The sequence below is a fragment of the Stegodyphus dumicola genome, chromosome 4 (assembly GCF_044657685.1).
Source record: "Stegodyphus dumicola isolate Sdum_Otavi_A_Nest chromosome 4, ASM4465768v1".
NCBI lineage: Eukaryota > Metazoa > Arthropoda > Arachnida > Araneae > Eresidae > Stegodyphus > Stegodyphus dumicola.
In genome coordinates this window covers 175,785,046-175,857,134 of record NC_140771.1, presented here as the reverse complement: position 1 = coordinate 175,857,134, position 72,089 = coordinate 175,785,046, and the positions used below count along the sequence as shown (strand labels likewise).

At 32.4% G+C, this 72,089-nt stretch overlaps 3 protein-coding genes and 1 long non-coding RNA gene across 4 annotated transcripts in view; 1 reads left to right on the top strand and 3 right to left on the bottom strand.

Annotated features, from left to right (window-relative positions):
- Nucleotides 1–3,947, bottom strand: part of LOC118197530 (venom protein 164-like) — a 12,720-nt gene extending 8,773 nt beyond the window's left edge. The window contains exon 1 of the mRNA XM_035369048.2: nucleotides 3,792–3,947. Within this exon, the coding sequence (XP_035224939.1) occupies nucleotides 3,792–3,833 (42 nt within the window). The 5' untranslated portion in view covers nucleotides 3,834–3,947. The remainder of the gene's footprint in view (nucleotides 1–3,791) is intronic.
- A 17,152-nt stretch (nucleotides 3,948–21,099) lies between these two features.
- On the top strand, nucleotides 21,100–33,613 carry LOC118197529 (uncharacterized). Its single transcript, XM_035369047.2, has 4 exons — nucleotides 21,100–21,257; nucleotides 26,127–26,250; nucleotides 30,244–30,353; nucleotides 32,497–33,613. Exons 1-4 carry the CDS (start codon nucleotides 21,210–21,212, stop codon nucleotides 32,569–32,571), a joined length of 357 nt encoding a protein of 118 aa, XP_035224938.1. The 5' UTR covers nucleotides 21,100–21,209; the 3' UTR covers nucleotides 32,572–33,613.
- Nucleotides 33,614–44,424: 10,811 nt separating this feature from the next.
- Nucleotides 44,425–55,471, bottom strand: LOC118197527 (uncharacterized). Its single transcript, XR_004759619.1, has 3 exons — nucleotides 55,314–55,471; nucleotides 47,733–47,771; nucleotides 44,425–44,655 (listed from the first exon to the last, which is right to left on the bottom strand). It is a non-coding gene; the product is annotated as an uncharacterized LOC118197527 (long non-coding RNA).
- A 12,132-nt stretch (nucleotides 55,472–67,603) lies between these two features.
- LOC146997750 (nicotinamide N-methyltransferase-like) overlaps nucleotides 67,604–72,089 on the bottom strand; it is a 6,630-nt gene continuing 2,144 nt past the window's right edge. The window contains exon 3 of the mRNA XM_085814283.1: nucleotides 67,604–68,160. Within this exon, the coding sequence (XP_085670409.1) occupies nucleotides 67,716–68,160 (445 nt within the window). The 3' untranslated portion in view covers nucleotides 67,604–67,715. The remainder of the gene's footprint in view (nucleotides 68,161–72,089) is intronic.

The window sequence follows — 72,089 nt, the reverse complement described above, 5'->3', positions numbered from 1 at the left end:
AAACTGTTCAGCTGAAAACTAAAATCTTAAAGCTTTAAACCGAAACATGGATTTTCCTAAAAATATGATATACTAGTATGGACTAAGGAATGAAGATGAATAGTCATAGCAATTTTATGATGTAGCAGATCAATGGTCATTAGCAGATGAATGGTCACAGCAAATATTATTAAAAATAACTAAAAACCAGACGATTAAAATTCAATATTATAGCGTTCATAATTTAAAAGCTTTGAGATTTAATAATACTGAAGAAGTACATGCTTTGAAGAGTATATTTTACTTCAACAATTATTTTTAATTTTGTAATTGCCCACCAGTGTTAAAGCGAATAAGTTAGCCGAATGGTACTAGATGCGCCCGGATTTAAATCCAGTTAAATAGACCGTCTGCTTCCCTGGCGTTATTGGCTTGCATCTTGGATACACTACTGGCGATTTATCACGACACTAGGTGCTAAAGACATGTTGTGTCGCTAAATTTTGTGCCAAAATAAATCATATTGCAAAATTTTGCAGAAATTTTAATCTATGAACTTATTACAGAAGATTACTATTCCAGACCATACACAGCATATCTATTCAACATTTTAGAACTATATACATAATTGCTGGTTTTAATCGTTATCTGTCCTGAAAGGACTTTAAATATAGGAACTTCTTTATTTTAAGTGGCTTCAATTTTACCCCACTTTCTTGCACGTGAACGTTAACTCAGTGGATATCGCTCAGGGCTGCAGCGCTTCACTGATAACGTGTTTTATATTTTTCCTTACCCGCTCAAAGATCACATTTGCATTATCTAGTTTCTATTCTGCATCATTCATTAATATTTTTCTCTGCATCTGCGTCTCTACAATTAATTTTTAGCAATTCAAAATCTGGGCAGTTAGGACTCAAAACATGAACTTCACTCAACATAATAAATCAGGTCTCTGAACTTTTCCCTCACGCCCTATTGATCAAAGTATAATAAATTACTTGCTCATACTGCAGGAAGCTGAGTTCATAGTAATAGCTCTAGGTAAAACGCAACAAGTTGGTTGGTTAGAAATTTATAATTGTTGTTCTTGTTTAATTCTACTCAAAATTCAAGTATTTCTTGGACAAGTTGTTCTGCGTTCCCATATTCAACTGAAGTTTAAAAAAGCAAAGTATCCTAAATGCGTTATTTATTGATTCTAATAAAAACACACAAAACTGAAATTATAATTCCATTTATTACGGCGTATCCAAAATATATCGCATATGATGAGAAATGATTTTTATTAGCATAAATACTACAAAAATAGTCGCGCGTGAACAATGCGTTTGATCTTATTTTACTTCCAGACTTTGATAAAGATGCATTTTATCAAACTACTAGCAGCTACGCCGCCAGCCTTCGTCTGGCTTTTAAATGTAACCAGTTGCAGTTCAAAAGCAATGTCGCAAAATAATTTTAAAATGAGCATACCTTTAGAATTTCCGATACACAATTTCACGCGCTGGAGATAAAAAGGTTTCCCCCCCAGTAGTGTTGCCATTGCTCGTTTTTAAATCGTTGAGTTTGTTCATAAAAAATTCGTTAAAGTTTTACAAAATATGAAATAGATAATAAAACAAGATGTGGGCTTTCAGATGCCCATATTCGCAGTAGGATAACGTCATTCAAAATTGGATGGCTCTTTGTTTTATCACAATGATTGGTACCGTTGTTTTATCACATTGATTGGTACCGTTGTTTTATCACAATGCGAGAAGAATACATACATTTATGCAGATTTTTCATTATTTAATTTCTTCAAATATAATGTAGGACTTTAACATTTGGTGGCAACAATTTGAAAAGTGATACGCCGTTTAAAGTGATTCGACGCAAAATTGCAAAATGAAAGCAATAGTCCTTCAGGTACAAAGCCCCTTTGGACAAAAAACCCACAAAAAAAAAAAAAAAATGTAATAAATATAACAAAATTACATTGAAAAAAGCAATATACTTTAATACAAATATTAATTATCCGAATAAATAAATTAACTCCGTCTCAAGCGCAACCCTGGTTGGCATTCTGCCAAAACACATAGACTCGTCCAAAAGGGGCGGTATTACTTGCTGCGACGTGAAAGGTCTTCTCTTCTCCGGAAAGAGCTATGCTGGAAGGAAAGAAAGTCCCTATCCTTCCACCCTATTTTGAGAATAATTCGATCCGAATGGCGCATGCGTGTTTGCGCTCAAACTAATCAAAATGATGCGTAAAAACGAAAAGATAAAATTAAAAAAAATCTGATTCAAATTTTGAAAAAAAGTCGCTTCGAGATGTACTGGCTCTTGTCTAGATGCACCTAGATACCAAATTTCGTAGCCCTGGGTTTATTTGCTTACGCGCAGCGCTAACGAAAGACACACAGACTCTTTCTTTTATTATATCCAGATATTATAAGATTTTAGATTGCTATATTTTAAATGTAAGCTTTCAACCAAACTGATGAAACCTTTTGTGATTGGTGGTTGTTGCTAAAGGCATATGGTTTCTGTAATGAGAACAAAAACATCAAAATAAAAGTAAATAAATATAAAATGTTCATTTGTCTTCAATAATTGCACAGTTAAAATATCGGGAGTTAATGTATTTTACGGATTGGACTGTCGTGTTATAAGTGCGAACACTTCCATCTAGCAACGAATACGTAGTTCGAATGCCGACAAGAGCATAATTAATTTTGCTCGTATCTTGCTGCAGCAAGTAAAGTTTGCGTACAAAAAACACTGAAGTTGCAACTCAAATTCATCTGAAATTTGGAGGACCGAGAACTCTGGAACGAAATAACAAATCGTAATAAGTAAAAGCTAGTTGTGGAATCCAAAGAAATAAAGTCATGAATGAGCCACCATGAATTAAAAGAGAATTTACCCATTCTACAGGCTCGATATTTCCCTTTGTTAATTAGGCTACTTTTTTTTTCTGCTCAGGACCTCTTTTTTTGGCTGCTGAGACTACAAACGAGTCATTAGATATCCTTAAAGCAAAAGGTATTTCCTGTTAACTAATCTCATTCTCAAAGAATATCTGTATGCCTGTTGTGTCTTAATAAGTACGACATGAATTTCAAAACCTCTTGAAGAAGATTAAGTTGAAATGAAGCTGGAGAAGAAAAGAAAATTTATATAAGAATTTTAAAAAAAGAATTGGTTTAATTAAGCTAAAATCCTATCTAGGTGTTATAATAACACCAAAACGTCTTGTAGCTATTTTGCCTAAGAAAGGATGCTTTTAAAACACTTTCTAATAAAGAACTGACTTGTATATGTATCATACATGAGGAAATGGATAAATGCACGCATGCACCTATTCTATTATTTAACAAGAAATTAAAATCCCAATGAAATAAACCAAAGGAGAAAACATCAGTGTTCTGCGTACTTAGTTCTCATACTTTATTTTAATAATGAGAGTGGAAAATTTTTCACTTTTTATAGTATTAAAAGTGCACATTATACATATTGTAATAACAATATATTGATCCTTCATATACAGGCGATCTTATTTCAATATAGAATGAAATGTCGAAATGGATTATTAAATTATGGCACAATACTCGTAAGCTATTTACTCATCCATTAAACCTAGTTCATGAGTATCAAAGAGATTCAATTCTACTCTTCATCTTTTGAATCCATAAACTCCTAGTCAACGCATTTTGAAACATTCTGTTCTTTACCTAATATGCGATCTACATAATGTTTAAGCAAACGTTTTGCCAAATTTACCAGTGTATTCAAGATACATATCTGATTTATAAAATAATACTTACAAGTGCCACGCAAATGAGCAGACAAAGTAAGATTGTTTTCATTTCTGTTGCTATGAAATTTACTGCTCCTGCTCCTTTTGATAACAAAGTGAATAACAATTATCTCGAAAACCAACCTTTTTATAACTGGGAATCGCGAGACTGATTGTATTATTTCAGACTTTGGCTGTCTGTTTCCCAAGAAACTTCGAGCGAGAAGTTGACAGGTGTTATTATTCCTGGTTTGCTTCTTTTTTGTTTTTAATAATTTAATAGCCTGAGAAATAGATATTTCAATTTCATATCAAGTCCTTGTAAATCAGTAGTTCGTTTTATCTTATGGTTTAGGTTAATTCCAGTAACTGATGATACATTTTCCTTCATTATTAGGAAAGAATTTTTTTAAGTAGAATTATATGTGCATATTTTAGGGTATTATATTCTTTAAAGATTATAAAAAGGAGTATCTTGTTAAGTAAGAACATTTTTAGAAACTTTCTTTTAATGCGTATGCGGGTACGTGGATGCTAGAAATCATTTATGAACAGTCGATGAATTTTTTCAAATGCAGGCTGCTACGCTCTCAGTTAACTTCATTGCATATTAGTTATAGTAAAGATCCTTTCCTTATTTCAATATAATGAATATTGAATCTTGCAGGAAGAATAAAGCTAATTTTTCAGAATAAACAAAATACTTTTATTTAAATTTTAAAACAGAACCAAAAAAAAAAATAAATAAATACTGCAGCTCTAAACTATCAAAATTTTAAACTCTTAACTACTCAGTTAAAACTCTTACAACTATTAAAATATTCAAAATCTTAAACTCTCTAAAACAAAATATATAAAAATCTTTCGAATCCTCTTCTTGTTGCCACACCGTAAAATGCAAGTTCTTGTCCTATTATTTATATTTCACGTTCTCTTTAAGTCACGATCTTCACAAGTCATGATCTTTACAAGTCACGATCTTTACAGTTATTAAAGTAGAATGTTCTTTTCCTGAAAAAATTACGATCTATTCTTTGTCGCACAACGGTTGTGGAATATTATTTTGTTTCATTTGGCACAGCAAAGATTGGCATATCATAACAAAATGTCTAAGAAAAAAGTTTCTACGTTCTAAAGAAAATTATTTCATCATTAAGAAATGTGAAAAATAACTCATAAAGTCTCGTATAATTTTGTAAAAAATGTAACTAGACTTTAGAAGAAATACTGTGTAGAAAATTACCCCTTAGTCTTAAATACTCCAAAGTCCGACGAAGGGTATATTTCTTATTGCCGTAATGTCTGTGTGTTTAAAATAATCTGGATCGCTTAAATAAGCATAAATACTTTTAAATTCAGGTTCTCTGCAATTCTTCTACGAGGGTCACTCTGAAATTTTTGAGATATACATAGGTTTCTAAAGTTATACTTACGAAATTTCAAAGTGTCTCCACCAGCTTCAATGTACTTCTGTAGGAGAATTTTTCAAATATTATATGTCCCAAGCCATTAATTTCTTAGAATCGGTGAGATAAAGCATCTGGAGCTTCATGAATCTCATTTCGGAATGAAAACGATCCGCGTATGTTCTGTTTTAGATTAAAAATAGTCGAAATTCAAGCATGGGTAGATCGAGTGAACAGGAAGTTCTATCACTTTGATGTTCTTTTGTTCAATAGCTGCAGCTGTCAATCTTGTTGAAGAAGAAGATGCATTGGGGAACATGAGTCCTCTAACATTCACTTCTTGAATAATTTCTGAAAGACATTTAGTGGTGTACCAGTTAGCTGTGATTGTCTTCTGTTGTTCCAGCTTGATGGCTTTGACTTCCTGTACTTCTGAATAAAACGGCATACATTACTGTTTTCTTGGTATGAAGTCTTTTCATCATTGTAGTCGTGGGATCATCTTCAAAGACCCATACTTTACTTACTTGATCTGTGAAATATGGTATTACGTTTCATCACCAGTTACGATTTTAGAAATAATCTGCTGACCATCATCTTTAAGTAATTTAAGGGTTTCTCTACTAATTCTAACACGCTTCTCTCTTTGGTGTTCAGTTAAATTATGGGGATCAAGATGGCAAACTAGTTTTTTTCATATGCGATTCTTCACGAATAATTTTATATTCGGTGGCGGATCTAATATCAAGTTCTTCTGTATCATTTGATAGGTGCAGCGATTATAATCGATTAACATTTTCCGCAAGGCAGACACATTATCCGGGATTACTGCTGACAACGGCCTTCTCGTGTGTTCATCCTGAAGAGAGTTACGACCTATGTGAAGTTCTAAAAAACCATCTGAATACAGGAGAACATAACGGACTTTCATTTCCAAATGCTAACTGTAGGCATTGAATGCATTATTCTAGATTTAATTCTACCTTTAAATCGCACAAAATCACAGCGAGATAATATTCTCGCATCAGCTCCATTTTTTTCTGCTTAACAGATTATTCTACGCTAAACTACTTGTAACTGGCCAATAAAAATCGTCTGTTAGGCTTACAGATAAATCTTTTATGCCACTTATCATCTGCTCGCATCTCAAAACTTGGCTGAACGGATCAATCTTGGAGACAAATTATTTCCTGAATACAAACGTTTTACGGCCACATGGTCTGAATAAACTGTAGTCGGCGGCTTTCCGAAATAAAGTCAAGTTCAGTACAGCTAAAATTAAAATAGACTGCAAGCGTTTCTCGCTTTGTTCTGTAGTTTCTCTGCATGGGATTAAGCGTTTTACTAAAACACAATGTCGGTTGGCCGCTCTGCATGAGAACCGCTTCAACAGCATAATCTTAGGCGTCTCCCGGAATTTCCAAGTTTTAGTCACCTTTCGGAAATTTTAACACGGTCGTTTGTATTAGGGCCTGCTTTAATCTTTCAAAAGCCATATTGGCCTCGGCTGACCAATTAAACCGATTTTTCTTTCTCTTTAATTGGCTGGTTCGACTATTTGAGCAAAGTCTTTAATAAAAGTCCTATAATATGAATACATGCCTAAGAATGATGATAGTTTCTTTGCAATATTTGGCAGAATGTAATTTTTAACCACAATTATTTTTTAATTTTCTGTTTCGATACTTTTCCGGATATTTTATATCCTAAGAAACGATGTTTTTGGAGCAGCGAACTTACATTTGGAAGCATTTATATTTAGTGCAGCTACGTTTTGAAGCGAAAATACTTCACGTAAATTTTCAATATGTTCATCTAGTGTTTCGCTTGTGACTATTATATCATGTAAATAAATGAATGTATTTTTTCCGAGGACTAGTTGCAAGATTGTGCCCATTGCACGCTGAAAAATGCATGGCAAGCGACTCACATAATTCAAACGGCATTCTTAAGAAAACGTAAACTCCGGACTTCTTAATGAAAGTGGTTTTAGATACATTTTCAGACTTCACGCCAATTTGGAAATAGGCTTCGGCGTTAGAATTTCTGATTAGAAATTTATCGCCGGCATATTCTTTTACACAATTTTATTAGCAAAATAAAGGCATATAAGTCATGCGCAGAAATAAGTAACTCAACATACGTGTATTAGGAGCTATTGCTTCTAGTGCTAATTTCTTTTGGCATAATTATCAGTTAAAATGAGATTACGACTTACGTTCTTGTTTTTCTACTACATGAACTATTCTACTTTGAAGACAAAACACTACCAATGGCTCTTTCATTCAAATCACGCACCACAAAATAAATGAACCGCTACTCCAGTTATCTGCATGCTCATCTTTCTTGTTGCTAAGCTTCTGTCACTAATTCCCAACATGGCATGTGCCTAAAAACTGCCGAATGGCAAAACAACGGAAAATTAAAATTCAGATTCAACTGAAAATTGAAATCTCGGCGAAAGGGCTGGCTGCATGAGAGTTTTCACCATGTCAGTTCACAAATCTCATGCAGTCACCATGTGAATATATAAGAGTGTGTAACGTGAATACACGCCAACTATATATCATTTTGATAATACCTTTTTTCTTAAACTTAAATATACTTTCGTATCAGCTGACTGAATTTACGCGGCTGAATTAAGACCCAAAATTATTTTCAAAATAAAAAATGCATATAAGCATTCTGTACCGCGCTACGCGCATTGGGAAAATGTATCCCAATGCGCGTTCCTATTGTGATTGTATATAGCTTTCGATGACGTCATTTCCTTTAGGCGTAAGAATATCTTGACTTCTCTTGGACTCGAGAGGACACCTCCATACCGTTTGTTTACATTTTGATGGGAGTACTGAAAAGATTATTACTGTTAATGATGTGCGTTGTATTTTTGTTGCCATGATATTACACTTCTTATGGCACTGTAGTGTCGTGAATAACATAAAAAGGGTAGTGTTTTTTTTTTTCTAGAAAGAAAAATTATTATTTCTTCTAGTGCGCTAACTCCGTAAATGTATAATTATTTATATTATTATAATGTTAATATTAGATGCAGAGGTTTTTAATAAATATTCTCTTAATTTAAAACCATTCATATCAAAGATGATGTGATTTTTAATTCATTACTTCATGCTCATTAAATACCCATTCTCTTAGATGAAATCTCCGAAAGCAAGTGACAAGCGAGTTTCCGCAAAATAGCAAAAACGTTGGGTGCTAACATAATTCGCAGAAAATTCACAATATTTGTAGTCAGCCTGAAGAAATAAAATTTATTTTTCAAGTTAGACTACTATAGATTTGGAACAGAGAATAGAATTACGTCTGTTTAAAATGAATAATATTTATGAATATTGCCCACTTTTTAATGTGTAACATCTTTTGTACCTTTATATAAAAATATTGTTTATCAGAGAACTAATTTTCTTTTCTTACACACGTATATTAAATTCAGCGACAATACTGAATGTACTTTTTTCTTTCATTTAAGGCAACAGAATATTAGAAATGTGAATGACATGGACATTAACATGGAGATAACATATACAGTTGCAAAGGAAATATTTTTTTTCAACCTGAAAGGAATAGAATGCAACAAAATTGCAATAATAATATACTTACGAGCGCACAATGCTTTTACAGTCGGGTTGAGATCGCTGTGTAATGAAACGTGTTTTGTTTTTTGCATTAAATTCACAGGGAGCCATCTGCAGAAAGTTGCATGTAAGGTTTTTCGTCTGGCATTATTTAAAGAAAACAAGCGAAAATTTGCATGCTTTCATGTCACTCATGCGCGTCATTTAACGAAAACAAAACCGTAACAATCCCGTTTAAATATGATTAAGCTAAGAGAAGATGATGTCATTGGAAAGTATGTCCAATCAAAAGTACGGATGTTTCCCTATGCGCGTGGCGCGATAGAGAAGGCTTATATGGCCACCCCTGGAGTGTTCTCGGTCAAAACAGGGGCTGGAGGCTCAGCAGTTAATGCAGCGGAATTAACATCTATACTACCAAAAATGGTGAAATTTCATGCCTGTACCTATCCTGCCACTTGGGAAAACAATCACCAACAAAAATCCCGTAACAACAGGTTACAAGATTCTGTCCTCAATCATTTGGAATTTTCTATCTACCCTTTTCAATAATTCTTCCGGGCCCACCAGCGGCCGAGCGGTAAAGTCGCTGACCACTGGTAGTTCGGTCCGAGGTTCGAATCCCGCGAACGGGCTGGCTGCATGGATGTATTCGTGGCTTTCCCCATGTGTAACGCGTATACCAGCCAGTTTCCGTAGAAAGTCCTCCATGAAGGCATCCCTCCCCTTAGGCAGCTAGCCCTCGAGGCTTTGCCATAATCACACACACACACAATAATTCTTCAACATTTAACTTTATTTCTTTAAATCATATATAAATACTTTAGAGTTACGTCTCTGAAACTTTTTTGAAGCACTGACCTCTTTTATAAATTACGTATCTATTATGCGGTCCCTTCTAAAAGTAATTTTACTGCTAATATACTTGTATTTAATTAATATAGAATGATTATATTACTACTAATATACTTATTTTTTAATTAAAATTAATTAAATTTTTTTTATTGGTATTAAATAATTAAGATAATAGAAGAGCATTTATATTAAGGCTACTAGAGTTTGGATAATCTTTATCTTATTAGCTAAAATTAAATAAATGTGGGAATAAATATTACTGAGATGGATGGGTTTGCCGATTCTTGCATAGGTGTTCTATGTTTAGATGCATGCTAGAAGGAGGCACCACAGTTGTAGTGCTTTAAATCCCTCTTTTGTTGTTATGACTAGAATAAGAAATTCGTATATAAGTCAACTGGGATTAAATTACATAAAACGTCTGTGAGAAAAATAATAAAATTAATGAGAAAAAGCGAGAAACGATTGCCATTTAAGATTTTCAAACTCTTAAATTTTCAGTTATAATGTAATATACGCAGTTAATCTGCATTTTATTTTTTGTGCTTTTTTGGAATCTTTGAGGACCACAAGAGTAGGCTTTGAGAACCACTTGTTGTCCTCAGACCACATATTGAGAAAAGCTGTATCCTGTAAGAATTGAGAAACGTTATATCCTGTAATTTCTGAAGGAAAGCTATCTTCTACAGAAATAAGATTTTTGCTTACGTCAACTGTGTGTGTGCGTGCACCTGAGGGTGCGTTATTCTTTTCCGTTTTAACAATACTTTGTTTCATTTTCGTAACAATAAATTGCAGTGGGCTTTCATTGCAATTGAACCTTTCCTTTTATAACCTCTAACTAAAACTGCTATGTTGCTTAACTACTGTAACAATATGTTTTAAAGATTTTGAGAACTAAGCTAAATGCTATTCCTTAATAATTAAAGCACACAAACAACAGAACAAAAGGGAAAGAAAGGGAAGCTTATTCACTCACAATTGTTTTATAAATTAAGTATAACATACGTATGAATACAACCATATACTATTTACAAAACATGAAAACATATCAATTCCCAATAAAGGCCATTTGATTCAGAGGTTTAACTTCAAGTCCAAAAATTCTTATCTTAAATTACCGCTCCAGTTTCAAAATTTCACTTGAAAACTAAACCTAAACATTCAGTCACATCCACCCCGCCAATGCTGGTGAAGAAGGAAACACCGATCTCCACTTCAGAGTTGCTGAAGAAACAAAAATTAAACATTAGTACAAATTACTATTTAAACCTGCGCCTTTTTATATGAGTCTTATATCTAAGTTAACTGATTTTCTCCTTTTCCTGGAATGAGCGTTAAGTCGTACACATTGGAGGTAGACAGATTAGAAGGAAATTAAAAATAACTTATTCTAATGACAAAATAAATGTTACCACAGTACTCATCTATTATACATTCGCAGTCGCCTCCTTTACTTAATGAATTATTCTACTTTTATAACGAACTGTGGTGACTAACATAAATTTAACATAAAAAAAACAGCAAATATCTTTAATGATGGTTAAGCTAAAAATCGATAGCCTCAACTGAAGATACATTCGCAACATGCTCTAAAAATAAAACCAGATGTTAAAATATTTTTGCTGGAAAACATGCAGTTTAAGTCAAAGATTCAAGGATAAAAGGACTCATATGTAAGCGCAATAAAAATAAAGCCCTCGATCCACTTTTACATCCTTAAATAAATTGTAACTGGTAATGGCGGTCTGTTATTTGAACGATTCACCGTGTCTTCCTCACAACATAGTGGAAATTATGATAGTGAATCGTTATAGTGCTGAATTGCATATCATGCACACTCAAACATCCAGCAATGGTCAGCAAAGGTGATGCCCTTATGTGGCATAACAAAATATACAGACTCTCATCGAAATGCAGTATGAAACGTTTCTTCTCCTGCCTTTATTCCCCTGACCCCTCATTGAATACCTCATTGAACTCCTCATTGTTTTTTACCCTCAAAAATTCGCTGAGGATATAGTGATCCAGTTTACAGTAGACAACTTTTACGTATCATATATTCCTGATTTCTTTAAACGAGGGTGCAGATAGCCCTCGAGACTATTTACATAGACCAAACTATAAACGAGGAATACAATGGTTAGCAAAGCCGTGGAAATCCAAATGGATGCTAAAAGAGACTATTTTAATTAATCACACTGGTTTCGTTTACATAGTATTTGTAGGTGACATATATCTGTTGAACATTTCAGTCACATGAGTCCAATAAATGAAGACAAATTCTAATAAAAAACTTTTAAGACACGAAAAATTTATCTGAAATTAATTTAATCGTTAAGGTTTTGAACACTAAAGACGATTACTAATATTTTTATTTTAATGAAGCACTGTTCTTAGATAAGAGTAGAAAGGGAAAGGAAAATCCCGATTTTTATTTTTAATCTTTTCCTTAATTTCAAGATATCAATTAAGACTTGAAGCTTTTAGAACTTAAGTAAGGTTGCCAGTTTGGCAATACGTCACAAAGCTTCCTAGTCAAATTTATTCAAATTACAAACAGTAATATCTTACACCTATTAATCTATTAATAAGCGTCAAAAAGCAATATCCATAAACATTTCTAGCTATATCATATAAGCCATTTAACACGTTCGCTATCGTGTAAAAGAGCATAGTATCTCACAGATCAAGAGTATATTTTGATATAGTAATACCATAAACTAATTACAGTATGATGATTCAGTTTTATTCTAATCAAAAATATGATGTTATTGTTATTTTAAAAATTTTAATATTATATAAACTTTATTACTAATAGATCACGTGTTACAAATATGAGTCACAGCTTCTTATGGATCACATCACTTCTTAATACGAGTGCAGTAGCTATGACCAGCTGACAATAGGTGTATAGTGATTAGTGACTCTGAGTACCGAAACGAAGAGCCAGCGCTCCAATCCCGCATGAGAACGCATGGATGTAGTGTCTTTGTAGCATGGAGGCACACTAAATATATAGGCAGCCAGAGCCAAAAGTTCTCTCGTGTGCTTTGGTGGCAGGAGAAAGGGGTAAGAGACCTCAGACTCGCTCCCCAGGATCTCTCTATCTCTCTCAAAATTATGGCAGAACTGAGCAGAAATGAGCGGAAGACGTAATGTTACCTGTATAGTGCTCAAGGCTCATGACAGAAGACAAAGGAACAAATTGCAGTTCTTTCTACAATAATATTCGTGGATTTGTTCTGAATATGTCAGACAAACGAGAACTTAACCTTAAAACTCTAATTTAAAAATGTGGTTTTGACTGGGTTTTTAAGTAAAGACCATTTTTCTGTCCTCTATGAATTTGTTCTTTATGGACTGAAATACTACCCGGAAGCCGATCAATTCTTATTTGTGATATCTTAAAACGAGAGCTCGACCATGGTATTATTACCTACAAGCATAACCGTTTTAACTGCTTAATCCAGCTGGCTGTGCTCTTTAAGTAAACGCCTCTTAAGCTGATCGAGGTTAATGTTATCGAATTGCGAAAGTGCAGCCCCTTTTGTATGCGGAAGTATAGATGAGACAGAAAAAATCACCAAGTAAGGTATTAAGTCGTTTGGTTTCAATTTTTGCCCATCATATTAAACTAGCCCACTCTCCACGAAAAAAATATAGTTTGACTTATATTTTCAACACTATATCAATTTTGAGGGCTATCAAAATTCGGGCACTTTTTTTTTCAGGAGCAGAAACATTTCTACAGATTTGTTTTCCCCTAAGGAAAAAGGAATTCCTTGTAAACATCTATGCAAATCTAAGGTTGCCTAATTTTAAATTTTACTTTGATATATTCTCTTCCAGTGAAGGATGCCCTCCAAGTATTGAGATCAGGGGTACAGAATCCATAACTAATTTCCAGGAGCATTATGGGGTATTCATAAATTAATTTATGGCATCTAATTAAAATACTGTGGAAGCAACTATTTATCTATTTCTAGTTATAATACTATTATATTAGTTAAATTCCATTGCTATTTTGAAGAGTATTTTTTCATCATTAATGGTATCAAAGTAACCGTGGGCAAATGTAATTACATAAGCGGCACTTGCTGTATATAATTTCAGACATTACGAATAAATGTTTTGTATAATTTTCCTGAATTATTTTTAAAAATGAAAGAAAAATCTCTGACACTGAGCCACTCATTTTTAACTTATCTTAAATTGAGTCATTTATCGAATGCTGATTTACGTTTTAAATATATAAAAATCATTCTAAAATGCTCTGAATTGGCAAAACTTTTCCACAATACTTAAATAATTATTTTACAGCGCTATTATGAAACTTTTCTAATGAAACTGGGAATAAAATTTAAATAAAAAAACTATACCTAGAAATTTTATTTTTTAATTTTTGATACTGCACGTAATGTAATACATATTAATCAAAAACAGATTCTGTATCAATACCTAGAACGGAAATATTCCATTTTCAATTATTTAACTTCGGAATTACAAATTCGTAATTAGAAATCACTCTGAAAATGAGGAAAATGTATTCAAAATTAGTACCATTAAACATGGTAATAAAAATTTAAATTTTAAACGCAATTATAATGTTCTTCTATCTTAATTTTATATGAAAACAAAGATATAAAGGAATTTAAAATTTCATTCTTAGAGAAGGAACGCTAGATTTTAAGCGATACTTATTTCTTATGTATATTACGAAACATTTACTACAAAATATTTATCACATAACGTTTTCGATACGTGTATATTTCTATACAATGTATATTTCACAATACCATAGCAATTTGCTGCAAAATATTTTTCAACGTTTTATTATTGAAGACAAAATTTTGAGTGAAAAAAAGACGTAAATATTAACTTAAAAAAAGAATAGCATGCCGAAAGATCATGCCGAATTGAAGTAGAGTTTAAAAATTATTTTGCATGTTTATTCCGCACTTCTATGTTATCTTAAAGACGGCAGATACAAACTTTTTCTTCTTTGTGTAGATGCCTTAAGCAGAACTCTGCAGATTACTGCAATGTCTAATCACTATTTTTATTGCTTAATAAGGCGTCGAAAGTACTGATAAAGTTTTCTGGAGTTAAAGTTTTAACGTAAGTATACTGATACATTGAACAAAATCTTAAGAATAGAAATAATATTACCATAGTAGATGTGAAAAACATTATACAAGAAAGGATTTCATTTTGATATTCCGATTTTGATATTATTTTCGATATATTTTTAAATGTCAGGAAAAACTAAGTTACGTATCATAAACATGAAAGATAGTATCAGAAACGGATAATTTTGCTATATATATCGGAAGAGAAGAAAGAAACGTAACACAATATACACACCCTTATCCAGAAAAGTCGCGCTTATTTTTGCAATCGTTGGTCGTAGCCATATACTTACCAAAATGTTCTACATGACACAAATATTCTTGTTTAGGCATTTTTGGTTACGTGCAAATACCTGCTTGTGTTTTCTGGAACAGTGGTCTCCAAATTGGAATACGCAAAGTGATACTTGTGGTACTCCAAAGAAGTAGGCTCACGAATCATTTAATAATAATAATAGTATAATGTAATATAATGTAATACAATATATTACATTATATTATATGGTGTGAAACTTACAATTACTTTCATCTTAGGGATACTCGATCTAAAAATTCTGGAGATCGCTGTTCTATAACACAAATTCTCTAATATTCTGCGAATAAGATCTTCCTTTTGGGAAAAAATATATATATATATTGATGAATATTTCTTATAATAATCTGCATAGAAATGCTCATAACTTTATCTTTTAATGTCAGAAACCCTTTTGTAAATGTTTTTTATTTTTAGTTGCGTAAATATAAACATTCTGCTCTTAACTTTTTATACGGCCCCTTGAATATAATTTCTGATTTTAATATCAAATATCTCGGAGAAATTTCGCTATGCGGGAGTCAAAATATTTGAATTTTATTTTTTATGTTTAAAAATGAATAAACATTGCGTTATTTGAGACATTTTTGTGATTGGAAATATATGTTTACGACTAACAGTTGCGAAAATAAAGACTAGACTTTTACGGACATGCTGTATGATTGCAAAATGGTAAATGCGTCGATTGAGATCCTGAAAAACGAAAGTGACGAAAAACAAAGTAAAGCAGTCACAGGAGTCAATCCCCGCACGCGAACTCAGGTCTCACAGCAGTCTAACATACTTAATGTCTCAGAGGGTTCAGTAAATTCAGAAGGTAGTACTTTCTAATAGAGAGTATTGTACTTTTTAAGATGAAATGCAGTAGCTTTAATACAGCTCTCAGTGGAACAATAATAGCAGCCATGCATCAGCCAAGTGAATCCTAGAGATATCATTTCCACAACTGATTGCGCCGTAATTAGTGAGAGAAGGATAACTGGACTTTGTCGGGAGAGTGAAGAGTCGTACTGGAACCTTTAGAGAATATCTGCAGGTAGAGTCAGGTCCGTATTACCCCACCTAGCAACGTCTTCCTTCTTATGAATCTTTTTTTAGACAGCATGACAAATGGCAAAATATGTCAGTTTTTCACTATATGTGGAATTACATCTCTATAGAGACTTAATATTATATTCGTATGGAGACGTTAAGATTCGCTTTTCGAGACGAATCTCAGTGTTGTCAATAGACATATTGACTAGAACTACTTTGTTTTCTTTCCTGTGCGCGGGCATTATAATATTTTTGACGAAATCAACATGGTACTGAAATGTGAATACTGTACATGTTTTTGTATAAATGTTTCAGCCGAGATTTCATGCTTCAGTTGCACCGAAACATCGGGCATGCATAGATATGGCTAATCTGGGACTGACACTGTTCTCTAATGAAGTAGATACTTATTAATTAAATTTTTCATGGTCTTCTTATTACCATTGTGTGTATATGTATATATATATATACAATGGCAATAAGTAATATATATATATATATATATATATGTATATATACAATGGTAGTAAGAAGATTAAGATCCATTATCGCTTAATTGATATCCTCTTGGTATTTTGTCACGCACAGTGATCTTTCTTTGAAATACGACAACTGCTGCTATCTTTTTCTTTACCCCAAACTACTATAGTTTCTCGGATCCGCGCTTAATACATCACAGAATCTCCTTTTTCTGTTATCATCGCTATACTAACATATTTATGTACGTAACACTACTCGACCGACTATGTAATCTTAAGATACTGCGTGATGTCACTTTCTTACCACGTTTAGGAAAACTGATTGTAATTTTCCATTTTACAACAAGGTATTTTCTTCATTTAGAACATAGAGACACTGCTGTGCTTATTAATTCATGACTGTGAATCAACACCTTTCAAGAAGGAATGTTATTTGGTTTGTAAAATAAAAATTAAAAAATTAGGAATTACTTAATAGAATTTGGAAAGTTAGTCTTTGACAGCTTCCGAAAAGTTTACTTTTAATGTAAATTAAGATAGACTATTTCAAGAAATATAACATCTACAAAAAATTCTTTTTAAACAGGCACAACTGTAATGAAAAACAACTGCTTAAATTTGAAGCCATGAAAGAAAGTTAAAATAATAAATGCCAATATATATAAGTTTCTAAACTCTAGAATTTAATTTAATTTAAATAAAAAAGGGAAGACATTCTTTAAGATGATGAATGCATTATATTTGCAAAAATCTATCTATTGAAAACGACAGCATTCCGTTTTCTAACTCAAATATTCAACAATTGTATGCGTAATTCATTTTCTGCAATTGGACGGTACTTCATTTCGTTGTTTACGGATTTCACTTAATAAAAATCTGATGCTGCCTATATCGACTAAATCAGAAGTACTGGACAAAATTTAAAATAAATTATTATTAATGTTCTTGCCTTTTCAGTGTGTTATACTTAAATGTCTGCAATTATTATTATACTCTAGCTCGTGCATTCTTTCCTACTTTAAAAGCTTCGAAATATACCAAGCTGATAAAAATGAATCAGGACAAGAAAAGCTAATTTTGAATATTACTTGAATAAAATCCAGTCTCCATTCTCTAACGCATTTATGCACTGACTCTTTGTAATGGCTATAATGTACTCTGTAAGTTTTTTTTATATATAATCCTCTACGATTCGGAATGAATTTAATGTCATCTAAGGAATTATTATCTTATGTTATAGGCATTGAGTTTGACTCATAGCTATATGAATATAATTCCTGAATATTGCCATGTAAACAGAGCAACCGGCTACATTATAGCAGCCAAAGTTTTCCAAGCCTAAAAGAGGCCAAAAGAAGAACAACCGAAGATAATGCTAAAACGTTTCCGACTGTACCCTGAAAAATCATATTCCCCTTCCATTCAATAATAGACCATCAAAGTGACGATTTATTTGGAGCCGAATTCGACAGAAAATTAAACATAGAAGACCCAGTTTAAAGAAAGATGTAAACTGATTGCTTCATCGCAACAATGCACAGAAAACTACAGTGCCCTGAAGATGCAACAATTTTGTGCGAAAACGAAATCCTCTGTTATCATTTATCCTTTCACTTGGTAGATTAGCAATCCCGAAAAGTGTTTAGAATGTTACTTCTGAAGCATAAATTCAAATGACTAAATTGCATTTCAATTTCGTAAACGCAAAGTAGAACAAATCTCAGAGAACTTTAATTCAAGGAGTTTTTCAATCATGTTGAAACAAGCTCTCTCAAAGATTTCTTGGCCTGATAGCTAGAGTTCATAAACATCTTTTTTCCTGACGGAAAACTATTTTGAAATAAGGGATTTACTTTTTACATGTTAAAATTTCCAGCAAATGTTGCCCTTCCGAGCGAAAATCAGGCGTATGATGAGTAGCTGCTTTCAACGTTAGCTTTACTAATTTCTAAAAGAAATGTTACATTAGTAAAAGAATTTTTTACTTAAATTAAAATTAAAGTGTATTAAAATATCAAATCTCCTATTATTTAGGGTTCGGCGAGCTACGAGTGAAGTTAAGATACTATTCAAAAATTGTTGTGATGCCCAGCCTCGGCCTCAAATGATCGCTCTTTTACTGGCTAATATTTTCTCATAAAATCTGGATCTTCATAATATTAGGATCTCTCATCACATCAGTATCTTCATTGGTTTAGATAAATATTCTGTATTTTCTCTATACAACACATAATGTTTTTTAATGCTTCATCTTACTTATCGAATTTTACCAGTAATACAAAAGTTTCAGTTCTTACCAGTAATCCAGCTTTAGTTAATTTTCAGTTAGAGACACAAAATCAGTAACTTTTGTTGAAATATTCGTTTGGTGACATGTACAATATTTATTAGCGTACCTTTCTTTTTAAAAATTTTATCACTTGAAAAGCCATAGTATATATGACGATGAATACAATTTTACCACGATTTAACAACTTAGCAAATTAAAAAGCAATCGAAGAACAATTAATTGCGAAAACGAATCTAATTCTTCTTTTTTTTGGAATTCATTCCCTATGTATCCAAATGCTCAGCAATGGATGAGTGGCTAAGACCACTGAACACTGATATTTCGATTTGGGCTCAAATTTCGGCAACGAGCTGGTTGCATAGGCCTTTTCATGATTTTTCTCATGTATACCGTAGATTCGAGACAGTTTTCCTTAAAACGTCCTCAGCGAAGGCAACTCTTTTCTTAGAAAGTAGTCCTCACGTACTTTCCGGATTTAAATAGCCAACCCACCAGCGAACATTTATATTAAAAAAAATCTGATGTGTACACCACATGACTTCCTTGTACGGAATATTAAATTATACGCATTTTTTCTTGCATTTCATTTAAACTTATTGGATTGAATTAATCTACTTCGCCGACAGCGCATAAACCACAATAGAATAAATGCATTCTTTAAAATTCACTCTAGTATTTGTTAATCATAGCCACACTCTGGCGCTAGATTCACTTAACAGTATTATATTTCGTTCATATTATAACTCATAATGCACAAAATTTATATCATTTAAAGAACAGAATTATCTAATCGTTGCCACATGTTCTATTCAAACACTATAATAATATAATAAAGCTAGAATGATGTATAAAAGAAATTAAGCAAACAAAACAAAAAAGAAACAGTTTTTTACAGACGATTGAGTATTTCTCATTCAATTAATTCAGTTCTCACTTCGCGAGAAGGCAAAAGTACATAAAAACTCAAAATATCTATATTAAAAATTACGAAGTAAATCTTAAACACTTATTTCCTCGAAAAAATTCCAGAAAGGATTAAGCATGATTTAATTGGCAATAATAAATGAATGCGTTATCTTTGTTGTTGCGAAGCTAAGTTTCTCTAGATTGGCAACAAATCCACTAGTCTCCTGTTTCAAATGTAAACATCAATGGCCGCCATTAAAAACAGGCTTAGCGGCAATTAAACAACTTAAAAATTGCTGATAATTCTAAAAATATTGCACACAGATTTACTAAAGGCATAAAATCCTTAACCGGAAGATAAAAACAACATAATTCAATCATTTTTAAAGGAAAAAATGCACAATTTACAAACATATAAGAGTAAAGAAACTGAGATCACTGAGCCAGGTAACAGAGTGGATATATATATAAATATATTTATATACGTTTGGTGCGGCCGATTGCAACCAAAATACGAGGTGCACATCTACATGTTATAGCAGTCCTATATACAAAATTTCAACGTTCTGAGGCTACTCGTTTTTGAGTTATGCGAAATACGTACGTACGTACGTACGCATGTACGTACATACGTTTGTACAGACGCCACGAAAAATTCTCTTCAGAATTAATTTTAAAGCAGTTTTATAATTTTTTTGGAGGAAACGAGTCTTTTATTCTGTCCTTACGTACAGATATCACGCAAAAACATCGATAAATTGCATTTGATAGCGGTAGAAATGGATATTTTCGTTGAAATATGCTGCCTGAAACTTTTCGCGATTACAATACTTCCTTTTTACTTCGTACAAGGAAGTAAAAAACAACATAATTTAAATTTTCCTGAGAAATAAGCAAGAAATATTTTCGGTCTCTAGAATAAAACAATCAAGAAAAAACATGGGAATGCACAACAAATGCAATGCTGGATTCATTGCTAAGAAACCTTAACTAACATCTCAACTGGCGGAAAGATTAATAAGGAGTTAAGAAATTTATTATTATTATTATTATTTATCTATTATTTATTTATACCACAGCAGCCACATAATCAATGATCTTACTTAACACCGAATATCCTCGAAACAGAATAAGCAGTACATGTATTACTCAACTATCTAAATTCACCCGCAGTATTTCATCAGCTTAAATAAATAGTTGGAAGCGGTGTGCTTTCAAGAGTTTGAATACAAAGGCAGGTTTTTTCCAACTGTTGCTGAAGTAATATTTTTGATAAAAATATTTGGAATAACAGCAATGCAAACAGCGGGAGCTTCTGAACCTCTTTTGGAAGAGATAATCACAGAACTATAAAATGATTATTTACTTGGCATTCTGGTAAACTACCTTTTCATTCGATCCGTTTGTTACCAATCCCACTCAGAAATTTCGAAAATGAAGTACCTCAGCTCATTCACGTTATTAGTCATTCTTATTGCTGCAGTAAGTAAAAGAACGTTTTCTTTGGTAACATTTTTGACTAATTTCTATGAGAATATTGTTCGCTCATTCTCAAGAATAACGTGCTGGGAATTATGTATTTTTCATTAATATGCAAATTAAAGCAAACTTTGACATTGATAATTTTTTGAAGAAAAGAAAAAAAATTTTAAAAAAATGCCGATTATTTGGGCATTCGATTTAAATCGATACATACAGATTTTAAAATGTTTAAAGAAGAAAACTGTATTTAATTTCTGAGCAACTAATGCAAACTGTCTGTTTCTATCCGTAAAATGCTCTGTGAATGTTTTTTCTTTTTTTTTTTTTTTTCTTGTGGATATTTATTTTTATAGCTTTCACTGTGATAAAAAATGAATTTCATTAGAAAAGAAAATTACTGTTTAAATAAGTTAATTTTGTGACACTGCGCCAAATGTTTACAAACATTTTACTCATATTTTAAACCAAATGAGCAAAGATATCTGCATATCATATAAACTAACCTACTTTTTCAGAAAAGTAAAATTATGTAAAATTTGCTACTTTTAAAATTGAAATTTTGCTTTATTTTCAAAGAATTGCTGGATTATTCCAATGATATCCACTTATGTAGAAGCAATTATTTTTAATCTGGAGAAGAAATTAATATATATCAAATTTGTATCAATTTCTTTCTGAGTATTTGAAAATACAAAACGATCATGCAGTTCGAAAGTGCTTTTATATAATAAAGACTTGTATAACATACAGTTTCATCGATATGAGATTGAGGTTTTAGTAAGAAAGAAATAATTAAATGGTTTAAATAGGTTTTTTTAGGTTTAAAGTTAAATATCTTGTATTGGGAGCAATTCGATATATCCAAAAACACAAAAGCCACATTTCGTGGCTTAAATGGTAAACGCAATTTTGAAAAATATTATTAAAAATTTTTATGCAGAGCCATATAATCATATTGCTTACATATTCATAATAATAGTTATAATTAAAGTGAAGCAATGGAAACTAAATCATTTCTCATACCCCTTACTGTACGCTAATGTAATTTAGAAATTGATTTAGAAGTGGATGTTTGAAGCTTCATGTTACGTTACTGAACCAACTACATTCGTTTAATCTGTCCTGTTTCGTATTTAATTATCTTAAGTAGAATATTAAGTATAGATTATTGATATTTTTTGGATAGATTATATTAAATTATGCAGAATAGTATCTAGGAATTGAAAATACCCTTATACTTTATATACATTTCCAATCAATGTTTTCTGCAGAAATTATAAAATTCGATCAGTTGCAAGTAAAATATCTTAGCTCCAGTATTAACCAAAAGTATATGGCGCTAATACGAAATTTGGTTACGTGAAAGATAGTTGATAAGACTTTTACAGTTTATTTTCAGCTTGTAATAATACATTAAAAATTAATTTATTATTAAGCAGCTTTAAAATTTCATTTTTATTTTATATAGGGTAAGAAAATTCTCTTTCTCCTTCTTCTCAGAAGGGAGTTCAGGAAGTAATAAGAAGTCGTGCTTAACTGAAAATTTCATGAGCAGTTCAATATACACAACTAAAATATTTAAATTATCACTTGAAGCAAATTAATGTTTTCATTTATTAAATTTCAATCTAAACTACGATTTTACGTTTTTTTCAGTGGGATGTTTCTAAATTTCATTTACAGAAATTTTTTTAAAGTAATCAATGGTTTTTGAAGCATGTAAAATTAAATTTTGTTTGTGCAAGTTCTGTTGTTAGCGAAAATAATGAGAGTTTTCTAAGATCATAAGCTGCGGTACATGTGCAAAATTTTTCTAACGTAATACAATTTTAAATATTAATACATTTTTCAACCTTCTCCTTCTCTAAACCCTCTAATTAATATGGAATTCCTACAGTACTCCTAAACAGTTCTGGCCCACCAGCGGCCGAGCGGTAAAGACGCTGAACACTGGTAGTTCGGTCTGAGGTTCGAATCCCGCGAACGGGCTGGCTGCATGGGCGTTTTCATGGTTTTCCCCATGTGTAACGTGTATACGAGCCAGTTTCCCTTAGAAAGTCCTCCACGAAAGGCATCCCTCCCTTTAGGCAGATAGCCCTCGTGTGCTTTGCCATAATTAAAATATACCAATATATACCAACCTAAACAGTTCTCGAGCATCTGTTACACAATCCGTAGTTTCCTAATAAGGAATAAAAGGCTTTTCTCTGCGTCCTTGTGGCGTATACGTTAGGACACTAAGGGGTATTTACTGTACTATTTTGTGACTGGATCATTTAAAATGCATCTGCATTTAAAATTTGGAAACAGTTCTTTAATAAAAATTTATTTATACGACTTCTGATTACAAGTATTCAATTATAATGGAAATTAAATACTGATTAAAACTATTTCCTATTCCTTTTATAAAGAATACTAATATACCGTAACACAACATATTATGCAACTATGAGATTTTTCAAAATTACAAAAGATAAATTTTATTGTTAATAGTCCTAGTTTTATTCATCTTCCGGATTTTGTTGCTCATTTTTCTATAACGTTGGATAGAAATCAATTTATTGAGTTCGACCAATATGGAAATCACAATAAATTCGTTCTGTTCTAGTCTAGTCTTCGAAATCAGTTTTAAAATATATGTTGAAATCCTTTGGTTTTGTAATTAGGTAGATGCAAATAATCTTTTCCGTTTAACTCTTTATAATGTAATGCCACTCTGATCTTCATATATACATATAAAAAGGGTGTTACACATTTTTAGAATGATTTCGATAAAGAATTTAAAAAAAAAGCAAATGTTTCTAATTAAATACTTCTGGGAATGCCTTATTATATAAAATGAGAAACATCGTCTGCTACTTTTAAATTTATTCTTTCAATGCGTCGCGTATACACAAGCTGTGATTTGAAGGATATGTTCTTGTCCTTTCCGAAAAGAAACATTGCTATTCCGTAATTTAAATATACCCGTGAAGTGCATGGTATTAAAATTTCTAACTGTAAATTAGGCAATACTATTAATAAGAAAAGGAAAAAATGTAATTCATTACTTCTACATGGAAAGAAGTCTCCAAACGAATACCCGAAAAAGGTACGTACTGTTTATTTCTAGTGTTTCTAAAATTAAATCATTTGTAACAAGAGAAAACACTCCTAAAGAGAAATTATGTCTATAAACATACAACTGTAGCAACCATAAATAAAATAATAAACCAAGATTTACAGCTTGAAAAGCTAAAAAACATAATATTCATCAGCTCTTACCAAGGCATGTGGGTCAACGTAGAACAATTTGTAGAACCTTAAATGAAAACTGTTTAGTAAGAAATAAATGCAAATACATTGTTAGTCTTGATGAAGCATGAGTTTATCTAAATAACTACAATAAGAAAGGGTCAATTTATTATAGGGAACGAAGAAAAAAAGTGTACAGCCCTGGTTCCGTCGTTGCAAAAAATGTTTCCTCACTCAGGGGTTTATGATTGTCACAGGATTCACTTACAGTGCAAAATTAAATGTAAGACGAGTGGAAAAAAATGTTAAAATTAGCTCCAGATATTGTCAAGAGAAAGTTTTACTACCGATATTTACAGTATAAATTCCATTTTTCATTCCGGTGTCTTTCAAAGAGTGGAACTTCATCAGGACAAAGCAACAAGTCATACTTCGAAATAGACTGCTGAATTTCTTGAAAAAAGGAAGACTGATACACGTGATGCATTGATTTCTTTTCAAAGTATTCTTGCGAAGTTTCCTGACGTTTCACCTACGACATATTGTTCCTATGGTCTCTTGATAAATGTTGTTTCTAAGCACTAGCCCACCACAATTAATGGACTCTGGAAAGTAAGGGAAAAGAACAGAAAATACACGTGGCAGATCTTACGAGAAGCCTTTCTATCACAGAATATTACTACGCAGACTTATAATACAGAAAAAGTCTATAAGATTCAGCATTTAAGAAAATACACTTTAAATTTTAAGCATTAATTAAATGGCCCGGTAATAGTTCTAAAAATATATAAACACCATCTGTATTTCTATTTTTTAATTTTAAACATTTCGTGGCAAAGCACTCTGCTTACATTAGTTATGTTCTGTGTTTCTTTTCAGACTAAATGCAAACTGAACATGTTTTTCAAATATCTGATAATTCCTGCTTCATTTACTTATTTCAGATCGTAGAAGTGAGTCAATGACAAGTCTAGCAACAACGTTTTGATACTTTTTTATACGCAGTTATATTTTAATAATCCTTTTGGTGTTAATTTGATATAACCAGTGGTGAGTTGCGGGAGACTCGAGTGAGTCCTTTGTTAAATATTTCTCTATTTTGCGAGACTGTTGGTCTATTTATTTGCCTGTTTATTTGTTGTTCAAAGAAGAAGAAAATAAAAGGATTTGACTTCTTCTCGCATAAAGTCGTGCCATATAATAAAATTTACTCATTATGTAACTTCTCTTATGTATAGAAGTTTTTTATATTTTAAGTTTTTTCCCGTATTCATAAAATAATTATTTGTATTTTCTATTTTTGTAAAAAGTTTAATATTTAGCTAAAATTTGGTATTTTATTTTTATAAAATGATAATAAATAAATCTCTATTAAATTTAATATTGTCTGGCAATGGTTTTATAAACAAGGTTGTTATTTCTCTAGAGAATTTACATAGGCCTGACTAAAAAAAAAAAAAAAAAAAAAAAAAAAAAAAAAAAAAAACCATCAGACAAACTGCTTAGATTTTCATGATGGCATTTTTCCTCTATAATATTTTTATAAAATAATTTTTTCAGTTAATTTAGAAATTAGATGTTTTAAATCTAATATATAATTCCAAAACCAAATGCTAAACATTTTTAAATTTGCAGGCACCCACATATACTTTTGGAGGGTGGGGAGGTGGTTGCCTATCTGATGAAGATTGCTATGAAACCGAATGTTGTCTCAAACAATTTGGCATCGTCGGACAGTGTCTCGTCAGACCACAGGAAGGTAAGGCATATTTGTAAAATTTCCTGTTTTACTACAAAAGTAGTCATTCAACAAAGCGTAAAGGTATACATGTAATTGAAATATACTAATAAATTGCAAAGCCGAGATGGAGAAGGTCATAAGATTACGGAAAAAATGAAAAAGAGGCGTAATGATGATATGTATGGAATAGAAATGTAGAAAATATGCAAGTAACTGTAATTTATTCAGAAATCAGATAAGAAATATATGCCTATACGTTCCTGCATACTATCAATGAGGTTATCCCTGGAGTCTGAATCATATTCTGCTACGTTGCATGAGCTTGGACATTCAAAATATTAAGATTCAGAGATAGAGACTCCCTTTTCTGGTTGCTGAATGATGGCATCATTCAATAGCATGAGAAACATATCAACTGGAAATAAATGCAGGACAAAAACAATTCTTTGCATAAAAGACAGTAATACTCTCTGCAAGATGAATCACTATATTATTTATTTACGAATATTAGCCGATTATGAAGGAGTTTCCCTACAATACATTAAGACTACTCACACTGAAATACCAGTCGTTTTCTATGGAGTTGGGTTATAAAGCCTTAATGATGGCCTTAGTAGAAGACGATACGCTCGAACAAAATGTACTGAAGTTGCGCTCGAACAAAATGTACTGAATTATAATTCATTACCAGCTGGTCTTGACGACTGAGTTTCCTTCTTCCTCAGTCACCGTTTAAGTGGCGGAGAGCGTAAGGAATTATCTGCTTCTTCACCGCTTGCCTTCGTGAGGCGATTTAGAGAAAATCTAGCTAGAAACTTAAAGCCGAGAATTCGAATACGGCGAATGCTCGCGATTTATCGTAGGTCCTGCATTCATAAATATCTAATAGTTCTGCAAGTGACGCACGAACTAAATTAGGGTGGACAATAATTCGTCAACGCTTATATTTGGCGCTTGATCCCTCTTCTTCCTAGTCGTCCTTTAAATGGTGGAGAGTGAAAAAACTTTCTTCTTTCTTTTTGCGTGCCTTAGGGGTACTATAGTTTAGTGCCTTAAGGGTGTACCTTAATTTAGTACTTTAGGGTACTATAATTTGGTGCTTTAGTGCTCGCGTGCTTTAGCTGTATTATAGTTATAATACTATTATTTTTCACGTTTTCTAGTTTTAATTGAACATTATAGATACTAATGATTTTTCGTTTAGCTCGAAAGGGCTGTTTGTATCGAAACACGATTTTGCGTTCTTTCACTTAAATGAATTCTTTTGCTTTTCATTTGAATCTGTTGTCATTCGTAAAAATTTATTTATATTTAATCTATCTATTATTAATTAACAAACTCAAACTATTTAAAAGTAATGGATACAGTTCTTAAGAAAACGTTTTTTTTTTTTTTTTTTTTACTTTTTATTTTTAATCTAATTGAAAAAGGCATTTAACTCACAATAAGAAACATTAAATATTTTTATAGAATTACATTACATATCTGAGCTCAGTACAGTTTTACCTCTAACAAATATCGATACATAGCAAGAATCAGACTCAAAATATATTAGCAAAATGAAATCCCATTACATAAAAATGTAAAATTGTCAGTGCAATGATTTACAAATTATCAACTTTACTATTTTCACTTACTCCAACATTTTAATGAATACACCAAAAGGTTTGTATTTTTTATGTAACTTTGTACGTATATAACGTTGTATGTAATTTTATGTTATTTTTCTTTTATGTTTAAATGTAAAAACTCCGATGTATAACTCTAGGATTACTTTGAAATAGCATATAGTCAGTTCAAGTTTTTCATATTCTAGCTGATTAGTGTATTGGGGCAATATATTTATTCGATTCTGTAGTGAAGTGTCTGTTGCCCCAAGCTATTTTACCTATTTACCTGTATATAAAGGTTTTTTATTCAGCTCTTATAATCATCTTAAAATACAATAAATTTAATTTTAGTTTTACCAAAAACCAACCAACCAAAATTAATGAATTTGGTTGGTTGGTATGGTTTGAATGAATTCATTAATTTTAGTTTTACCAACCAAAATTAATGAATTTGCTTTTCCTTTTATTATAAATTAAGAAATTAATGTCTGGAAAATAGTTTCTGAAAATTCTGTCCATGAATTAATCATCCTTGAAACTTTTCACATCATCTTTTCTCCTACTCAAAACACATTTTATTAAGGCTGCTTTGCTTAACTCAAAAACTTCAGAAATCTTCTAGAATGGTGCTAATTTGTTTGTGGAATAAAATTTAGGTTCTAAATTAAAAATTTTAAAGTTTTGAAAGATAATATTACAATATTTACGATCCTCTAAACTTGTAGGAAGAAAGGAACAAAAACTTGGTCCTTGATGCGTTCCTATAACAAATAGTTATACGATGCAAAATTTGGATTTCTTAGTTGTCGGCATGCCAAGTCTGTGTTTTGATCTAAGGAAAATTTTCATCTATACTGTGTTCTAAAATTATATGGCTGTACAATAATAAAAAAAACTCATTTTCGCATAGTTAAGCAAACAAAAAATGTTTCTATTTGATTAGCGGCCATACTCCTTGGCTGTCGTTAATGTGAGGCTGACATTACGAAAACAAACACAAAGAGGAGATAATAAACTTGAAGACTTCCTATATGAAATGATAATTTAGTAAATACTTTCTAATAAATAAAAACACTTTCGATTTATAACTCTACCTAAAGATTAATTTATCTGTTCATTTTATGTTAATTATGTGTGTGTATAATTTTGCAAAAACGAAAAAAAGAAGCACATGAAAAATTAATTCCATCATTTCGAAATGTCTTTATGCTAATTCTTTCATAAACATGCAAATGATTAAATTTTCAAGGGTAATGAGTTCTCACTTCGATCATAGCGCTAGTTTCTACTGCTCAAATAACATCGTATAAAACAGGCAACAATTCTGGACAATTTACATTTTCTCATTGTCAGCGTTGTAGTTCCCTGGAGACGCGAACAATAATGACAACTGCAAGAGTCACTGAGCAATAGCCAGCTACCTGCACCATACGTAAACGGCTGTGCAAAGCTGTTGGAAACAGTGGTTGCTGAAAAGCACTCATCAGCGGAATCGAGGCTCTGGAAGGCGAAGGTGAACGAATACCAGGAAAGATCGAATGATTGTGTGAAAGACCCGAACTCTCCTGAGGCAATAATTGTCTGTTACCTAAATTTGCTCACTACATTCTTTTCCATATCACCCATTTTACCTTCCACCATTCCAAGGCACTTACTTGAGATGGGGTTGAGCTTAATGCGGTCTTTTTGACGTCTGCCTTTAACACCTCAATATCGGCAAATCCATCCAGAGCGGCAGCTACTCGATCATCATTGCTGAAAAGATGATTGACATCGAGTAATATTTATCGATCAATTCAGCTTCAGTCTGGGAACAGAAGACCATCGGGTCCATGTGTAGAGGCACCAGGGCCAGCGGTCCCAATAAGACTTTGCTTTACAGAGGCATACAGACATTACCCCTGGTGTGGTAGTGTGGGGTACCCCTGGTACACACACTGTTTTACACATACCCCTGTTTTACAGAGGCATACAGACATTACCCCTGGTGTGGTAGACTTTCGCTCTTACGACAGCATGTCGAGCCTAATCATCCTACGTAAACTTTAAGAGTTTAACGATATATGGATGACGTCCTGCCATCGTTTGCGTTATCCTTCAAAGCACGTCCTCCTGAAGCCATTTCCCAACAGAATACCGTTAGACTTGAATAATGTTCTGAAGGTATTAAGAAATAGTAGGAATGAACGTAGCGCATGTTACATTTATTATTTTTTTCATGGATTATTAATTTTTTTAAGTTCCCACTTGTCTCAGACTTTCGTTCTTATTATTTAGAACCTGTACTAATCTAATATGACAAATTTCTATTATTATCTCATGTGTTGCTTGGCGTTACAATTTTGCAATATAGCACTGGATTTGGTTTTATTAGAATTTCGTAATTGTTTTCCACATTTAGATGAAATATGTACTCCGAAGCCTAAACACAGCAGGATGTTCCAGCAAAGCATGTGCCCCTGCGCACCTGGATTAGAATGCATCATTAACGGGAATCGGAAATACCCAGGAGTAAGTATATTGAAACTTTTCTTATGCCTTAATGAATTTTACTTGCATCTGCGATGACATCGCTCACCATGAAAGACATGGGTAAATTAATGCATGGGCTAGAAGTGCAGTTTTTTGTTTATTAGTTCAAAGCCTCTTGTCATCGCCCTAAAGGACTTAATATCAGGCCTCAGTTCTAGCAGGGCAGCAATGAACGCTGATTGTAGCTGATGGTGCTATCCATAATGCCAAACATCACCATTAACAATTTCAAACACAGTTTTTCAATAACAAATGGTTAGTTTTTACTACTAAATAAAGATATGAAGCCACAACAGAAATAAGATCATAAGACAATAAATCTTGCACTGCACATCACTTGCTTGTATGTCAAATATTTCTCTTTGGCTAGTTATGGCAGCAGTCCGATGATGAAATTAAAAATGAAAACTAATTATGTAATGCTAAACAGGGCAGATTAATTTTACACTTTTCTGAGTAGCAGTAGCTTATTTTATATCATGTCCTCTACCCAGAAAGAAATACTTCTTCGTAACTATCATACAATGCATAGCTACACGTGATGAGTTTATTTAACTTCGATTCTTACAAGTTATGGCAGCAAAGTTCTTTTAGTCTTTTGCATAATGGGTATGAAATATCAATTATATCGGCATCTCACATATTAGCATAGAGATAAACTAAAGATGTTTATTCGTTTTTGACGTTTATAATAAGAGAAATTTGTTAAAAAAGACTGAACGAAAAGTTCTTCGAGCATAATGACCATAAAGTTGTGAAATAATTAAAATTATCCCACTCTTATCATTAATTAATTATATAAATAACTTAAACTGGAAGAAAAACATGGCAAATTAAAATTTAAAGATGGTACTGCTAATTTCACATGCTAACCTGCAGATACTATAAAAATAGATTCTTTTGACGCTTATCAGTGACAAGTATAGTGTTAAGTTATTTTTTTTTCTTCCTTTGCATTACGTTCGTGCGGATTTGGAGGGAATAAAGACGACAGTACTCGATGAAGTATCGAAACACACTTTATTGCCCAGCCCAGTATTATTCAAAACAGCTCCAAAGTCACTTTTACAGTCGTCGAAGAACTACTATACACACGCTGTAACAATTAGCGACACAGCCTCCAGGTTTTCCAGGCTATAACGATGGAGACAGCTTTACAGGAAAGCACCAGAGTACAGCTCCCGACTCTGCTTCGTCGTTCTCGGAACTTCACGTACTCTCGAAACTCTCCACGCAGACACTCGCAATGCATTCGACGATACCCTAGAGTACAGCTCCCGACTTCTCGGTTCCGTCGTTCCCAGAGCTCAACACATTCTCTCGACGATGCACTAACCGCGATACACTAAGAGACTCTTTCGGTGTACTCGACGACCCACTCGGCACTCGCTGACTGACTGTCAACTCGATCGACTCTGCACGGACTAACTCTTCGCGTACCAGCAGGGTTTATATAGTTTTTGGCTTGTGTTCGAGAAAATTCTGGGCTAAACCGGTAAGAATTCGTTCCAGAAAGTTCTCCATCCGTCTATGGCTAATCGCCAATTTTGCTGCCAAACGTTTCCAAATGGGCGATTTCTCGCCAAATATGGAAACCCTGCTTTCATTTGCCATTTTCTGGCAACCCTAAACCTGCTTTGCGGGGCAGACCTGGACATTTCGTAACAATAGCATAAAGAAAGCTCAAAATTTGATAATCTAAAATATAATATTAATTCAAAAGTTACCTCCTCCCCGAAAAAAAAGAAAACTCAATTTTTTTTTTAGTTTTTAATTGTAGAATAATAAATTGAAAATTCATAGTCTCTACTTTTTCTAGTGATCTTTGGAAGAAAAAATGTATTAATCTTCTGAGAGAATCATAGCATACTATTCTTCAAGCTCCAAAGCTTTAAACTCGAAACAGTATTCAAATTAAAATAAATAAAATTTTATGCATATTAAATAATCAAATAACAATTAGGCTGAACATTTAACCAGCACGATATTTTTGCTTATAAATTTCGACTTTTTATTAATGAATTTTTGTATGTTAGCTCACATTTGTCATATTAATATAATTGAAATAGTCCTTTATTTTCTATTAAAGAATTTTCTAAATTAGTGAAATTTCTTCATATAGATGGGATTTTCGAAGCCCCCAACATGCCAGCCAGTTGCTCAAGCAGAAGAAAGCAATGAATCGACCGAAAAATAAACAAAAGATGTAGAAACAACCAAAGAATGACTCCTTCAGTATAATTAAAAATTGCGGTTATAAAATGAAATGGATTTTTTACAGCAAACAATGTCTAAAGTTCTTTCAATACATGGAGCAATGAATAGTTTATTCGAGTGGTCTCAAACTGTCGGCCCACGGGCCGCGTGTGGTCTCCAAGTAGTTTTATGAGGCGCACGAATATATTTTCTTTAAATTAATTAGCATTATTATTACAAGAATATGAAAAAAATTAATATTTTAATAGATTCGAACGCAATTTTACATTATCTTCATTGCCAAAAACAAACGTGAGATACGCCTCGGAAAATCTAGAAATGGAGTTAATTGATTTACACTGTGCTAAAAATCTCATTCAAAGATTTGAAGATACAAATTTAATTAACTTTTATGAGTACTTGTGTTACGAATTTTTGCAATAAGAATGATCGCTTTGTTTGAAATACATTTACGTGTGAACAGTGTTTTCCCTACTTGAAAATTAATAAGCCTACGAAAAGAACGAGACTGCCGATGGGTATCTACAAACTGGCGATGAAGACAATTTCTAGTAAATTTTCTCAAAGATTACAAATTTTCTGAAAATCGGAACGCCATGAAATGTTGTAGCTGAAAAATATAGTAAAAGACACAGTAGTTTATAATTATTTAGATACTTTTTTCTGTATGCTTCATAGAAATATATAGTAAATAAAAGAACGAGAATAATTTGCCATTAATTATTCTAGATTTCAGGCCAAAAATAAGTAAAAACTTTAATTCTTCTTGGCGTCATTTTTATATGTATGTTTTCTCAAATATCTAGTAATTAAAGAAAGTAATTAGTCATTATTTTTATTCAGACCCATCAACTACTTTCAGATCGTACATTTGGCCCGCGTGCAGTTTGAGTTTGAGACCATTGGTTTATCTCATTACATCAGATGTATAATATTTAAATTTTATTTAAGTATGTATATTTCAGAATTGTGTAAGAATTTATTGTGAAAAAAGAATAAAGTTGTAAAACAAATTGTTGAAAGTCTTGTTTGATACTTATTTCGTATACATATTTTATAGAAACAAATGGAGTATTTTTAAAAATAAAAAAGGGGTAAATATTCTTGAGAAGTAATCATAAATTTCTCTGAATTTACTTTTATTATTTGTATTACGATAACTGATTTTTACAAAAATGAGTTTCTTGATTTTAACTAGGTTTTTACACTTCTTATGTAATGATACAGTTTATGTATGACTACGAAAGTGAGCAATTCCTCTCTTTTTTTCTGTTAAATAAATTTATAATTACATCTATGCAGAATCCTCGATGTTTTGGAGCATAACTTGTTGAATGTCTCATACATCGAATTTTCGATTACCAGAAATAATTTTTCTTCTGCTTACAGTTTAATCGTCTTTATACTTGTAAGTAAAATAAGGAAAACCTAATTAAGAGAATTTTTTTTATAACTGTTGAAGAGAAATTAATTAAAATAATGAAAATAACTTAATGTAAGCTATTATGGCAGAGAATGAGTCAAATATTAATAGTGCTGATATAAGATAAAAACATTATTTATAAAAAATTAAATGATCTAAAATGTTAAAGCATCTGAAAATATAAAAACTAAGTGTTAAATCTTCTAAAAAATATAAAAAACACTGTGAACTATTTTACAGTTATTTCCTTTTAAAGTAACCAAACCGTAACAAAACGATAAAATTTGTTTCCATGATAAACGGGAGTAACTATTATTAATACGAAACGAATGAGTAACTACATACCTTTTATACCTTCAAACACGAACAGGCCACTATGTATGCTATTGTTGTAAAATTTCATTAATCTGGTATGTTCATAGATTATCTGGCATAAATATGCCGATTCAAATTGCTATACAGGAAGATTATTGGCTATGGAAATAATTGTGGCTCCAACATTACGCCGATTAGATAAATGGGGTACTTCAGCCATTTAACATAAATATTATGCAGGTTAAAAACTGACTGAATATTTGAAAAACCCTTTATTTTAATTCCTGAGTCCATTTTCCCGCAACTGTTAAAGTTAAATAGTATTATTACTTTTATTCTCCCTTGATTAATTTGTGATTTAATTTTATCGAGATTTGGTATAAAACGTTATTTTAATTTTCAGGTTTATTTGCCCACAACTGTTAGAATTAGTCTGAATCATTCAATTGGCTAACCATCTGCGTGATTAGCCTCCTAAAATAATAATTATAAAAAAGCAAAAGAATAGAATGATTTTAATTATTTAGTGCAATTTTCACTTTGCCCAGCTAGTGTAATGTCCACCAGCGGACAAGCGGTAAAATCTCTGAACAATGGTAGTTACGATCTGGGTTCGAATGTGGGCGAATGGGCTAGCTGCATGAGCGTTTTCGTGGTTTTCCCCATGTGTAACGTGTACACGAACGAGTTTGCCTTAGAAAGCTCTCCACGAAGGCATTCCTCTCATTAGGCAGATAGCCCTAGTGTGTTTTGCCATAATAAACGTAACCATATCAAATCTAGCGAGTATAATTTCGAAAATATTTAATGATCTTATTAATAAAACAACGATAGCTTTTTATTCATTATATTAATTTAATCAATCATTAAGTGCAACGATCCTAGACTTATGACATAATAGATATTGTATAGTAAGCTGTTGTGAACGCTCACTGCACAATTTCTGTTACATCTCCAGTAAACACTTAGCTCACTGTACAATTCCTTTAATATGACAAATGCATTTAATTATGCTTCGAAGAAGTCTGGAATGAAGAAAAATATTTTGAAGAATTTTATTTTTCAGGGTGTAAGGTCCCTCACTTGAAATTCTAAGTTAATGTTGGAAGTGAGGAACCTAGGAACTGATAAGCGAATAATCGCTAGAGTTCGAAGACAGGAAACAACAAGAGAGAAGGGTAAATAACCCTTTATTATTTCTATAAGATTTAACAAAACTCCGCGTGGGAGTGAACAAATAAAGTCCGCACTTTGGACTTGAACTTAAAAGACTAAGAATTAAACTAAAACTAAGATTAACTAACTAAGTATAGCCAAAGCTATCAAGGTTCAATGATAGATGGTCCCTTAACTTATTTTACTACGAAGCTTAGCAAGGGCCTGGGTATGGCCGAGCGTAAAACAGCTTTGAGAGAGAGAGCGCCCAAAAAGGCAGCCGCGTAGTTCAGAAACTCTGTTTCTCTCTCTGTCTCAGTAAGTAACTTCGTGGTTTAAAATACCGCTCCTTCTCAGCAAATTCCAAAACTACATTCTGGCCGGAAGTAGTAAGTTGAAGTTAAGAATTTGACAGGAAAGGAACTTTAACTTAAAATTTAACTGTTAATAAAATTAACATAATCCTTACAAGGGAACAAAAATAGCTTACTGTTTCACAATTAAATATGGAATATGAATTATGGATTAGCTTATTTCTTTCCTTCAGCCCTTCTCAACTGTATTTGTATTATTTTTGGTAGTATTTTCCAATTATGCTGATAGCAATTTTATTAAAACAAATATCAATTGTTAGAGTTTATTTTGCTTTTGCTTTCCTTGATGAATTCGATGGTGGCGGATACAAAGGTTGTTCTATAGCAATCAACACATATATTATTTCTGTAATAAAACTCTTTATGTCTTATACAACAAAGCCTGTCAAATCTTCCTAAAAAATCCGAAATTGAGCTTAAAGCGATATCACCGAAAGATATAAACCATAGTGGACGGACCAAGCGTAATGAAATTTCTGTATGCACTAAAAAATTAAAATTTCTGTATGTACTAAAAAATTTCTGTACGCACTTTTAGCAAAAATTCGGCTAGGAAAGACAATTAAATACATTTTTATTTAAATCAATGATAATAAAAGCAAAAGTTAAAAGAAGTTAAAAAAATTATTATGAAGAGATACTTTAAATTGCGTAGTTTGTTAATGACTGACAGATGATTGAATTTTAAGAGTAAATATCATTCACTTTGTCGAATGGCAACACATTGGAGCCTCGAATTTTAATAATATATTGTTTATTAATTTTTATTACGATTACGAAAAGATTCGGAATACTGAACTTCAAATGAATGTTGAATAATGACAATAAATTCTGCATTTTTTATATACTGATTCCTGCATGAAAGATTTGGAATACTGAACTTAATATTGAAACATGACCCCGAATAACCCTGCATTTTATTGTAAACTCTGAATATTGAAATTTAAAGAACACACAAGTTTCCTTCGCGTGGACAAAATAAATGCTTATATTTTCAAACACTCAAGAAATCTGTCACAGAAACCAACATAAACCGCATAACGTATTTTTAAGTATCTAAACTCAAAAGCTGAAAATTATCAAAAAAGTATCGAAAATTCATTGACATATACCAATAAAGAGAAAACATTTTTGGAAGTGTCTGAAAAGACTACCGAAAGCGCCCTCTCAAAACGTTTGTGAAAACACAACGACATCGCAAATACGTAAATTTCGTGGAAAATGAAATTATTTGAAACTGTTCGAAATATTAGTTGTAATGAATTAAAACAAATATTAAGGTGTGAATGTAGACATACATGTATACTTTCGCAAAGAAACAAATATATAAATTTTTAGGAAATTTTTGCATATTTTCCATTTTTAGTTGTAATATTGATAAGTCAGAAGAATTTTCTATACTGAACATATGTAACTACGAAATTCTTTGGAAAAACAGAATGATAGTAATCACATCAATATTTGATTACAAATCAAATTATATATAAGTACCGATTTAAAAATTAACGAACATGATAAATTACAAATAAAAACATGATAAATTCATGAAGTTCATAACTTATTAGTACAGTAATTTATCATGTACTAATAAGTTATGAACATTTTCTTCGAGTAGAATATCGAGATAATCTTCTAAAATTGGTACAGAAAAGTTCCGTTTGACCCTTTACGTTTTACTAAAAACACAGTAAAGAGGTCAATATAATAGTAAAACAGTAAGAGTTTTTTTTTTAAAACTTTTTTTTTAGTTATCTACTATGTTGGATCGCTGTGTGGAGCACATGTCAATATTACCTGTTATGTATGATATTACGGATAATTTTATTTGCTAAGGACAATATCCGTGATAAATTAAGTGTCACATGTTTTCCGAGTTTCAAGAATTGAATGTAAAATAAAGTAATGACAAATTTAAATATGTATTTTGAAATTTTTTTAAGTTAACTATTATGTTGAATCATTATATGAATTCATGTCAGTATCACCTGTATTCATGTCTGTCTGTTTTATATATAATGCTTATGCATGATTCTATTTGCTAAGCCCGATGAAATGAATGTGAAATATTCTCAAACAGCAGCAAGAGTTCAGTGTTATATAAAATAATATCAATTTGAAAGGAATATCTTTTAGCTTAAGTTAAAATAAAAAGCTAGCATAAAGTTAGAATAAAATAATGATGATCCTGATTTAGGAAAAATAGCTTAAGATGAGAAATTTTTATACTCCAAGTTAGGAAAAAAGACAAGCTTTCATTTTTATGGCTGAAAGTTAATTCTATTTAGACTGCTTTTACTACTTTAGTTACTTGGGGAATTTCGTAAAGGATTTAGAGATGAATGTCTTGGACTGTTAGTACGTCGACCAAAGACTGTACCTTCGCGAACCATCAAGAAAGGTGATTTAGTCTTTGTAGAGGACGATAGCAGGAAAAGATCAGATTGGTCCATGGGTCATGTAATTGAAACATACCCATGCATCGAAACCCAAATAGAATCGCCGGCACTTGGATTCTCGTAGATTATCACAGCATGTTTTAGAGAATTTTTGGAGATTTTTAGAGCATTTTTGGTCATATCAGAGCATTTTGAGGCGTATGCTACGAGCAATAAAGGAAATAAAATTACTTTTGAAACTAAAAAATAAAGTTAACCTTGAAATAACACTGTCTTAGCTCCTATGAACTCATTTTTACTAGGCATGCTTGTCCTATCGCCAGAATGATTATGTATTATGATCTATCATGACAGGCATTTTCCATACGTGTAAATGTTACGTCTGAGATTTTATAAATATCAGAATTTCTTAGCTCTTGAGACATTTTTTGAATGTTCAGGTCCACAGAATTGCATGCAGAGACGAAAAAGTTATTCCACTGACACATTTTTGGAATTCTCTCAAAGCTGTGAGCAATACATTTTTCTACCCCGATCAAATAACCATTTTTTTCTGTTTTTGGTTAGCTGGTATAGTCCGTCAGCAATGATTTGGAGAATGACCTTGGATCTTTCCATTTTTAAAAAGGAACTATTGGATTAGAAATGCCATGAACGGGAAAGACATTTAATTAACTGTACTCTATGCCAAATGATTCTTTTGCCAAGAAAGTACTACGGAGACGAACGGTGTAGTTTTAAAAATTTAGTCTTCATTATACATATTTTGTTTAAATCTTTTCAGAAGGCAATAGGGCAGAACATATCCCTTAACATATGAGGTTTAAAATAGAGTTTCTTATTTTTAAAATAAAGCTAAGTTTTCTTACAAGGGTTTATACGCATACGTAAAATATGTTTTCACAATATGCTTTTCCCCAGTTTATAATACATGAATTTTTGAAATAAAAAATGGAGGTTTTATATTCAACCTTGTATCTTCTTGTGTTTCTAGACATATACACGTATATCTATATCTATCTATCTATATAAGCATATATATGTGTGTGTGTGTAAAATATAAAATAAGAAAATGAATATCTCTATAAATTACTAACGTAATTAGCTACAGCTATTTAAATTTCTTCTTTAGATTTTTAAATGTCCCCCTCCTAGCATTTGTAATGCATCAGAACTTCTCCTGACTACGTCATTTCTAGATCAATCCATACATATGACTTCATAACGATGGTGACGTAACTAATTCGAAGTGTAAACCGAAACTTTGACTAAATAATTCGGAACTTGAACTCAAAAATATGCACCATATGCAACTTTTTTAATCCAACATTTGAAAAAAAAAGTTATATGTAAATTTTGAAAACATACAGGCCGGGTTAACCAATTAATCATTAAAGGGGGGTTCCCACGTCCTCCGTCAATAAACTAACTAAACAAGCAGTAAAGCTTAAAAAATAAAAATTGACAATTTTAGCGAACCGCGTCCAAAAGCTATACGACAGCAGCAATCCAACAAATGTAAAAATAAATTAAATAAATGAAATTTCTTATTAATCATCAGATTTGATGATTAATTTTTGATCAAATATTTGAGAATAAAAATAATACTCCTCCATCTTTATTTGTTATTTTTCATTCCTTTTTGAATTATTACCACTACTCGTTTCGTTGATGCTATCAGCAATTCCCGATACTGCAATTATAAGGAATTGCCTCAATATGCCACAACTGATTAGATTTTGAGCTGATTTTTATTTTGTATTTGCTTGTATTTGCATATGTGTGTGTGTACATGTATACTACGAAATGTTAGTTATTTACCTGAATGTGAGAAATAGGCTGAACCAGAATTTTTGATAAAATGTTTATTGCTATTATTTCCATTAGTTATGTTTTATGTAGAAAACTTGCGAAAGGAGAAAAAATATTTATTTAATTTGATAAAATAGATGATGCTGATGGACGATCATATGTGCAATATAATAATTTGTACCCTGAATCCAGATTTACCTGAGAAGATATTTTTACTTTATAAGGTATTTCTCCCACTTCCCTAGCGTGCCTTCGTGGTGTAACGGTAGCACCCTGGGCCGGTATCTTGCATTATTCCAGAGGTCCGTAGTTCGATTCCCGGCGAAGGCGGTTGCATATTTTTCATCTTTTCTGCTTCCAATTAACCTAATGACTCTACAAGTGGCACCCGAACTAAAAGGGTTGTGGATGATGATTCTCCGCACCCAGGATTTGGCGACTAGGTTCCCTAAAACCCTAGTGTAGCCCTTTAAGAAGAGGAGTATATAAGGTATTTGCCCCACTTTCCTAGCGTGCATTCGTGGTGTAACGGTAGCACGCTGGGCCGGTATTCCAGAGGTCCGTGGTTCGATTCCCGGCGAAGGCGGTTGCATATTTTTCATCTTTTCTGCTTCCAATTAACCTAATGGCTCTACAACGTAATGTTCACGAACTTGAAATGTGAATCACTCCAAGATTGGCCAGTTGTTTGAAAAATCGCTGTAGCCAAATAGAGTAAAATATTTAGCCACAATGACATGTTACTCTTTTTAAGCGATGCTGCATCATACATGTTCATCTACGAAAATAAATAAAGGTATTTTATACCGAGCTAGTGCATGTGAGTCCTCTTCACACGCTGCATAGTCTCGCTGAAGAAATTCATACAAATTACACCGATATTGACAAGTTAGTACCTTACGTAAGGAAAATGTATTTAAGAACACCATATCGTACTCAGTGTTTTAAATCCCAAACTCCTTAACTAGTTTTGTCAGGATTCAAATTGCATATAATGTTTTCTACACAGAAAAAATTGAAAGAAATTTTGCGTATTTAAGATCTAATTTCAGGATCTTAATTTCAGCTATTGAATCCTTACAACAACAAACCTAAACTGTGAAGTGAGTAGTGATGATTTTTTTGATACGGATGCTACTTCTACAATTCAAAATTCAGCGAATATGATCTCCACGGACAAAATTAAATGTAATCTTGCTTATATCAGATTTAATTTTTAGACTAATTTCAACTAGTAAATCTTTACAAGAACAAATTATGTAACTTGTTGATGCAATAAATTAGAATGATAAATTGAGTGACATTAAAAAAAGCATAAAGTTTCAAATATTGTATTTGTTAAATTCAGCACTATTTTGACTAAAAACTATAGCTTCCAAACTATGCAGAAAATATTCCTCATTTATGACAGGACAAGTAGAATATTTTGAGAGTGCAGAAGCGTTAATGATAAGTGATGCAATTGTTTTCAAATGATATTCCAACTGCTGCAATAGATATAGAGAAACTTCTTACGATACAAAATCTTATAACCTAACAATAGAAAATCTTTATCTTTCGAAAAATCAAGAAACACATAAGCGTAATTGTAATACATTTATATAAGGTTGAAAATTTAGAAGAAAAAATAAAATTCAAATGGAGGGTATGTGTAACTCTTTGGATTTTAATCCATTTGTCAATGTTTGTGCGTCCTTTTTCATTTTTGTTCTTTTTTATTATTTTTAAGGACGTTTTACGACCACTTAAAAGGCATTTTCAGTAGGCTTTTAAATCATCAAAATCCAGAACCTGCGGATGACTATTTGGCCTAGTTAATGTACTGAGTTTGACATTCCTGCATTATTTCATTTGTTTCCGCGACCTGTTGTCCAGAAACCCTGTTTCAAAGAAATATATTACATATATTGAATCTTGAGTATCTACATTATATGCAAAATAATTTTATTTCTTATATTTTGCCCGTTAATAACAAAGGTATTTAAGATCAGATTTCCTGGATATGAGATACTAGATCAAAAGCGCATTTCAAACCGTGTAGTATCCTATTTAGTTTTATTCTTAGAGAATTTAAATTCTGATCCTTTCCTGAAATCTCTTATTTCCCTCGCATTTTCTCTCCAGGAGGGAAATTAAGTAGGTGAATGAGAGTATTTAGAAAGCTGGGACGAAAAGGGTAGCTAGAGCGTGATTTCTCTAATGAACGCCCAAGTGTGCTTTTTTTTTTTTTTTTAACAGTTGAAAATTTAGGAGCGGCTACGCTTTCTTGCCAGTATCCCACCAGTGCAGGTTTCTGAGTTAGAATGTTAGATTAAATTAATTGTGTAGTCTAGCAATAAATCTTTACCTTTTAAAATAAATCTTTACCTTTTATTGTTAAATTAATTTTTAAGTGACTGCAAGATTTTTTATTTATTTTTTAATTAAAAAAATATTTTTAGTAGTAGCACTTGAACATACAATTCATTGACTAGAGTGTGACAAGTATACTCAACACAAACACATGAAAAAGAAAGTAAAGTAGCATGTTGTCGCCGCAAGTAGTTGGTGCTATTTTTGTACTCAGTAAGTCCGTGTCTTCTATTAAACAGCTTGTGATAAATAAAATAATCTTTTACACCCCTTTCCTGGTTGTTCTCATCTTCACGCCTGTGCAAGAATTCGCAATGTTTAACACTTAAATAAAAATTCAGAAGTCAAACAACAAAAATCAGCGTTATATTTTCAAAATTTTCGCAGGACTAGTTTCGATGGTTTTACAGAACCCCCATCCTCAGCTGCAAAATCGCAAATGAACAAAATAGGGTATAATGATTAGATAAGATAAGAAAGCCTGGACAAGAATAAGCAAGTGGCGCCATCTGTTGAGGAAACCAGAACTAAACCATAATATCTTTAAAGGGCGAAGTCAACGATGGATTGGAATTAGGATCGTTAACTAGAACAGAAATATTTTTTTGAATGTGAAATGCCTCTAGAAAATCCAGTTCTCCAATGAAAGATGTTTTTTGAATAATTTTGGCAGCAGAAAAATTGAAAGTGTGATTTTCGGACCAACAATGTTGCGCAACAGAAGACTTCTGTATTTCCTTTTTTCTATTATATGCCTCATGTTCCTTGACGCGAAACTTTAATGCTCTCTTAGTTTGGCCAATGTAAATTAAACCACACTGGCAAGGAATACTATAAATACCCCAGGAATTCATATCCGGAATGGGGTCCTTAAGTATGGAACTCGGAATTTTATTGATGGGAGAATAAACAACCTGAAAGTTAAATTTCTGCAAAATATGTGCAACTTTATAGCTAATTGATGGAAAGAAGGGAATGACAACAGAATTTTTATAATGTCCTAAAACAAGAGTGTGCCTTTTAGTGTGTTGAGATGAGAATTTTTTAACTGCTTGATTAATAATGTTGGGTGAAAAGCCTCTGTCAATAGTTATTGCTTTTAAATAATTTAGTTCTTCATCAAGGGATGGTTTTCTTATCTTATCTAATCATTATATTCTATTTCGTTCATTTGCGGTTGTGCAGCTGAGGATGGTGGTTCGGTAAAACCATCGAAACTAGTCCTGTGAAAATTTTGAAAATATTACGCTGATTTTTGTGGTTTTGACTTCTGAATTAGTATTTGTTCAGCGTGCTATTGTGTCTTACTTAAATAAAACTTGTTACCATTTTATGATAGCGAAACGTAAGAGATCTCACAACCGTAGATAAATTCTCTTGAAAATTAATAAAATATATCCTTCAATTTGCGGCGAATCATTTACTTTTACTTAATGGATAATGTTTTAACACAGGGGTTCCCAACCGTATTCCCGCGTGCACCATGGCTCCCGCCGATCGTTTAACGTGTGCTTGCCGCTATGTGATCACAATAAAAATGTTTTAGTTTTCAAGAAAATTCTATGTGAAAGTTTTCTCATTTTTAATTAAATAGAAATTGCGTCCAGCATAGATACCAGCACAAAGGTAAATGCGACTTAACTCTTTTTTTATGTGCATATATTACTAACTCTATCCCACTATAAATCCACTTTGAAAAAGTAAATGGTGCCCGCAACCGACATTCTAAAATGTCCTGTCAGGGACAAAAGGCTGGGAATCCCTGTTTTAGAGTAAAAGTGGGAGTAGTACAACATATACACATGCGGGTACCAAAACAAAAGAGTGAATTAAATAGCTTGCAAAATATTAATAATTAATAATGTCTTGTAGTGTGAGAGTGAATACAAGGTGAATTTTGAAACATTTTCACTGCTTTAGACCAGGTATTTAAATCAGCAAATGTATATTTGCCTTGGTATACATATCTGAAATTTTCTTGAATGTACAGAAAGCAAATAAGCACATAGCAGCAAAACATTTTTTTATTGTTTCATTACCAGTCTGAAATTATTTGAAAATATCACATTATAAAAGGCATATTTTTGACAAAGGAAGCATTATACATGCAGGTGAAATATGAAAACATTTCGAGTGGAGTACTTGGAATATGTTTCATTAATATTAAAGCCAGGTCTTCGGTAAAGTCGTCTGCCTTAATGCTGCTAATTTGGAGGATCATTTTATGGAGTCTTAACCTAGAAATAAAATAAAATTTGGAACTGAATTATTAATTTTTGTAAGAGGTACGTAAGACATGGTATATTTAGAAAACGATACCCACAGACTCATCCAAAATAATGTTAGCATTATTACTTTCATAGATTTATCTAAGATTGCTTTTTGTGATGATAAAATTCACTGCTTTCATTTATTTGAATTTACAATATGCTAATGTTCAATAAATGGGTTTTATTCTTAAGCAGAATTATTTCATTAAGCTGATTTTGTAAGAATTAGGTATACGTTAAATATGATGCTTTACATAAATGCTTGATATTCATAGCAGAGTACCCACCAATATTAAAATCCGTCCCATTCCAAACACATTGAATTTATTAAGTAGCTGAATTTAATAGACTGGAGTTTGTTATCGCAAAGTTTTATACTTATCTAGAATGATAAAAACTAATGATCAATCTAATAATTGATATCTAAACAATTAGAAATTAACGTTAAAATAAAAATTTTTATACAATTTTGAAATCTGCTTATTAAATTTTCTACAGCAATATGTTTATAATCACGTACCAAACGAAATTTTAAATTTTGCTACGGAACTAATGATGTATCCGTAGTCGTTTTGTGTTGTTTATCAACGATTTCTGTTGTTGTTAACAACAATTTTTCGAAGTTAGTAAAACTGACGGCAGCTTTTCTGTTCGCCACCTTAAAATTCAAGAGTTCGCCTTAGAATTTGCAATCTTGTTTTAAAATTCAATAGAGGATAGATCGTCGTAACTTTCTTTCGTATCACTTTAACTACCATTTTCATTTTCTGTAGCCATTTCAACGCTTTCTATAATACGATGGTCAGTTTTGCTCATACTTTTTCTCAGTATTGTGCTAAGATGCAGCACATAAGAAAACTAAATCTTCCTAACTTCCCTCAGTGACGTCCGAAGCATTGGGTATAGCATTTAATGTCTCTAAACCTTTTCCTAAATAAAAATCACGTATTTAAAACTATTTTTGAGCGTATGTTGACGCACTGTCCACCCTAGTTTGAGTATAACATGCATGGTCTAAGTCATCTTCTTAGTTTAATACTTCGAAGTACTTCATTTTCACAAGAGGACGATTTGTTTATCGTTTTCTGAACGCCATCTTTTCGTTACTGATATTTAGAAGCTTTTAAAATAGTCTGATTTAAAGGGTGGATGATAGAAGTTGTATTTTCAGGTAGAAATACTTATTTAGTTCTCTTCAGAAGGAGATCAGAGAAGTGTGCAGACAATTATCTAGCAGTAAAACTTTTTGTTTTCAGTTCGCTGTACCATTTGAAATGAAAATAAGTAAAAATCAAGTAATTCTTATTGTCGTGGTAAGTTAGAGGTAAGATCATGACTCCTTTTAAACATCGATGTTTTCTTCTTTTGATAATAACGAATATCTTCTTAATTGTTGCCTTCATATTGCACACTATTGAAACAGTAAATCTTTCAGTTACGGAAAACCAGCAGCTGTTTCACCTTTGTTTGTGTTTCACCTTTTGCTGTTTCACCTTAGTGTGTATTCTGGTTTTGATCTCCAATGCAGGTGACAGGTGACAGGTGACGGAGGACGGGGACGCCTGAAGTTTAACAGAGGTTAACAGGCATATGTCCCGCGTCCTCCCCTGGAGTTTATTTAACAGTTATAAGTGTGGATACATGGCCATACAGGGGCAACTGTTTAACATCTGGCATTTGAAGTACATTTGAATTAACATACAGGCACGGTAAAAAAAAAAAAAAAAAAAAAAAAAAAAACTTAATAGGTTATAACAAAAGAAGAAAATTAAACACCTAAAAATGCTGTTCAATTTTCTTCTGCTCCCTATGCAGTCAGAGATTAGATGGTAGAGCATTAAAGTGCATATGTCAGCGCGCAAGTAATGCATGTAAGCCCTATTACTCTGGTTGACAGAGGTCTTGGCCATATGCTGCAATGGTGGTTATTATTTTGCAGATTTTATTTATGGCCGCTCTGTTTTTGGCTAGGAACTTGTGAAATGCTGAGATATTGGCTGGTATCGGGAAGTGGAACTGTTCCGTGAGTGGGCACTGAAAGATGTAATGATCCGGTGACCCCTCACCCCCGCAAACACAGCGATCCGGATCTCCAATGCAGTCCAACTTCGTCTCTTTAATAAATTACATGTGGCATGTACTCCTTTAGTAAGGATCAGATAAAATGTTTTTTGTCCATCTATTAGCCGCATGATGATTTGTCTCTTGCTTTTCACCATGAAGTTTCCGATGAACGATATTATTTCTGTCATTCCATTTTGCGAACCATCCATCAGTTGGTGCAAATTTCTCTCCTGGTATTTTAGAGGGGTCTACATGTTTTCATAGTTGATTGCTTGCATACAGCAATTGCTGAAAAACTGTTAGGTACATCAAGTAACACTTTTGGTTGTCCAATTCTACCGAAAATCGAATTCTGTTTATATGAATTAAGTGTTTATATGAATGCGGAAAGCTTAAAAAGAGAAATTTTTTGAAGTTTGGTATAAGCGTTGCCGTAAACAAAAACATCGTCACACACATACAAAAACATGAACAGAGAGACGTAAAACATATTGCGGAAACCCTAACTCGTGCTTGCTCACTGAATATACGCCTACCAGCGGGCGAGCGGTAAATTCGCTGTACGCTGGTGATTCGGTCCGAGGTTCGAATCTCACGAACGGGCTCGCTGCATGGGCGTTTTCATGGTTTTCCTCGTATGTAAGTGTAGCCACTACTTTAATTCCCGTACCTATGAGTATAATTTGACGAGAAGTAATAAAAGAAGAAAGCAAGAATGTATTTCATGAAAATGAACAATTTTTTTTTTGGTGGTATTTTCTGCTGGGTATATAACCAACAGATGAAATAGCCCTGAATGGCAGCAGGGGAGATAGTTCTGATTTGCTACTCATTTGAAATAGATTTCCAGGTTGTAATATATATCGAAAACTGGTAAAGAAAATAATGTTTACTGTGATGAAAATACGGGTTCACGAGTTCAATATTCATTTATTATAAACATGTAAAAAAATTCAAAACAATGATAAAATAAATCATACCTCCGTTATCTGATATTTAGCGACCAGGAATACCAGGAACTGAAAAGAAATAATGATTTCATTAATTCATAGATGTAGAAAATATATCCAGGAGTTGAAACTGACACATTAATTAATAAATGCAAAAAATGATAACTGAATTTAGCTATTTTTATTTGCTTTCATTTGAAAATGTAGAGTAAATATCTTAAAATTATTGCTGCTTTAATAAACTGACTTCCAGTGGTGCTAGTACAGCTAGCCGCTCGAGGCAGCCCTGTGTTTACCACCTGAGGCATGCTTGGAATTTGCTGCCTTTTTTACAAGCAAATAATTTGTTTACAAACAAGTAACTAAAAATACATCAAAATCACATGTAAAGAAATAAATTAAAACGCTATGTTAATTTTTGACGAAAAACTTTAATTCCAGCATTTTAAAATTACAATAGTAATTTGCTTGCTTTTTTTGTTCGCAAAATTATCGATAATATTGCAGGTGCCTACTTGATTGGTCCAGTAACTATCATATAACTAATGTAGATAATTTTTTTAAATACCAAATAATATTTGTATTAAGTACTTTTTAAAAGGTTTTTATTTGCGAAACATTTGTCACAACTAGCAAAACTGACTGTTATTCTGAGGAAAGTTCATGATAGCTTTATAATATTTAGAACATTATTCTAGCACTGCATTTTAGAATAAAGTACAAAGTTTCAAAAGCATAAATCCCTGAAATTCTTGTTTCTTAATGAGGAATCGTTCGTTGTTAATGTCACTGCAATGATAATTTAGCTGAAACTGCCCGGACTCTAATCTTGGAGAAGGCATGGATGTTATAAATGTATAAATGTCTCTGCGGCGTGGTGAAATTCAAACTATGCGGCAAGCCGAAAGTCCTCTCGAGAGGTTGGTTTTAGGGAAGGAAGGAAGAGATTTTCGGACCTGTCTCTCCGGGTCCTCACCTTTAAAATTTCGGAGAAACTGAGCAAAGTCGCACTGTAACCTGTATGGCGCCCAAGGCTCTTGCCAACGACAGACGCAGTCTTGCAGTCCTTTCCACGATGAATTTCGTGGGCTTATTCTGGTTTCAGACAAGACAGATACAGGGGTTGGACAAAAATATGGAAACACCTTTAAAAAAACATGTTTCTTTGCTTAATATGGTGTAGGAAACCCGCTGGCATCCAAAACAGCTTGCAGTTTTCTCGGAATGGATAAATACAGTTCCTGTATGTTTGCCAAGGGAATATTATACCATTCTTCCTGCAAAACGGTGGCAAGTTCAGATAACGATGTTGGCGGTGGATAACGAGAACGCACTTTCCGTTCCAATGTAGACCACAAAGGTTCGATAATATTCAGGTCTGGTGACTGTGGTGGTCAGGGGAGATGGGACAACTCATCCTCGTGCTCAGGAAACCAGTCCTGGACAATGTGAGCTGTGTGAACAGGGGCTTCGTCGTCTTGGAAGACACCATCACCATCGGGGAACAAAGTTTGTACCATGGGATGAACTTGATCGGCCCAAATGTTCACATAAGTCTTGGCAGTCATGTGCCCTGACACAGTTATCATGGGGATAGTACAGAACCACGATATGGCTGCCCAAACCATAACAGAACCGCCGCCATGTTTCACTCTTGGCAACAAGCAGTTTGTATTATAGGCTTGAGATGGCGTTTTCCTGACGTAAACTCGGCCAGAAGTGGGAACAATGTGAAAGAAGACTCGTCAGACCATATTACTCGCTTCCACTGCTCTATAGTCCAGGCTTTATGACTTAAACACCACCTTTCCCTGTTACGGGCATTAGCATCACTGATGAGTGGCTTCTCAATTGCAGCACGGCCAGCAATTCCCTGTTTATGAAGCTCCCTTCTAATCGTTTTGGTACTCACAGGGTTCGGTAACACAACATTCATTTCAGCAGTAACTTTTGCAGCTGTGGTCTTCTTATTTTTCGTCATAATTGCCCTTAATGATCGTCTGTCACGATCACTCAGGACACACTTTCGTCCGCGCTGTGATTTAGCAGATGATGTTTTTCCGCTTTTCAAATATGCGGAATAAATCTTCGATACAGTACCTCTTGAAACACTAAACACCTCGGCTACCTTGCTTACGGAAGCACCTACCATACGTGCTCCAACAATTTGCCCACGTTCGAAGTCTGTTAACTCTGACATAATGCAATGACAACCTCACATAACAGTACTCCTACAACAACTGAACTGTTTAGCACATTTACGAAGTTATATAGGTGGCGTCAGTAGTCAAAAACGCCAGCGCCACCTACATATTTCATTAAAATTAATCTTTCTTTTCAAGCATGCATTTCACAAGGTGTTTCCATATTTTTGTCCATCCACTGTAAGTCACAACTGCAATAATTTAGTTGAACTGGTAATTTTCATTCAAATGTCTCAACGAAATGAAAACAATTAAATCGAGAGTACTATTGAAATCTCGTTGTGATTTCTTTGAATACTTTATATAGAGTAAAACTATTTTCCTTGCCAACTTCTTAAATACCCAATTGTCAGTTCACTTCCTAATACTACTTTTTCCCCATAACTCAGTAAAGTAATTCAGAATTTCATTCAGTAAATAATAAGAAACAAAAATTGAAGAAAATTATAGAATAACTTCTAAATGAAATAATAAAATTTCCAAAATTATTCACTGTACTTAATGAAGAAAATGTAAATTATTCATGGAATGTGGATTTATAACAGAAATATAATTTCATGAGAAATTCAAAAACATTGACTCTATGAACACAGTTTAAGTTGCACTGTCCCTCTGGATTTAAATACTTACCTCATGTGTATTATAAAACATTTGATAAGAATTTTGAAATACGCTAAAAAAGTACTAAATCGGCTTATCAATCAATATGCTGAAATTTTAAATCTATATACTAGAACTTTAAAGGCAAGATTATGTATTTAATATTATACAAACAATTCACTATGGAAATTATTCACTATGGATTTAATATTATGCAAACAACTTCTTTCATTATTTTCTTTCTGATATACTTTATATTCCGGAGTATAACTCGCACTTTTAATACAAAAAATAATATCGAAATTTACGAGAGGCGTTATGCGCCGGATATAAAAATGATGGATTTGAAAAGAAAAAGACGAGTTTGCAAAAACTACTTTTCTAAATATATCTAAATGCTCTTTATTTAAAAGACCTTCCTTCTAAAATAAAATCTACCTCTTGAAATTAAACATTTTCATTATTGGATGATATGAAACGTTCGCCATATTCGTCTTCCTTATATCTTCAAGAACATCATGAAATAAATCAAATTAATTAATTAAATAAGACTCTAACCAATATAATTAAAATCTGGTAAAAACATCAATAAAATTTTAACAAAATCAAAGCATTCTTTATCATAGAACAAGAGTATATTTAGTACTAACATTCTTTCTTCAGTGTTAAAAAAATTGATTATACTTGACTAATAACTGCAAAAATTATTCACCTTTAATCAGAAAAAATTTATTAATATATATATTTGTAATAATAAAATTCCATAATCAAGAATACACTTAAAATTCTAACTGTATGTTCTTTTCATTTTTAATGGCGACGGTCTCTTATTTGAAAGAACGTGGAATAAAATCAACAGCCCCGTAGTCAAGTTGTTTTTCCCGCCTTTTTTACACGTATAGTTATAGAATGTTCTGGAAGTATTTTAAGCGAACTGGAATGACTGACGAGGCTGACGTCATTTCTTGGAAGCTCCGCCTTTCCAGAGGCTATAAAGGAACTCGCAAAAGGAATATCGGGGCATTTTCTAACAATGCAGTAAACTTCATACAAAAGTTATTAGTAATTCTTTTTTTATTTACTCCGGAGATATGAATTTTGTAACTGCTATTTCTCCTGAATAATAATAAATGGACCCTGTTTTAAACTTATCGTCTGTTTATTTAAGCTACGACTAAAGCTGATACATCTTATATATATATATATATATTGAGGGGATGTAATTTTTCCGACTGTTCTTTATGCCAGTGTTATACTTAGGATGGTTATATAATATATATTTATTCCTCAAATAAGGCGTACAAGATGGTTTTCAGTCAGATCGTGATGTAGCGTATTTCAAGATAACGAATTAAAGACATTTCTTCCAAAAAAGAGTGTTTTAATAGAGCTGAAGATCAGGTGCTTACTATTAGTAGGTAGCAATTTTTGTATCTTTAAAAGCTGTGCGCTTTCGAAATGCCTTATCCTTTTCTTTGAAATATCATTTAATACAAAAACTGACTCTCCATTGTTCTTTTGCACGATTAATGAACAAAGGTTGGTATCTCCGTTAGTGCGAAATGCTAGGATGCATCATTATTATTATTGAAACACATTTCGGCCGCAGGTTTTGGGCACGATGTCTAATCCATACATTTCTATCTCCATGGATTTGACTCCAGGTCGAACTACCACTACAGACGGTACTGAAATGTTTCCTTTACCCTTTTGAGATAAAGATCCTGGCATTTTAAATATATTCGACTGCTATAGTTTTTTTTAATGCAGTGCAGAATAAGAGATATACTTTAGAAATAACTTCTAAAATTGATAGCTGGGAGGTTACATAGATGCACTTTTCGAAGGAAAATATTCCTATTAGCAAATTGAAAAGTCGAGTAAAATTAAAGACTCTTTATTGCATTTCAAAGAAAAGTATTTTTAATATTAAAGGAAAAGGTTTCTATCTGAAAGTCAAAAATGAAAACAAAAAAGCTGTAGAAATGTATTCTAAGACTATTTGAACTCGGATAAATATCAAGATTCGTTAGTCTCGGATCCTGAAAGAAAATGCTTGGACTTAAAGATACATTGCATTAGAACTGCGAATGCCTTCTGGCACTCTATAGGAATCATTCTTTAAATGTTGAAGTCTAAAGTATGTTTTAAACTTTAAGTTCATTTGCTTATGCCAAAGTATATTATGGAAAGAAAAACAAATGTTTAAAATTATATATACAGAACACCTACCTGCCGATAAATCGAAATTTGTGACAACACTCGATGAGGCTTGAGTATGTTTAAGTAACTGTAGAAAAAAATATAAATTTTTTATCCTTCAGCTGACGTAAATAACCGAACGAAATGGCCTCGTCAATATATAGAGAAGTTCCCAAAAATATTCATGAAAATTTCAGGATTTTGTGTCAGCGGTAAATTAAAACTGAAAAAGTCTCAACTAAGGTTAAGATTAATTCATTGTATGAACAGAATATTTTAGAACGAGTTTTTGAAGAAGAAATTCCAGTCTTATAGGAAAATGACATCCGTAAATTTGAGAGCATATGAACAAAATCTCTAGTCACACGCCGAAGTCTAATGCCGATTTTATCAAAAAAAAAAAAAAAAAAAAAAAAAAAAAATCAGAAAGAGAAATAAGAAATAAAACGTATCCCATTTAATGAAATGCCTATAAAATCAGATACTTCTCTTACAGACTTTTGAGCTTTCGATTTTTTGAAACGAGACTTAGGAAAACGGCATCCAAGAACGCTGAACGGACTTTTGGAAAATGGCCCAAGACCAGTGGCATAAAATAGACATGACCGTTTAGCTATGTCTAGAAATCAAGGGTATCAGACTAAAGCAAATAACTACAAGAAAGCGCCTTTTAAGCAAAAAGAGAATATTATCAAAATCTTTTCCATAAAATGCGAACATTTTTTCCCTTGTATTTTGCCATCCTACCCATTCAGACAATTCTCAGCTGAAGAACGGCCAGATTCTGAATCGTGATTCAAAACTGAACTGAGGAAAAATTGTTTCTGTACTGGACAGAGTATTCAGGGAAATCACAACGAGATTTCAACAACTCCATTTTCTTTCTATGCCTTCTTTATTAGATTCAAATATTTGAATGAAAAATACGAATGGATTTGAATTATAACTAACGATGACATAAATAAGGAAGAATTCCCCGGCGACATCAATAAGGAAGAAATTCTCAAAGAAATAAATAAGGAAGAATTTCTCAGTGTCATAAAATAAAGGAGAATTTCTCTAAGATATAAATAAGGAAAACTTCTTCAGTGACAGAGAATTACTTCCCAGTTTGGATTCCTGAGGCTGCTGGGAAGGACAAAGCGAGCGGTGCAAGGATGGTCGCTTGGGTATTTTGAAGTAACATTCGCTAGCCAGAAAGCATTTTCGAAGATTGTAATATTACTGCGATTTTTCTCTACAGTTGTTGTGTTACTTGTTGTGAGAGTACTTTATCTAAATACAAATTTATAAGGATACACCTTAGATCTAAAAATAAATAGTACAGCAAGGGGATAATTGTAACAATTTTTGGAAAAGTGTTTACATTTTAAAAAATACTAATGATTTCTCGAATATAACTACTGTTTCTATAGCGTAACCATTCCCTCGTCATATGCCCGGATCAAAACGAAATTCTCGAATTTTGTTTAGCACACAGATGTTTTCGAAACTATTCATTTGTTAACATTTTTCTCGGACTTGGTGAAAATATTAAAAATGGAACAGACAATAATTAAAAATATTGGTGATTATTATTCTTTTGCATTATTGTTGAATGATATCAAGTGGTTTATAGTAAAACAAAGGTAGAATTATCTAAGCAGAGCTTCTGTTAAATCAAACAAATGATAAGGTGTTTCGTTGTATACAATTAACGTATGCCCACAGTTTGGCAGTTGAGTATTGCGCCCATTCTGCTTCATCAAAGCTGCTGTAAACATCTCCACAATTAAGAGAAGCCTCTTTCACGTTTCAGAATCTATATGCTCTTGCTTAAAATCCCTTTCCCCCCCATTTTATCTTTTATTTTTCTTTTCAGACTATTTTTAACCTTTTCCTTTAGATTCGAATATTTTCGTTAATTTATTTAAAAAAAACTTCTATTAGAAAAACATTAAAGCAGTATTCTAAAACTTAATATATAAACAAAATAAGTGCCTAAAACTATTTTTTAAAAAGATCAAATAACCTACCTTAAAACAAAATTTGTGAAATACTTTTTAACTACCTAAAGCGGAGCACGTGCACACAAACTCTCATTAACCGTTTCGAAGGAGCACTTACTCAGCTTACGTAATAGAGTCATTAGAAACATGTTTAGTGAATATTCCAAAAGTAACATGGGTGTTACTACTCACCAATTTACAACTAAGCCCTAACTTCCCTACTTAATGTTTCAGAAATTTTCTGTATTATTTACCGAAGGACAACTGGAGTAACTAAACAAACTTCTAGAATATAGCTGTCAATTTTGCTAAAAGAAAAACAAATAAAATATAGTAGATTTTAGAATAATGGAAGTAAAGTTTATTTGGAAAATAAACTTAATTTTTACTTATTTCTCTACACATTGTTTTGAAACTTTATAAATATTTTGGTGTGCATGGAAAGAGAGGCGGAAAGCAATGTCCCTGGCGGTAAAAGCTCTGGCCATGACCATAAATGCTGAATTTAAACATATAGCTTCACAGATTTAAGGTAAGTACAAATTATATAAGCAAAAATGTCACATATTTTGAAATACATATTGAAAATTCGAGCATAAGAAATTTCTGTAACTTACGTCTAGCAGCTGCTACATAGGTCACATATGCAGCAAACATGACTGCGGATACAATGTAATTCGAGATCATCATGAAAGCAAAGTTTTACCACCTTCTTTCTTTCGAAGTAGTTTTGCACTTGACTCGAAGGAAGCCAAACAGTTGCCGCTGTTCTTACTGTTACTCCTTATATACCAATCACCAAGGACTAAAATGCGTATCTACAGCAGAAACAAAAATTTAATTTCAAAAAGCAATATTGATGTTTCATATCGAATTTGTGTCCCTCTGAACACTAAATCGTTTTCCTTCCATTAAACAGTGTTTTCGTAAGCCATAAATCAATCACGAAGAACATTTTTGCGTCCTTTAAGTACATTTGTTCAAACACCACAAAATAAGATTTTTTTCCGAAAAATTTATTCCTTTCTGTCTGATATCGTTCTATTCTTAACTAAATATGACCTTTGTTCTGAATACACAGTTTAATGGAATACATATTTGTGGAAGGCAATATAAAAATAAGTATCAATAAGAAAGTAAGTATTCAATTACAGCGTGCTTTTAGTTCAACAATTCCTAAATCACTGTTACTGGTTTACTTCAGTCGGAAATAATTTAGAATGCATGGCTTAATGGAGTCAAAAAATTATCTCGCAAGTCATTAGTACTTAACGTGCAATCAAATTACTGAAATGTGTATCACTAATTCCGCAAGTAATCTGAAGAAGTAGGCACGGTAACTTTGAAGTACATTTATTGAAGTTTATTTGAGACAAACAAACAAAAATATTAATTAAGCAAACAAAAATATTAATATTAATTAAACAAACAAAAATATTAATTAATTATTAATTAATAAACAAAAATATTAATTAATCAATTCATGTTACAAATTTTCATCTTATACATATTTATCTTTCGATATTCCTAACATTTCAGAAAATATATTTTATGTCACGAAAGAAACATTTACACTTTACATTACTAACACTTTACACTTTACATATTTTCTGTCATAAAAGAAACATTAATACATATTTAAAGTATGAAATCTTAGTTAGAATACCAAGTTATTTCTTGAAATAATTGGTAAAATCAGTTAAAAAGTATAATAAATTCTGTTCCACACTTTAACTAGTTATTTTATAGAATAACGATCGATGCCGCTTTAAAGTGTAAAATAAAAGGCATTTTTTAGTTGATTATTACAAAATGCACTAGGGCTATCTGCCTAAGGGAAGAGATGCCTTCGTGCAGAAATTTCTAAGGGCTTGGTTTAGTTTATTTGATTATGGTAAAGCACTCGAGGGCTATCTGCCTAAGAGAAGGGATGCTTTCAAGCAGGATTTCCTAAGTAAAACTGGCTCATATATGCGCTACACATGAGGGAAACCACGAAAATACCCATGCAGCCAGTCCTTTCTTAGGTATTCGAACACTCGATCAAACTACGAGTGTTCTACAACTTCACCGCTCGTCCGCTGGTGGGTCTGAATTTATAAGGAGAACTGACTCAAATACACTTTACATATGGGAAAAACCACTCTGCGTCCACCCACACAGTCAGCTCTTTTGCCCGGAATCGAATCCAAGTCGGAGCTACCAGTGTTAAGCTATTTTACCTTTTGGTCGCTAGTGGACCTCAAAATAAATGGCATGATTTATCCTGCTTGTTAGTAATAGCTACCATATTGCCGATGATTGTAATAAAAGTTGTAGAGTTTTTCACTTTTATTCTGTTGAATGAAATGTCGAGGAACCTATTGAACTGGTAAGCGAATTATCGCTTAGTTCAAAGAACAGAAAGGGTAAACTCAAGAACCCTTTATTCAGTCAAAATAAGATTATTAGTAGACCCCTTTCTTCGGGATTACAGCAAAGCCTCCATTTAGGCCTAAACTCAAAAGTAAGAAATAAGCATTAACTAATGACTAACTAAGGGATTTAGACGAAGCTTAGGAATCCTAACTCTGTCTCGTGAAGTCAGTTGAACTTTTCTCTAATTCTATTCTCTTCCTCGTTTGCATTCAACCCGATTCTAAAAACTCATTCTAGTAGGGAGTTGTAACTTGAAACGAGGTAAGCCAAGAAAGGTGAACTAAATTAAAATAACTGTTATAAAATTAAGATGTACCATACAAAGTTTCGAATTTAATCATTTACACTCAATATTTTTGTAACAAAAACTACTCGAAGATCGAATATACAGAAATCGCTCTGGTCAGTTGCTATAGATCAAAGTTTAAATAGCATCACCGATTTTAAAAATGTTTATGTAAAACGTTTTGGGTCAACAAAAAAGTATATTTTTCGTAAAAATGTACTATCAAATTATTTATAATTCCAAGTGCCATTTTAATAATTCCTCTTCTAATAAGATTTTACTAGGTTCTTTCATAGATAATACTTTGCATGCTGTATTTTCGGTTAAATTTTTGACTTTATACTGTGGTGTTGCGTGGCCCCAACTTGCCCGCAACAATAGTAGTGACAACAATAGTAGGAAATTACACAAACTCTTAAGAAGGGTTTAACTCCCTTTTTTATTCCACTTTAGAAGTTACAGATGCGTTCACTTGACGCTCACAAACTACGCCGACACGGCGGTTAAATAAAAATAAGAAAGTACAACTAAAAATGAATAAATAACAAGTCACTACCTACGAGGCTCTATAAACGTGACTAACTTAACCGCGTTCTAAGATACAGCTGAGATTTCAGCAAACTTTCTGAATAAGAAGTTGAAAGAATTCAACTAACTGCCGAAGTAGGCACACAAGCCGAAACGCGCGGTTCTTAAATTTCTACCTAGCAACCTTCACGCTCGTGAATCAAGAAAGCATACCTACAAACTCGCTTCCCTTCTGTTTAACTCAAATTACTTCTGCTGAAAATTTGAATACTCTGAGCGTTCTACTAAAATTTACGTACTCTGGCATCGGCAATTCCAGGGAAAAGTAAAGGCTTGACAGGAAAGATAGCTTAAAATAAATGTTAGTTAAAATAAATATAAACCCTACAATACTTTAACTGTATTTTAGTATCTGTTAATTAATAAAATAACTAGCTGAAGGATGGAAATTATACACTTTAACTGGCTTGATAAGTTATTTCATAAAATAACTAGGTATTACTTGAAATAAAGGAATTGAACTATTTATCCGTATCATTTACATACATTAATCCCAGGCGGTTATTTCTGCTGAGATAACTCAGTACTATTTACGTATGCCAAAATGGCTTGTGAAGAATATATATTTTTTCGGAATACATCCTATTCCTCGTTATATTTATGAAGTGTTTTCTGATAGAAAGTGTCGTATAAATCTGCTGAAAGTTTCTATATTTTACTAAAATTGAGCAGTCCAATATACCTGAGCATATTTTCCCCGAAATTGCGAAGAAAAGTGTCTTGTCTAGAAAATCAAAAAGCAACTTTTAATGTTCCAGAGTGCTTGTAAGGAACACGTTTGTCTTTAGTAAGGAGACTTTATTTAATTTTGCTATATATTTTATTGTTATTAGAGGATAAGATTCCCGTAATCCCTTCTACTGTAAATGAAGAACCTCCTAACAAATGGTGTGTGTTATGAGTTTGTAGTAGAGTCAAACTTAAAATATATTAGAAACCTGTTTTATCGAATTTCAAACAAACTTTCTATCTAGAGATGTTTTATTCATTCATGACCTTGACTCAAAACTAATTTACTTTACTAAACGAGTGAAGGCTGATTCATTAAAACCTCTTTCGTAGTTAAACATCCCACAGCCATCAACGCTGATTCGATGTGTGAGGACATCTCCACTTTAATCACAGTTGTTCTGTTATTGTATTGCATTTTGTTAGTTTCCTGCTATTAATTTCTAAATTCTATTTTATATTGCTTTATTATAAAAAAGTATGGATTGTTTTGTAAGTGTTGATTAATTAATTTTAATACAAATTTCATGAATATGTAAAAGAAAATTTTGGTTTTATATTGACAATAGCAGTTTTTACGGAAGACTTTCAAGGCAAGAACTGTAAAATATTATGATTATAGTGTGATATTCTATCAAAGGTTTTCCAGAAGTGTAAACGTTCCCAGTTATTTCTTAAAACATTAGACTCTTTACAGTATTTTCAGAGAAAAATGAACTTGCTGACTTTCAAATTACATTAAAATTTTCAATTTGCATTTGTTGTTAAAATTATATCTACAATATTTTGTAATTTAAAAAAATTATTTAGATCAAAACTTTATTAGTCCAAAGGGACAATTCGTTCTGAAGGACGTATTTTTGTTTAGGCATTTTGCGTCGAAAACTTTAAAAGGCTGTATTACTTTTCAAATCGTTGTCACCATATATTATCGCCCTATCTTATATTTAAAAAAATTAAATAATGGATAATCTGCATAAATGTATGTATGTTTCTCGCATTGTGATAAAACAACGGTACCTAGAGCCATCAAAATTTGAATAACGTAATCTACCATAGAACATGGGCATGTGGAATCCCTAATTTAAATTTGAAATTTATTTTATTATTAATTTCCTATTTTGTAACACTTAAACGAATTTTTGATTAAAAAAAAAACTAAACGATTTCAAAGCTAGCAATGGCAACACTGTACAAAAAAAAAAAAAAAAAAAAAAAAAAAAATTATCTCCAACGCGCGAGACTCTATATCGGAAATTCTAAAGACATACTCATTTAAAAATTAATTTGCGATATTACTGTTGAACTGAATTTTATGACTCAAGTTCAAAGAACATGATATTAATTTAATAAAGGTAACATACCAAACGTTAAGAAAACGCCTCTTTGGACGTAATATAAATTTTTTTGTTTTGTTTTTTCTTTTTTCAAAAATTACCCCTTCCCTTGTTTCGTTTCAATTAACGCTTTCTTTAGCTATAGCCCTTAATTCCCACTCTCTATTCTAAAAATACTAATAAGTTTCTGCACTGCGTCATTCCTAGCAGTCTACGCTACATAGTTTGCATAACGCTGATGAAGTAGCGTATTCGGAAACTGAACTCAAAATTTTGAGAGCTGAATGCCTTTTCTTAATAAGCACACTAAACAAAAACTTTCTGTTTACGAGCTTTTAATGTTGGATAACTGCTCTTTTTTTTTTGCTTCAGCTCTGTCACCTTTATTGTAATGGATGACCCTGAGAGAGCTACAACCGATTGGAGATGGTTGTCGGCATTATAATAACTTGGTGGTGTTGGTGTATTTAATTATGGCAAAGCACATTAGGGCTATCTGTCTTAGGGAGGGATGCCTTCGTTGAGGACTTTCTAAGGGAAACTGGCTCGTATACACGTTACACATGGGGAAAACCACGAAAACGCCCATGCAGCCAGCCTGTTCGCGGGATTCGAACCTCGGACTGAACTACCAGTGTTCAGCGACTTTACCGCTCGGCAGCTGGTGGGCTATAATAACTTGGAGAGGCTTTACTGCGTAGTTAAAAAGATGACACTGGAAGATGTAATCGTAAATAGCGCACATAATTTTACTCCTTGACGACTAATTTTTAGGATACGTATTCTTTCCAAGCGTAGATTTAATTTAGGTTGTTTATAAAGATAAAAGTTTCAGCTCTCGAAATTTTGAGTTGAGATTCCGAATTAGTTAGGTCATCAGCGTTACGCAAGCCATGTGTCATAGACAGATCTAGAAATGACGCAGTTCAGAAAAAAACATTACTATTTTTAGAACAGAGAGAGAGAGAATTAAAAGGCTGCTGCTATTGTACATTATAATTTTGATTTACAATTATTTTTGTCTTTCATAGCCCCCTTCAAATAGAAAAACGTTTGAAGATGGAATTTGTGGGTTGTTTTTTAGAAAATTTATTAATGGCTTTATTAATATTGCTAAAAAATGTTGTGATTTTTACATATATGAGCTTTCTAAATAGCTGCTTCAAATGGTAGAAGACGAAGCTTCATGTGGATCATAAATTAATATTACATGAGAATTTTTCATTTATTTAATAAAGAAAATATTTAAGCCACAATTGAATTTTTTAATTGGATTATTTGCATACAAAGTTTGCAACATATATTTTATGCAAATGAATGACAATTTTTCTTTTGCCAGGACAGGAAATTTACATAGTGAAAACAGTAACTCTATTTTGAGATGTTAAAAGAAGAAGATAAGAAAGTTTTGAATTTAAATTGATTTTTGAAGGAAGACTTCAAGTATTTAATCTTGCTATCATTCTACCTGGCTTTTTTAAAACTTTTTTCTGGTATTATTTATACTTAAATTGTTAGTCATTTTTTCTGTTTCTTTTCTTATTTTGCTGAGAATACTCAGGAATGCAGACATAAAATATTTTATATTGCAAATTAATATGCGATTGTTATCTTAATTAAAGATCTGTATTCTGATTCTGGAGGAACTTACTGATAATACTTTTGATTGGGAAAACGTTTCATAATGATGGCAATACATTTATTTGAAACAACCCATGTTCAAGATGTCATAATTACGGAAGTTTTCATAACTGTACCTTGGTCTTTGCATCCTTATGCAAATTGTTTTCTAATATATACAAAAAGCTACCTTCCTGGTGTGCATCTTTATGTCCATAATGTAAGCAAATCTTTCATTTATTTTAAACTAATCTGCATAGCAAAACAAGTTAATTCAAACGTCTGCTATCCAGGTAGCAAAGGTATGAAGGTTGCTTTTTACAAGTTACAAATTGGATTTCACAGGGTAGAAAACCTTTTTGTAATTGCACTTTTATGAAAATTTCTGTATTTCAAAGTGGCCAACTTGCATAAAGGTGTTGCCACATTATGAAGCTGTTCCTTCGCAGCTATTGAAGATGCTGTCTGTCTTAGTATTAAGCTAATCTTTGAATGAGCATCTAAAATATGCTAAGAATAAAAGAATAGACGAATTAATGTTAAAATAGGCATTACGTGGAGGATATTTTAGGGCATACTATTGACTATTTTCGTTTATAATATAATTCCTGACATTAAATAAAGATGAATGTTTCATCTCTACTCTATTTGACAGTGAGAAAGAGTTTTTTTGTTGTTAAGTAATTGTTTACATTGTTATGAAAGGAGACAATTTTTTTAGTATACAAGTCTTATTTATTGGCACACATGTAACATACAGATTAAATTCATTTGCTACATTATTTACTACTTCTGTAAAACTTGGTTATGCCAGTTTCACTGTCGGCATTTAAATTTAATATTTAATATTTAATTAAATATTACTAAAATTAAAAAGGGAAAAATATGTAGTAATTTTCAATATTTATTAATATTTTCCATTTTCATTATTTATTAATTTTCATTAAAATTTTGGTAATGTTCATTTAACTAATTGCTGCCTTCACTTATATTTCACATGCTGAATTTCGAAAAATGAATTTTGTTTTCTATTGCTTTTATATCATGTGTATTAATATCAAGGCTTCATAATATTGATTTTTGTCGGCATTTTCTGAATTCAATAACAAAAATAAGATGTAAAAATATTTTCTTTTTTACAAACAATGGTAAAAAGCTAGAAACATATTTAACATATGAACAATCAATCATTAATTATAATTCTTTCTTTCTGGAAATTTTAGAAATAACACTGAAATCATAACTCATATCATTAAGTTTTCAAAAATGAACCTATCCAGACACTAAACATTAAATTGTCTGTTTATAATAATTTTTTACTTTATGATACCTAAAACAAATAAAATTTAATTGAACAGAAATGTAAATCGCATAATAAATTTTAGGATTGAGGATTTTTATTATTACTATTATTATTGATAATGAACTGAAAAGAGAATTAGTTCTACCTTCGAAGTTAAGAATAAAAAAGCTCCATGTGTAAGGCGTATTTTAGCTTACATTGAAAGGCATTTAAATTCTATTGACGTTTCTCTAAATAATAACATTAAGAGTTTTTTTTTTTTTTAACAGTCGCTTTTTCTAATTTATATATTCTCTGTCATAATTGGTTTAAACTGAATTTCAATTTACATGAGACATATCAAACCAAAATTTTAGAGACTGATACCACATCAATTAGTATATATTATTTTTCAATGGCCAAAATATTTATAGCATTAAGGCATTATCTAGATAAAATTGCTTTCAAAATAACTCGGAAAAAAATTTCTGGCAAGTTTCGTATTATCTTGAAAACACCATTAGCTGTGAAACACTAAATTAACGAAAAAATAAAATAAATTTATGACAATAAAATGGTCATTAATAAAGAAAAAATTTCCTACAGGATGATACATAGGTAGTGTCTGTGAAGAAAACTACAGGTATATTTTTATAAATGTGCATTAAACACAACTCGTAATCTGGAAAAAAAAAAAAAAAAAAAAAAAGAAGTAGGTAATTACTTTTTTTTTTTTTTTTTTTTTTTTTTTATGTGAAACATATAAAAGTAATTTATATTTGAAACTTGCTTAGTTATTTGATTGTTTAAAGCATAATAATAAATATGAATTTTTGAAATTAAAATTTACATTTTTCAATGACTTTAAAATTACTTCCATCTTCCATTTCAGTAATTCCTTTAATATAAAATTCTACAATATTAAATTCATATGTTTTTAGAAAACTGATTTACTTAATGAACAACTTTCTGGTTTCTTATTTTAGCTTATCATATTTAATAAACTGTGGAAAATTTCACCTCATGCAGGGATAAAATGTGGATGCCGTGTTTTTAAGTCTAACTATGTCTGGTATATATATTCTAATTTATCGTTATGTTACTATTAGCACCGATCTATGAAAATCAAATGTGTTTAAATGGCGTTTTACATTCGTAATATACATATGTTATCTGCATATAATGATAAAAATATGGTATTAAATAACCTGTGAAAATATATCTAGATTTCATGAAAAATGAAATTTTGCCAAAATTATTTCCGATTATGCATAGTAAAAATATTGGAAAAATTTGCATAAATTTCTGTGCAGAAACTACTGTTTCTGTAATAAAAAATTATACGTTTGTGAAAAGTAAAAAAACTGCGCAAATTTACGTAAATGTTTAATAACAATATACGAAATAAAAACACTGGGAAGATTTACGTATATGCGGTAAATATACGTAAATTTTCTCCAAAAATATACGTAAATCCTTAAAATGTACTACGTACATTGTACGTAAAAACTACAAAAAAAGCGTGATGATTTGCATGAATGTACCTAAATTTTACGTATACCTTGCGTATATTGTAACGTAAAAATCTACTACTTTTTAAGACACATTTTATAATATTTTTACGTTCAAGTTTTACGTTTTTTAACGAAGTTTTACGTTTTTACTCGAAACAAACGTAGAATAAACTTTCGTATATTCTACGTATGTTTCGAGTGCAGTTTACGAATGCATGCTGCCTGGGATAACATACATAATGCAGCCTTCGGACTGGGTAATCTAAGTTAGTAAAAATTATTTATATGCATTCTAGATTACTAAATGTCATTAAAGGTCAAATAGATATTGTGAGGGGCTTTTAAAAACAGTGTCGGATATGAATAACATGTTTAAGATTAATGCAACTAATATAAGTTTAATTAAAACACAATAACACGCCGAACAAATACTAATTCAGAAGTCAAACAACAAAAATCACCTTTTCGTTTTCAAATTTTCACAGGACTAGTTTCGATGGTTTTACCGAACAACCATCCTCAGCTGCAAAAGCGCATATGAACGTGATAGGATATAATGAACCGATAAGATAAGAAAGCCTGGACAGAAAATAAGCTAGTAACGCCATCTGATGTAACCAGAACTAAAACATAATTTCTTTCAAGGCCGAAGGCAAAGATGGATTGGAATTAAGATCGTTAACTAGAACAGAAAGATATTTTTAATGTAAAATGCCTCTAAAAAATCCAGTTCTCCAATGGAAGATATTTTTTGAATAATTTTGGCGGCAGAAAAATTGAAAGTGTGATTTTCGGACCAACAATTTTGGGCAACAGAAGACGTCTGTGTTTCCTTTTTTCTAACATATGCCTCATGTTCTTTGACGCGAAATTTTAAAGCTCTCTTAGTTTGACCAATGTAAATTAAACTCCACTGGCAAGGCATCCTATAAATACCCCAGGAATTCATATTCGGAATGGGGTCTACTCCCTCGCCAGTTTTCAAGGGACTTGAAAACTGGCAATCTATTTTCTGTCCAGGCTTTGAGATATTTTTCTCCTTTTTCCTTCCTCTCCCTACTCCCTCCATGGGATTCATCCAGGAACCTTTCAACACCATGCCCATTGTGGACTTCCTTCAGGTTAACAGGGAAGTACTGCGTATGCAGTAGAACCCCTGTGTAACTACCTCTGTATCAACGTATCCGGAATGGGGTCCTTGGGTATGGAACTCGGAATTTTATTGATGGGAGAATAAACGACCCGAAAGTTAATTTTCTGCAAAATATGTGCAACTTTATAGCTAATTGATGGAAAGAAGGGAATGACAACAGAATTTTTATAATCTCCTAAAACAAGAGTGTGCCCTTTAGTGTGTTGAGATGAGAACTTTTTAACTGCTTCATTAATAATGTTGGGTGAAAGACAATGCGCGAAATTCATTCTACCTCGAATATTATTTCCAATGGTGACAAAGGTGGCCAGATAGTCGTCATGTATAAGAACACTTACATAGAATGGTGTCACTTAACTCTTAAACGAAGGACCATATAATCCGATCCCTAACGATCCTTCACTTTCGGACCTGTCAAAAATAAAAACTGCGATCAAATCTTCGCAAATCATTTCAAGCAAATTAAAACATTCGCTTATCCCATCTGTTGCGAATTGTGCCAGATTATATGCTCTTCCCAAAATTCATAAAAGTGGTATTTCTTTCCGCCCTATTATATCAAATTTAGGTACTGCCTCGTATCCATTAGCTAAATATTTAGTTTCTAGATTTTCAACTCTATTGGATAATAACATTTACACCATAAAAAATTCAATAGAGTTTGTAAAAAAGGTAAAAAACATTTCTCCTAGAAATTTACTCATGGTTTCTTTTGATGTAAAATCATTATTCACCAATGTCTAGAAACCAGATTTCGCGAATTTCATTTATCTTGCATCGAAATTGATGAGCTAATTTCGCTCACTCAACTCTGTTTGAAACAAACACATTTTGTTTTCCAAAATAAATATTACAAGCAAACTGAGGGATTAGCCATGGAAAGCCCCCTCAGTCCCATCCTGGCTGATATCTACGTGCATTATTATGAATCAAAATTGTTTGAAACTTTAAACTTCCCGGTATGGTTCCGCTACGTAGACGATACTTTTACCCTGTTTGAAGGAAATAAAGATAATTTAAATAAAGTTTTTTCAACAATGAATTCTATGGATTCTGCTATTCAGTTCACTTTTGAACTTGAGACTTGCAATTCTCTTCCATTTCTTGACATTCACATCACACACACATAACACATCCAACTTCAGTACTACAGTTTACCGTAAACCATCATCGGTTTGCCTTCCACCACACTTTAAATCCTGTCATCCTACTAAACAAAAGTTAGCTTCATTTTATTCCTATGTTTTCCGTGCTCTTCAAGTTTTCTCCTCCAAACTATCCCTTGATGACTAACTAAAATATTTAAAAGCAATAGCTATTCACAGGGGCTTTTTACCCAACATTATTAATCAAGCAGTTAAAAAATTCTCATCTCAACACACTCAAGGAACACTCTCGTTTTAGGAGATAATAAAAATTCTGTTGTCATTCCCTTCTTTCCATCAAATAGCCATAAAGTTGCACATATTTTGCAGAAATTTAACTTTCGGGTCGTTTATTCTCCCATCAATAAAATTCCGAGTTCCATAATCAAGGACCCCATTCCGGATATGAATTCCTGGGATATTTATAGCATTCCTTGCCAGTGTGGTTTAATTTACATTGGTCAAATTAAGAGAGCCTTAAAATTTTGCGTTAAGAAACATGAGGCATATGTTACAAAAAAGGAAACACTGAAGTCTTTCTGTTGCCAAAAATTGTTGGTCCGAAAATCACACTGTCAATTTTTCTGCTGCCAAAATTATTCAAAAAACATCTTTCATTGGAGAACTGGATTTTTTAGAGGCATTTCACATTCAAAAAAATCTTTCTGATCTATTTAACGATTCTAATTCCAATCCATCTTTGCCTTCGGCCTTTAAAGAAATTATGTTTTAGTTCTGGTTTCATCAGATGGCGTTACTAGCTTATTTTCTGTCCAGGCTTTCTTATCTCATCGGTTCATTATGTCCTATCTCGTTCATTTGCGCTTTTGCAGCTGAGGATGGTGGTTCGTTAAAAACCATCGAAACTAGTCAAATTTGAAAATATAACGCTGATTTTTGTTGTTTGACTTCTGAAATAGTATAAGTTTGATTGTCGAATACGAATTTCAGATTTTTTCGAAAACTGAACAGTAAGCAAGTATATTTTCGGAAGCAATCTGCTGCGATACGGAACGTACAGTGAGGTACTTAAGTCTAAAATTTGCTCTGTTCATGGCATCCACGACTTCTTCAAGGGTAAGATGTAAGTAATTGAAGGATTTATCATCTAAACTCCACACGCTGCGATTTGTATAGCTGCAAACTACAAGAGTCCCTCCTGGTCTAAGGATTTCATTAATTTTTCTCAGACTATCGACAAAAGCTTCAAAATCTGGACATATTCCTTCCAAGCAGCATATTGCCGACACTGTATCATATGGCGGCTTGACTTCTTCGGAATCTAAAACGCTTAGCTGAGTTTCGAAGTCGCAGAGAAGATCGAATTCCAGAACACATTTTACAGCTTTTCGGGTTCTTGATTCCAGTTCTTGTCGACTAGTTAGCTTGTCTCTGTAAGAAAAAAATCATTAAAGGAATTGGTTTAAATTTGTTAAATATTCTTTGCACAAAATTACTTTGGCCATTTACATGTCAAAATGCAATATTTTTTTTTAATTAGAAAGCAACGTTTTGTCGAAAATATTTTGTGTATGAAATATGTAAGTATGCATTTTATGGTATTATTAAGCAATGGATAAAAGATGATAAAATTATTTTTATTATTTAATAATTAAAAACCTTTAACTAGCATTGGTATAAAATTTTGTGTGACAAGAAAAATATTCTTTATCATGTTTTGTTGCTTAATACTAATTATTGAAACAATACTAATTATTGCTCTTAATACTAATTATTGAAAAACGCAAATAAATATTAGAGAGGAAAATCATTTATGATCATTTAAAAAACTAGTAAAAAAAGAAACAAATGCTTGAGGAAAACTTGATTTTAAACTGCCTAAACTATCTCAATAACCGTAAAGGCTATCATTCACCTTATTGTGCCGTCTACTATATAACCACAGATAGTACAACTAAAAGCAAGGGTTATAACAAAAGTTATTTATTAACAAACCAGTCTGACGGTTACAAAAAGGTTAGGTTTAGTTGATTAAGGCAAAGCAGCTCGAGCGCTATTTGCCTATCAAAATCTCAAAATAAGAACAGGAACAGACTTTCAGCTATTTTCAGGTTATTCAGAAAACAAGTACAAATTCTAATTCAGAAATCAAACAACAAAAGAAACAAGTACAAATTCTGTTTAATGCGAAATGCAAAATGAACATGCCCTACTTACCATAAACATGTTTACCATAAAAATTAACGCAAATAATTATGAATATATCGCTGATTTCAGTTTTTTTTCACTCAAACTCTTATTACATTAAGCTTGTACACATTGTCCTTTTGACCATTTCCATGATTTTCCTTTACTTTCAGGCACCTGAAGGGTGCCGGATCTTATGGTAAACAACCGATTCCAAGCACTGGCGACATAGACAGTTCTTACAAGTGGCACTTAAATCGTTGTCGCTTGTGAGAACTAAAGGTATATTCTGCTTTCAAACATTATTATGTTTATTTTATAGGTATCTCTTAGTGCGCCGTAAAGGTATTATTGCGTAAACGTAACTAACTGCTAACCTTTATTCTTTTCTGAAAAGCAAATCTTTATTTTAAGAAGGAAGGACAAACATGTTCTCTTCAGCTTTTGAATAACTTGGGAAAATGACTTTCAAAACCAAACCCATTTTTAGATTATATTCCCTTAGCTAGCTTGTTTTTCTTCAATATAGTTATTGAGAGTTTCTTGTGTAGAGCTGCTAGTATCTGCTGACTTACCATGCTACCTTTTTCTGATTTAATGAAAATCATATTTTATAAATAAGTCATAAATTAAATAATTACAGCTTTTATAATACGAGCCATAAAATGAAAGTCATAAATTTTACTCCCCTTCTTTTTCTTAGCTTTCAAGTAAGAAAAATAAATTTACTTAATTAGATGAGTTTTCTTTAATTCCTAAGTTAATTTTGGGAAAAGTTATTTGAATACTCTCTCCTTTAATCTTACTAAAATACATGTGATGCCCCGAAAAGTAATTTTTCAAAATGCGTTACTGAATATTATTTTCAATGAATTTAACACCTTTACTCTACCATATTTACTATTCCATGCATATATAAAATAGTAAACATAAGGAAATATTACTTTCTTTTTCAATCGAATTTCACCATCTGATATATAAAAACGTTTCACAACTAAATTTTCACATCAGGCTATTTAAAAAGAAGAAAACGAATACAAAAGATGCTATAACATTATATTATCGCACCAAAATATTTTTGTGCCACTTGCTGCATGTGGGGTTTTCTGCACTTATTAATATTTTGTTAATCAAGTAGATTTCTAAGGTCGTAGAACTCAGAGATGTGTTTACCGAGTAAAGTGTCTGCTCTATGTGCAAATTAGGCCCAATTGACGTGATAAGGAAAACCATACAATTCGTTTACTATAGACAAATTTTTCTTTTACGCTGACTACCAATAAGTATTTGGACACCTGTGATAGAAAAGAAAAACTAACTTATTCAAAATCAATAGTTGGTAGAGCCTCCACGAGAGGTATTTACAGCGTGGACCCTCCGGGGCATACTTCCCACAAGTCTTTGTATGACAGCTAGTGGTATTTTCTTCCACTCGGCTTGGAGAAGACATAGAAGTTCCTTCACCGATTTTGCAAGGGTAGTGCACCCCTGAATTCGGCGATGATGCAACTCGTCCCAGAGGTTCTCGATAGGGTTCAGGTCTGGACTCTGGGCAGGCCAGTCCATTCGATGAACTTCATTGGCACCATACCAAGCCTTGGTTAACGTCGAAACATGACAACTGGCATTGTCGTCCTGAAAGTAACAGGGGTCCAACCTGTAAAACTGCCCCAACGTAGGAAGCACATTGTCATCCAAAATAGTGCAGTAGGCATCGGAGTTGAGCTTACCATGAATGAGGACCAAGGGTCCCAGCCGATACAAGGAGAAACACCCCCAGACCATAATTCCACCTCCGCCGAACTTGACTGTTGGCACAATGCATTCTGGCAGGAGACGTTCTCCAGGTAGAACCCAGACCCAGACTTTGCCATCCGAACGGTAAAGGGTGAACCTTGCTTCGTCACTCCAAAGAATCCGTTTCCACTGATCTACGGTCCAATTTCGATGTGCTTTGCACCACATTAATCGAGCAACGCGGTTAGACTTTGTGATCAAAGGCTTATGGGCAGCAGCAAGACCGTGAAAACCAAGCAGATGTGCTTCCTTACGGATGGTATTCATTGAAATAATACTCCCGGATGCCTGTTGAAATTCCTCGCGGATGAGGGCCTTCGTTTGGGTGCAGTTCTTCCGAATTTCTCTGGACAGCACTCGTCGGTCTCTATCTCCCAGTTTCGTTGGTCGGCCGACTCGGGGCACATTCCGACAATCACCGCTCCCTTCCACTTCTTAATCACATAGGCCACTGTCGATTTTGGGTAATTCAGATGGCTAGATATGTCCCTTAAGGATCGGCCACATTTGTGATACCCGATAAATATACCTTTCTCGAAATCAGAGAGCTCCGAACTGCGAGGTATCTTGCATGCGACTAAAGCCGATGCTATTTCCTACACGATATATACCGGCGGAGTCCGTGACGTACCTTAGGACCGCCGATATCGCCATTTGCATAGGTGTCCAAATACTTATTGGTAGTCAGTGTATAATCCTACCCACTTAATACCACATAAATATGAACATATCGCTGAAGTTTCTTGAGTAAATGTGACTTCTTTCTGTGTAAGGTTACCATTATTTTGCATTATGCAGTTATTTATGATTTCAGCCTTTGCTATAGCGTCTCCTTTCCGCTCTCTCACCAGAAATGTAAATGAATTAGAGCGTATTTAAGCTAAGGATTTTGGATTGTGAGACAGTGTGTGTTTCCGCTTTCATGAACATGTTACTTAGTTTTTTCAGACGTGATAAGATTAATTATTCGACTGTGCTTTAGAGCTGCCGTCATTTAAATTGTTACTCTATTCAGACGTTCTGAGACAACTTAGATTTAAATTAAATTACGTAGTCTAACTATTAGGTTAAGTGTTAAATGTTGAATCTGACTGTTACTTTAGTTTCATTGCCATAAGTGGTAGATGATCAGATGAGTATAAGAAGTGCTTTTATATTCTGAGTTCTTTTAAATAAAGCTCTTTTAAATAAAGGTTTGTTTCAAACCTTTTAAAGGCTGTTTAGTTCATTTCAGACATAGAGATAGTTTTCTTAACGTCTGTTAGGAGTTTGATACTAGTTTATGCTCCCAAAGAACGTCAAACTTTATTATCTGAAATACGAAAAAAAAATAAATCTTTGTTTTGGTAGCTCAGTTTATAAGATATTCATCCATC

Excerpts from the sequence above, each read along its gene's own strand:
- LOC118197529 (XM_035369047.2), top strand. The coding sequence starts at position 21,210 with ATGAAGTACCTCAGCTCATTCACGTTATTAGTCATTCTTATTGCTGCA. Across the intron at positions 26,251-30,243 it reads TCTCGTCAGACCACAGGAAG|ATGAAATATGTACTCCGAAG; the intron begins GTAAGGCATATT and ends TTCCACATTTAG. Across the intron at positions 30,354-32,496 it reads GGAATCGGAAATACCCAGGA|ATGGGATTTTCGAAGCCCCC; the intron begins GTAAGTATATTG and ends TTCTTCATATAG.